We start from the raw sequence: 62,112 nt of genomic DNA on the forward strand, positions 1-62,112 counted from the left end.
GGTAGGAGAGGGGTGAATGGGCAGGAGAGGGGGGATGGGCAGGAGAGTGGTGAATGGGTAGGAGAGGGGTGAATGGGCAGGACAGGGTTTACTGTATGGAGAGGGGGGAATGGGCATGAGAGGGGTCATTGGGCAGGAGAGCGGTGGTGGGTAGGAGAACGGTGAATGGGCAGGAGGGCGGTGAATGGGCAGGAGAGGGTTTACTGGTTGGAGAGGGGGAAATGGGCATGATAGGGGTCAATGGGCAGGAGAGCGGTGATGGGCAGGAGAGTGGTGAATGGGCAGGAGAGCTGTGGATGGGCAGGAGAGTGGTGATGGGCAGGAGAGTGTTTACTGGCAGGAGAGTGGTGAAAGGGCCGGAGAGAGGTGAATGAGCAAAAGAGCTGTGAATGGGCAGGAGAGTGGTGATGGGCAGGAGAAGTGGTGAATCGGCAGGATTGCAGTGAATGGGCAGAAGGTGGTGAATGGGCAAGAGAGCAGAGAATGGGCAGGAGGGCGGTGAATGGGCAGGAGAGGGTTTACTGGTTGGAGAGGGGGAAATGGGCATGATAGGGGTCAATGGGCAGGAGAGCGGTGATGGGCAGGAGAGTGGTGAATGGGCAGGAGAGCTGTGAATGGGCAGGAGAGTGGTGATGGGCAGGAGAGTGTTTACTGGCAGGAGAGTGGTGAAAGGGCAGGATTGCAGTGAATTGGCAGAAGGTGGTGAATGGGCAAGAGAGCAGAGAATGGGCAGGAGGTGGGTGAATGGGCAGGAGGGTGCTGAATGGGCAAGAGAGGGGTGAACGGGCAGGTGAGCGTTTACTGGCAGGAGAGCGGTGATGGGCAGGAGGTGGTGAATGGGCAAGAGAGGGGTGAATGGCGGGTGAATGAGGAGTTCCTGGAATATGGGCGAAGGTAGAACTAAGTTTGTTGAACGTGGACCCGGGTTGTGCAGCGCCCTCTGCCGAGAGGGGAAGGCGTGGAGGCGGGGAAGGGACACCTGAACCCGAGGAGGCAGCCGAGGCGCTGCAGGTAGGAGAGGGTGTTATGCTGGAGTGGGGGTAGCGGCGGGTGTGAAGGTCGGCAGAGGGGGAGAGTTCGAGAAGAGGTGAGAGTGGAGGAGGGGCTGTGAACAGACTAGTGACCAGGGGTGTGTGGGGGCTGAGAGCATAGGGGCGAATAAAGCAGAGGGCGGACAGACGGGAGCCGCACCCCATGGCCGGTGAGGGACAGCCACGGCTGAACGGGGCCTGGTGCTGCCAGAAAGGGGGCAGTAGGGGGACACGACGGGTGAACTTGCTGACCTGGGAACGGTGGCCCCAGGGGCCATGCCATCTCCTGGCCGCTTCAGACCGGCCCTGACCTCGGTGGGGGCCACCTGGGACTCCCCCGGGCACTGATTGGGGCACAGCTCCCTGTAACTGGAGGGCCCCGGCAGAGCCCACTGAGAGAGCCGGGGGGAGCGCGCTGCATCCAAGGGACGGTGTAAAGCGCAGCGACTGCCAAGGCCTCGGCCTCTCGGCGCTGCACCTCGCCTCAAGCCTCTCCGTCCTGAATGCTTGCATCTGGGGCACAAGAATAAACACATGGACATCACCGGGCGAGTCACTGGATAAATGGATACACGAATGGATACGTTTATCGATGACTGGACAGCGAGCTGTGCAGGAGACACAATCGACGCGAAGAAGGAGGCCACGATTCATCAATTATCCCCACGACCTGTGGATCTTCGATATAAAGAGCGGAAACCGCTTTTTTTTTTATCTGGAAAGATGAAGTGAACGAACCCTGGAACGCAAGAGCTTCGAGGCGCACCGTACAGGGTCAGGAATTAACAAACACTAGTGCAAGCCGTGCCCGCAGCTGCCCCTGTGACCCCCTCAGCACAGCCCTGTGTCATATGCTTGATAACGTGTGTGGTGGTGCGAGGAGCTGTGAAGTACAAATAAAGTATTTTTCACTCACACCCACAGGGTACAAACGGAGCGAAAACTGCCCCTTTGTCGAGGTTTAAGGCACGTGCGCTTCGTCAGGGCCAAGCTTCAGACGTGTATTTCATGTTATGAATGAAAATGCATACTTTCAAGAAGGGGGCAGCATGGTACATGCCACGCGGACTGGCATTGCACGTGCATTTGTTGCGTCCAGCTGAGGATGCGTTTGCACGTGTAGGCACGTGTGCTGTATGTTCCCGCAGTGTACTGCCAAAGTCTGTGCAAGACGATATCTCGGCTATGCTATTAATAGCGCTTCGTGCAGTCCTGCCGTTTCCAAGCGCTTTAAAACAACAGTCGTGCCAGTCATAGTACGTTCATGGCAAATGTGATGTGCTCCCGAACCTTACCCAATGACATCTAACTTAACTTATTGGCAACACACATATATATATATAATGTTCTTTCTTAGCTTCCAACTTTTTGAAATGGGACAGAACCGGAAAAAGCGCGTGTTCTGTGCAGAAATTGAAAATGATAACGTCGATGACAATATGTGCTTGGTCCGGTTCAACAAAGAGCACACGTGTGAGGGTTTAATGTGGGTAGCGCTGTGATATGAGCATGATGCATACAGCCCCCCTGAACCCCTATCGAAAATAAAAGCGGTGACCGGCCTTTGAGCGCCAAAACCGCGACCTGAAGAAGGCGTGAAGGATGAGTGGGTATCTTAATGAGCCGTTTCTTTTTAATTATGATGAATGGGGCTGTGCTCGCCCACGTTCCCTGCATATATCATGTCACGACAGCGCAGATACTGGCTTTTCACTGCAGTTCGCGATAACGAGGCAGGGGGTTAGGGAAGGGGCAGTTTTCTGGATGCATAGTACTATTTTGTAGATGAGTAGTTGAGGTAGGCGCTGTGCGAAATAAATAATTTCGAGATTCAACCCATGCAGCGCCTAGAAGCACGCTACAGCCTGAAGGTTTCATTAGTTCCACGTCACTAATACAAGATACACATCTTTTTTTTTTTTTAATGTTTTGATGAATTCACATAAATGTGAGGCATTCCCCTGTGCATTTGAGGCACATTTGCTTTTCAGTCCTCCCAGGGAGCAGAGAGTATATGACATCCACGCCCGGGCGAGGTGCAGTGTGTGGACGTAGCGATACTTTCGAAATGTCCCACTGCACCAGGGTCCGTACAGGACTCGGGTGCATCGTGTCTCCACAGCAGGGATTCAGGTCTCCGCATAAAATATTGCGTTTGATATACCGGGTCTGCTTGAAGCGGCTGGAAGAAGCCCACAACTTAGGGGTTTCATTGGTTCCACGTGACCATTGCAGGAGTCTTTGACATCTTAAAATTAATGTAATTTTTCCGATGAATTCTAACAATCGTGAGGCATTCCCCCGTGCCTTCGCGAGCAGATTTGACTTTCATCCCTCCCATGATCAGAGTATTTATAATTCCCACGTACCCATTAATGTGTTTATTAATTGGCCCCTTTTTTATCCATTTGACATTCTATAATATCATTGGGCGCAAATGCATTCATCCAAGTGTCGCGCACTGGCCACTCTTCTCACAAATCTAGCGCTTTGTGCGGCCACACCGCATGTCAGCTGCCTCCTGTATGGAGTCCACTGCCTGGGGTGTATATTTCGACCAGACACGTTACTCGAAGACTACAGCGGACAGACATACAGCCTTTCATTCGTAGATCGATTCATACATTCATCCTAGTACTTGCTTCTCTGGTGACTCTCTTTTAATGGCACTTTGCTTTACAAAGCGCTTGTTAGAGCGGTGTGCCTTCAAATCACTTTAAACCACAGGTGCTACATTTGAACAATTTATTGTTACTTGTTATGTCCGCCTTTGGAACACGAAATGCTAAATCGGCCTTGCAGGAAGTGAATACATAATCGTTGATTTGAGAGAAGCGCTTAGAAACACTTTTACCATAAACAAACCGACATTCGAGTCGTAACAGTTCTTTTCGCAGGGCACCCGCCTGGGCTAGTGATTTACAAAGCTATACTACACTCCCTGCCACCTGACCCCGCAGCCTGATCGTCCCTTTGTCCGAGTGGTTTATTGTCCTAGAAACTGCTTTAAAGCGCTATATTAGGTATGGCCCTATATGCAAAAAGCAACTGGCACGAAAATATCTGCAGGGGAAATATCTCCATGGCTCCTTTTAGCACGCAACCATCACCTGATGCATATAGACAAGGACGCCATTAACACCGCCGCCTTTCTCCGAGTCGAAGCAGAAATGCCTCGGAGAAAGGCAGCAGCGTTTTCGGATTCGGGGGCGTGTTTTTCTTTTCTCTCCTCTTGTCATTGGCTGGAGGAGAAAATGAGAAAAGTAGCAAAAAACACGCCCCCGAATCCGAAAAGGACGGGGGCTGTTCGGAGAGACGATCCTCTTCTCCAATGGCTGGCCAGCATTCAAGAGGCCAGCCAATGGAGAAGAGGAGAGAAGAGGGGCGGGTTCAAGCCCCTCTTCTCCAAAACATTAAATCTCCGGACTTCAGGTTCTGTCTTCGGCAGACCGGATGGTCCCTCGACCTAAAAAAGTAACTAAAAAACAAAAAAAAAGTAGACAAAAACAAAAAATATAGAAGCAGGGAAATAGTTAGAGAAATAATAAGTAATAATGATCCTATGGCTATAAACAAAGGATTGAAAAGATTTTGGGAGGATCCAAAATCAGGCCCCAGAACCATGCAATAGAGTGAAAAACAAGATGGCCGTGCCCATTGCGACCACGTGCACAAGTTCGCGCGATATTTTCTCCCCGAGCAAGCAAAAAGCAACGCGATCAAGTAAAAGCGGTCGCGAACAGGAAATATCGACCACGAACGGGCGCGAACATGCATTGCGCGACCCGGAACAGGAAGTGAGCATCGCAAGAGGGCGGGACAAGTGAAAACAAGATGGCCACGCCCGTGAGCAACCGCATGGGTAAGTTGGCGACCAGCGATAACGCAAAAAATACCGCGAGTAGGCGGGAAAAAACTTCTGCGTCTTCGTGATATTTCCGGCATGTTTGCGGAGATTTTCAGCATTTTCGTGATAATTTGCGAAAGTTAATTTCGCAAATTCCACCCACCCCAGCCAGGGGTGAGCCCTGAAATCTCACCCTGCGCGGAGCTCCATAACCCTGGGTAGAAGGTGCGACTTCATCCCCTTGAAGCCTAACACCTCCAAATGTCAAAAGTATGAGTAAAATTGGTGCCTGGAGGCTGGAGGTAGGCTCAAGGCCTTGTAGGCCTTGTTCTGATACTGTTAAGGGGTTAAATACACTTTACTGAGTATGTGAAGTGTTTTGTTTTCACACCTCGAGCCAGGGGTGAAACCTGAAATCTTACCCTGTGCGAAGCTCCATAACCCTGGGTAGAAGGTGCAACATTGTTCGCTTGAAGCTGTAAACCTCCAAATGTCGCAAAGTATCAGAAAAACTGGTGCCTGGAGGCTGGAAACACGCCCAAGGTGTTGCAGGCCTTGTTCTGATACTGTAAAGGAGTTAAATACACTTTCCTGTGTATGTGAAGTGTTTTATTTTCACACATCCAGCCAGGGGTGAACCCTGAAATCTCACCCTGCGCGGAGCTCCATAAACCTGGGTAGACTGCGCAAATTCATCCCCTTCAAGCTTAACACCTTAAAATGTCACAAAGTATCAGTAAAACTGGTGCCTGGAGGCTGGAATCCCACCCAAGGCCTTGCAGGCCTTATTCTGATACTGTAAAGGAGTTAAATACACTTTGAGTATATGAATTGTTTTGTTTTCACACCTCGAGCCAGGAATTATCCCTGAAATCTCACCCTGCGCGGAGCTCCATAACCCTGGGTAGAAGGTGCAACTTCATCCCCTTGAAGCTTAACACCTTAAAATGTCCCAAAGTATCAGTAAAACTGGTGCCTGGAGGCTGGAAACATACCCACGGCCTTGCAGGCCCCATTCTGATACTGTAAAGGAATTCAATACACTTTCCTGAGTATGTGAAGTGTTTTATTTTCACACCTCCAGCCAGGGGTGAAACTTGAAATCTCACCCTGCGCGGAGCTCCATAACCCTGGATAGAAGGTGCAACTTCATCCCCTTGAAGCTTAACACCTTAAAATGTCACAAAGTATCAGTAAAACTGGTGCCTGGAGGCTGGAAACACACCCAAGGCCTTGCAGGCCTTATTGTGATACTATAAAGTAGTTAAATACACTTTCCTGAGTATGTGAAGTGTTTTGTTGTCACACCTCCAGCCAGGGGTGAAACCTGAAATCATACCCTGTGCGGTGCTCCATAACCCTGGATAGAAGGTTTGACCTTGTTCCCGGGAAGCTTTACACCTCCAAGTGTCACCAGTATCAGTAAAACTGGTGCCTGGAGGCTGGAAACACACACAAGGCCTGGCAGGCCTTGTTCTGATACTGTAAAGGAGTGAAATACACTTTACCGAGTATGTGAAGTGACTTGTTTTCACATCTCCAGCCAGGGGTGAAACTAGAAATCTTACCCAGCGCGGAGCTCCATAACCCTGGGTAGAAGGCTGCGACTTCACCCCCTTGAAGCTTAACACATTAAAATGTCACAAAGAACCAGTAAAACTGGTGCCTGGAGGCTGGAAACACACCCAAGGCCTTGCAGGCCTTATTCTGTTACTGTAAAGGAGTTAAATACACTATACTGAGTATGTGAAGTGTTTTGTTTTCAAACCTCCAGCCTGGGGTGAAACCTCACCCTGCGCGGAGCTCCATAAACCTGGGTAGAAGGTTTGACTTTGTTCCCTTGAAGCTTGACACCTGCAAGTGTCACAAGTATCGGTAAAACTGGTGCCTGGAAGCTGGAAACACACCCAAGGCCTGGCAGGCCTTGTGCTGATACTGTAAAGGAGTAAAATAGACTTTACTGAGTCTGTGAAGTGTTTTGATTTCACACCTCCAGCCAGGGCAGAAACCTGAAATCTCACCCTGCGCGGAGCTTCATAACCCTGGGTAGAAGGTGCAACTTCATCCCCTTGAAGCTTAACACGTTAAAATGTCACAAAGTACCAGTAAAACTGGTGCCTGGAGGCTGGAAACACACCCAAGGCCTGGCAGGCCTTGTTCTGATACTGTTAAGGAGTTAAATACACTTTCCTGAGTATGTGAAGTGTTTTGTTTTCACACCTCCAGCCAGGGGTGAACCCTGAAATCTCACCCTGCGCGGAGCTTCATAACCCTGGGTAGAAGGTGCAACTTCATCCCCTTGAAGCTTAACACCTTAAAAATGTCCGAAAGTATCAGTAAAACTGGTGCATGGAGGCTGGAAACACACCCAAGGCCTTGCAGGCCTTATTCTGTTACTGTAAAGGAGTTAAATACACTATACTGAGCTTTCCCACCTCCAGCCAGGGGTAAAACCTGAAATCTTACCCTGCGTGGAGCTCCCTAACCCTAGGTAGAAGGTGCGACTTTGTTCCCTTGAACCGTGACCCCTCCAAATGTCACAAGTATCAGTAAAACTGTTGCCTGGAGTCTGAAAGAAGCCCCAAGGTCTTGCAGGTCTTGTTCTGATACTGCAAAGGAGATAAATACACTTTCCTAAGTATGTGAAGTGTTTTGTTTTCACACCTCCAGCCAGGGGAGAAACCTGAAATCTTACCCTGCGCGAAGCTCCATAACCCTGGGTAGAAGGTGCGACTTCATCCCCTTGAAGCCTAACACCTGCAAATGTCACAAGTATCAGAAAAACTTGTGCCTGGAGGCTGGAAACACACCCAAGGCCTGGCAGGCCTTGTTCTGATACTGTAAAGGAGTTAAATACACTTTCCTGAGTATGTGAAGTGTTTTGTTTTCACACCTCCAGCCAGGGGTGAACCCTGAAATCTCACCCTGCACGGAGCTCCATAACCCTGTGTAGAAGGCGCGACTTCATCCCCTTCAAGCGTAATACCTAAAAATGTCACAAAGTATCAGTAAAACTGGTGCCAGGAGGCTGGAAACACACCCAAGGCCTGGCAGGCCTTGTTCTGATACTGTAAAGGAGTTAAATACACTTTCCTGAGTCTGTGAAGTGTTTTGATTTCACACCTCCAGCCAGGGCAGAAACCTGAAATCTCACCCTGCGCGGAGCTCCATAACCCTGGGTAGAAGGTGCAACTTCATCCCCTTGAAGCTTAACATCTTAAAATGTCACAAAGTATCAGTAAAACTGGTGCCTGGAGGCTGGAAACACACCCAAGGCCTTGCAGGCCTTATTGTGATACTGTAAAGGAGTTAAATACACTTTCCTGAGTATGTGAAGTGTTTTATTTTCACACCTCCATCCAGCGGTGAACCCTGAAATCTCACCCTGCGCGGAGCTCCATAACCCTGGGTAGAAGGTGCAACATTGTTCGCTTTAAGCTGTAAACCTCCAAATGTCGCAAAGTATCAGAAAAACTGGTGCCTGGAGGCTGGAAACACACCCAAGGAATTGCAGGCCTTGTTCTGATACTGTAAAGGAGTTAAATACACTTTCCTGAGTATGTGAAGTGTTTTATTTTCACACCTCCAGCCAGCGGTGAACCCTGAAATCTCATCCTGCACGGAGCTCCATAACCCTGGGTAGAAGGTGCGCCTTCATTCCCTTGAAGCCTAACACCTCCAAATGTCACAAGTATCAGTAAAACTGGTGCCTGGAGGCTGGAAACACACTCAAGGCCTTGCAGGCCTTGTTCTTATACTGTAAAGGGGTCAAATACACTTTACTGAGTATTTAAAGTGTTTTGTTTTCACACCTGCAGCCAGGGGTGAAACCTGAAATCTTACACTGCGCGGAGCTCTATAAACCTGGGTAGAAGGTTTGACTTTGTTCCCTTAAAGCTTGGCACCTCCAAATGTCGCAAAGTATCAGAAAAACTTGTGCCTGGAGGCTGGAAACACACCCAAGGAATTGCAGGCCTTGTTCTGATACTGTAAAGGGGTTAAATACACTTTACTGAGTATGAGAAGTGTTTTGTTTTCACACCTCCAGCCAGGTGTGAAACCTGAAATCTTACCCTGCGCGGAGCTCCATAACCCTGGGTAGAAGGTGCAACTTCATCCCCTTGAAGCTTAACACCTTAAAATGTCACAAAGTATCAGTAAAACTGGTGCCTGGAGGCTGGAAACACACTCAAGGCCTTGCAGGCCTTATTGTGATACTGTGAGGTTCTGTAATTCTCGAGACTGACTCCATTTCATATTGTGCCACCATTTTGTGTTGCCCTTACGTAGGCCTGTGAAGGTAGCCTGGCGAACAAAGTGGCCTGGCCTTCTTAGTCCATGTATACATTAACTAGGTTTCTTTCTGACTCTGAAATGAACTGTAAGAAACTGACCTCTTCACCTGAAACTGACCTCGCAAAGCCAATTTCCCTGATCGATCTTTGTCTGAGATTGTACATGTAATCATGCCATGCCCTGCAGTGCCATCTAAATCAGATTAACCTTTGTGAACTATGTAATTATAATGTTTTGCCCATATCCTGCTAAATCCCCAAAGGCTACTCACCTGCTGACCCTTCAGATTTTCCATTTGTTTAGGAATGTAATTGGTACAACTCCCTTACATGCCTGGGGCAGGATAAAGAGTATATAAGACGTGAAGTAAGACCATTCTGTGGACTACCTCATTCAGTTGCTACGGCTTCTGTGTGACGTAGTCACACTCATTTGATTTTAATAAAAATGTTCTTTTATATTTCAGCTTCTGTGCCAAATTCTTTATTATTGGTTTGAATGGACTAAGTATCAGTGAGACCCCTGAGAAGGAGTTTTAATTTCTTCAACTGTAAAGGAGTTAAATACACTTTCCTGAGTATGTGAAGTGTTTTATTTTCACACCTCCATCCAGCGGTGAACCCTAAAATCTCACCCTGCGCGGAGCTCCATAACCCTGGGTAGAAGGTGCAACATTGTTCGCTTTAAGCTGTAAACCTCCAAATGTCGCAAAGTATCAGAAAACCTGGTGCCTGGAGGCTGGAAACACACCCAAGGCCTTGCAGGCCTTATTGTGATACTGTAAAGGAGTTAAATACACTTTCCTGAGTATGTGAAGTGTTTTATTTTCACACCTCCATCCAGCGGTGAACTCTGAAATCTCACCCTGCGCGGAGCTCCATAACCCTGGGTAGAAGGTGCGACTTCATCCCCTTGAAGCCTAACACCTCAAAATGTCACAAGTATGAGTAAAATTGGTGCATGGAGGCTGGCAAAAACACACCCAAGGCCTTGCAGGCCTATTTCTGATACTGTAAAGGGGTTAAATACACTTTACTGAGTATGTGAAGTGTTTTGTTTTCCCACCTCCAGCCAGGGGTGAAACCTGAAGTCTTACCCTGCGCGGAGCTCCATAACCCTGGGTAGAAGGTGCGACTTTGTTCCCTTGAAGCTTGACACCTCCATGTGTCACAAGAATCAGTAAAAAAAAGTAGAGGCCAGGCTAAAAAATAGTAATACAAGGGCTGTTGCATGGACTAGTTTTGATGTAGACATGACCAATTTTCTTTTGTCTAAGTTAAAAAAATTATTATCTAATGAGGAAAATACAGCTTTGTACGTTAAACATATGTGGCCTGAATGACTTTAAAAAGAGACTGGTTTTCGCACAAATAGCCAGGGCCCTCGCATGGGAGATTGTTTGTCTTCAAGAAACACACATTGCTTGGGCCAACAGGTTATGGCTTAAAAAGATGGGGTTGGAATTGATTACTTGTTCTAAGCAGTCTACTAATACGAGAGGTGTAGCAATTTTTTGTAAACCAGGTGCTGTCCTCTGTAAAAAGCATAAAGAGGATAAATACGGTCGGTGGGCCATTATTGAGGCTGGGTTTGATACAGGGGAGGTCATAACTGTATGCACTATTTACGGCTCCAATGTAGATGATCCCGAACTATATGACTCCCTCAATTTGGAATTAGCCTTATGGCCCCACCCTATCATATTATGCGGTGATTTTAATATACATTTAGCCGAAACATTTAATATAAATTCAGGGACTGATTATACGGGTCGGAAACCAAAAGTTTTCAGATCCTTATGCAACTTAGCAAGGAAACAAAGTCTTTACGATGTTTGGAACCAACTCAATAAATCCCAGCAGGGCAGCACCTTCTATTCTGCTCCCCATAAAAAATTAGTGCGCCTGGACTATATTTTTGCTTCATCCTCCATTTTGGCAGATGCTACTAATATGTTACTGCCTAGAATTATATCAGATCACAACCCTCTCGTGTTAAACTTTCAGATCTCTACAGGGCCATGTACAAAATATAAATGGACTTTTTATAGGAAGCTATTAGTAGATGAAGAATATCGGAACTGCATCAAAACTTGGCTCCCAAACTTTTTTGTAAATAATAATGGCTCTGCTCCAGATACAACGGTCTGGGATACTTTTAAAGCTGGTGTAAGGGGGGAAACCCTTAGATATGTACTTAAGAAACGTAATGTTATAAGACAAAAAAACGAACAAGATATGTTAAAGCTAAGCGCATTGGAACAAGAACTGGCTCAAAAGATTAAAGATCGAAAGGATGTCTCTTCTATACAAATTAACCTCGTTAAACAGAGATCTTTAATTTATAATCATCATGCGGACGAAACGGCAGCCAAATATCAGACATTCCGAAGTGAATGCTTTGAATACGGAGAGCGGGTGGGGAAAACACTGGCCAATAGAATAAGGCAAAAGCAGTCTCAAAGCAAAATTGATAAAATAAAGGACATAGATGGGTCCCTGCAAAATTCGGAGCCTGGTATCTTGGAGGTATTTAAACACTTTTACCAAAAACTCTACGAAAATGGGGAAACTCTCGACCCGCGGGGCTATTTAGGTGAAATCACTACGGTGGGTCTGAGCCTGGCTGAGAGGGAAAGTCTGTCTACTCCTATATCATGGGAGGAAATCACTCAGGCAATGGAATCCTTGCCAAGGGGGAAAGCAATGGGGCCGGATTCAATCCCTCTGGAGTTCTATATCTCTTTCCAGGTTGAGCTTCAGGAAGTGTTACTATCTCACTTCCAGCAAGCTTTTTTGGGTCTCGTACCCGACTCATGGTCCAAAACAACCATAATTGTTTTCAAAAAGAAAGGTAAGGATGCGGTGGAGCCAGGCTCATACCGCCCCATCACACTAATAAACTCAGACAGCAAGATCTTTTCCAAGATTCTTGCTAGAAGACTTGGAAAGATCATTGCATCACATGTCTCATTACGTCAGCATGGGTTTGTGGCAGGTAGAGGCACTACGGATCATGTCCGGCGTATAATCTCTCTTCTGGACTGGTCTCAGGTCTCTAAAGTTCCAATAGGGGTGGCCCTGTTGGATGCTGAGAAAGCATTCGACAGGGTCTCCTGGGAATTTTTATGGGCAACTCTCTATTGGAAAGGGTTTCCATCTTCCTTTACTAAGGCTATACAAGCTATGTACACCTGTCCAGCTGCCACAATCCGTATTTCAGGTAATTGCTCTGGGGAGTTTAAGATCTACAGGGGTACTCGGCAGGGGTGTCCCTGCTCCCCTCTCCTGTTTGCTCTTTATATCGAGCCCCTTTTGATTAAAATTGAGCATGATCTGCAGATTATTCCAGTACAGCCTGTGACCGAGTCGGTAAAAGTTTTAGCCTATGCGGATGACGTGGCTGTTGTCACACTAGATGTCCCCAATGCAATGAGACGTATCGAATTTTTGACATCAGAATTTGGTGCTGTGTCTGGCTATAAGCTGAACCTACACAAAACCCAAATTCTTTATACTGGCTCTGATGTTTTATCTGGCGTTAATATAGTTACAGAGACGACTTACCTTGGGGTGAAAATTGCGGCCAATGTACAGTCTATAGTCAATTTAAATTTTGATCCCACCCTAATCTCAACAAATAAAATGCTAGAGAATCTGGATTACTTGCATCTATCATTATATGGCAGGTGTAATGTTATTAAGATGGTAGTCTTCCCGAAATTTCTCTATTTATTCCGCACGATCCCACTTCTGGTCCCTAATTTAATCTTTATGAAAATCGAAAGAATATGCTCCCGCTTTTTATGGGGGTATAAAAGAACAAGGAGAACCTATAAAAAACTAAGTTCAGCCATGGATAGGGGGGGATTAAATATCCCCCAATTCCAACACTATTATTGGATGGCTATGTTACAACATATGGGAACTTTGTTTTTTGGTGTACAGTCTTACAAGGATCCAGCTAATTCCCCATCTATTTATGATCTTGTTTTTGGCCCAGAAGCTAACTATATGTTCTTTAAGTTTTTTGAGCCCAGTTATTACAAAAAGACACGTTTCAAGATCCTAGTTGCAGCTGTAGCAATCTGGTCAAAAATTTGTAAACATTTTACTTTTAAGGAATATAATCGATATATGCCTGTGGGAATACCAGGCAAACTTCCTACATTTTTCTGATTCTATAATGAGGAGGTGGAGTGCTCAGGGTGTTAGATCCATCGGTGACTTTTATATAGGAAAACAATGAATCTCATTTGCAGAACTTCAAGAAAGATTTGGGCTGCCACATACAGACTTCTTTAAATACCTCCAAATTCGCAGCTTTTTAGTCAATTTAGATTTAAAAGGACAGATTAGCCTGGAAAAGAACTCGATACTTGAATGTATAAAAGGGAGATGTAAGATCTCTCAACTTGTCAAAATTATGACCGCATGTCAACAGGATGACCTTGCTTTATATGAGCACCGCTGGGAGATGAGGTTGGGGATAACAGGGGTTGACCTGCAAACCGTATTTAATTTAGCCGATCGGCTATTATTTTCAGGTAGGCATAAGAGTCAACATTTCATGGCTATCTTTGACCTATACTATTCTCCAGCTAAGATAGCTAAATGGGGGACAAACCGAGGGGTCTTCTGTCCCAGATGCACTTTAAGGGCTGCAGATTTGGTCCACATGATATATGACTGCCCCGTTATTTCCCCTTGGCTTAAGGAGATACAAAATTTCTTGAATATAGGTCTTGGCATTTCAGTTAATCTGTCACCTCAACTAGTCTTGTTTGGTGTCGAGTTTGATGCAAATGTCAGAACCCGCTCTGCTTCTGAGAAAGGATTTCTGTTTCTATGTATGGTAATTCTCCGATTATGTATCACTTCCCAATGGATAAACCCCGATCCACCGTCTTTTAGTATGTGGATGACTAAATTACTTTCTCTGTATAAGCTGGAAACTGCTTTGTACAAACTTAAAGGCAGGGAAAAAAAGAAATTTGGACTCTCACTATGGGCTCCAATTAAGAACTGGATATGGTTAAATGTGTTATCCTTTATGCTGAATCTCCACTGTTTGCAGCTATGACCGACTGTCTTTTCTTTGGGTTAAAGTTTCTTTTCTATGGATCATGTAACAAATGTTAATATTATGAAACTGTTATATCACCAATGCTGATTCTCTAAAAATTCAAAAATAAAAATTTAAAAAAATAAAAAAGAATCAGTAAAACTGGTGCCTGGAGGCTGGAAACACACCCAAGGCCTGGCAGGCCTTGTTCTGATACTGTAAAGGAGTTAAATACACTTTCCTGAGTATGTGAAGTGTTTTATTTTCATACCTCCATTCAGCGGTGAACCCTGAAATCTCACCCTGCGTGGAGCTCCATCACCCTGGGTAGAAGGTGCGACTTCATCCCCTTGAAGCCTAACTCCTCCAAATGTCACACGTATGAGTAAAAGTGGTGCCTGGAGGCTGTAATTAGGGGTCAAATACACTTTACTGAGTATGTGAAGGGTTTTGTTTTCACACTTGCAGCCAGGGGTGAAACCTGAAATCTTACACTGCGCGGAGCTCCATAAACCTGGGTAGAAGGTTTGACTTTGTTCCCTTAAAGCTTGACACCTCCAAGTGTCACAAGAATCAGTAAAACTGGTGCCTGGAGGCTGGAAACATACCCAAGGCCTGGCAGGCCTTGTTCTGATACTGTAAAGGAGTTAAATACACTTTCCTGAGTATGTGAAGTGTTTATTTTCACACCTCCAGCCAGGGGTGAACCCTGAAATCTCACCCTGCGCGGAGCTCCATAAACCTGGGTAGAAGGTTTGACTTTGTTCCCTTAAATCTTGACACCTCCAAGTGTCACAAGTATCAGTAAAACTGGTGCCTGGAGGCTGGAAACATACCCAAGGCCTTGCAGGCCTTATTCTGATACTGTAAAGGAGTTAAATACACTTTCCTGAGTATGTGAAGTGTTTTATTTTCACACGTCCAGCCAGGGGTGAACCCTAAAATCTCACCCTGCGCGGAGCTCCATAACCCTGGGTAGAAGGTGCGACTTCATCCCCTTGAAGCCTAACACCTCCAAATGTCACAAGTATGAGTAAAATTGGTGCCTGGAGGCTGGAAGTAGGCCCAAGGCCTTGTAGGCCTTGTTCTGATACTGTAAAGGGGTTCAATACACTTTACTGAGTATGTGAAGTGTTTTGTTTTCACATCTGCAGCCAGGGGTGAAATCTGAAATCTTAACCTGCGCGGAGCTCCATCACCCTGGGTAGAAGGTGCGACTTCATCCCCTTGAAGCCTAACACCTGCAAATGTCACAAGTATCAGTAAATTGGTGCCAGGAGGCTGGAAGTAGGCCCAAGGCCTTGCAGGCCTTGTTCTGATACTGTAAAGGAGTGAAATACACTTTACTGAGTATGTGAAGTGTTTTGTTTTCACCCCTGCAGCCAGGGGTGAAACCTGAAATCTTACCCTGCGCGGAGCTCCATAACCCTGGGTAGAAGGTTTGACTTATTTCCCTTGAAGCTTGACACCTCCATGTGTCACAAGTATCAGCAAAACTTGTGCCTGGAGGCTGGAATCACACCCACGGCCTTGCAGGCCTTGTTCTGATACTGTAAAGGGGTTAAATACACTTTACTCGGCATTTGAAGTGTTTTACTTTCCCACCTCCAGCCAGGGGTAAAACCCGAAATCTTACCCTGCGCGGAGCTCCCTAACCCTGGGTAGAAGGTGCGACTTCATCCCCTTGAAGCCTAACACCTGCAAATGTCACAAGTATCAGAAAAACTTGTGCCTGGAGGCTGGAAACACACCCAAGGCCTGGCAAGCCTTGTTCTGATACTGTAAAGGAGTTAAATACACTTTCCTGAGTATGTGAAGTGTTTTGTTTTCACACCTCCAGCTAGGGGTGAACCCTGAAATCTCTCCCTGCGCGGAGCTCCATAACCCTGGCTAGAAGATGCAACGTCATCCCCTTGAAGCTTAACACCTTAAAAATGTCCGAAAGTATCAGTAAAACTGGTGCCTGGAAGCTGGAAACACACCCAAGGCCTTGCAGGCCCTATTCTGATACTGTAAAGGAGTTAAATACACTTTCCTGAGTATGTGAAGTGTTTTAATTTCACACCTCCAGCCAGGGGCGAGCCCTGAAATCTCACCATGCGCGGAGCTCCATAACCCTGGGTAGAAGGTGCAACTTCATCCCCTTGAAGCCTAACACCTCCAAATGTCACAAGTATGAGTAAAATTGGTGCCTGGAGGCTGGAGGTAGGCCTTGTTCTTTTACTGTAAAGGGGTTAAATACACTTTACTGAGTATGTGAAGTGTTTTGTTTTCACACCTCGAGCCAGGGGTGAAACCTGAAATCTTACCCTGCGCGGAGCTCCATAACCCTGGGTAGAAGGTGCAACATTGTTCGCTTGAAGATGTAAACCTCCAAATGTCGCAAAGTATCAGAAAAACTGGTGCCTGGAGGCTGGAAACACACCCAAGGAATTGCAGGCCTTGTTCTGATACTGTAAAGGAGTTAAATACACTTTCCTGAGTATGTGAAGTGTTTTATTTTCACACCTCCAGCCAGGGGTGAACCCTGAAATCTCACCCTGCGCGGAGCTCCTTAAACCTGGGTAGACGGTGCGACTTCATTCCCTTCAAGCTTAACACCTTAAAATGTCACAAAGTATCAGTAAAACTGCTGCCTGGAGGCTGGAAACCCACCCAAGGCCTTGCAGGCCTTATTCTGATACTGTAAAGGAGTTAAATACACTTTGAGTACATGAATTGCTTTGTTTTCACACCTCGAGCTAGGGGTGATCCCTGAAATCTCACCCTGCGCGGAGCTCCATAACCCTGGGTAGAAGGTGCAACTTCATCCCCTTGAAGCTTAACACCTTAAAATGTACCAAAGTATCAGTAAAACTGGTGCCTGGAGGCTGGAAACACACCCACGGCCTTGCAGGCCCTATTCTGATACTGTGAAGGAGTTAAATACACTTTCCTGAGTATGTGAAGTGTTTTATTTTCACACCTCCAGCCAGGGGTGAACCCTGAAATCTCACCCTGCGCGGAGCTCCATAACCCTGGGTAGAAGTTGCAACTTCATCCCCTTGAAACTTAACACCTTAAAATGTCACAAAGTATCAGTAAAACTGGTGCCTGGAGGCTGGAAACACACCCAAGGCCTTGCAGGCCTTATTGTGATACTGTAAAGAAGTTAAATACACTTTCCTGAGTATGTGAAGTGTTTTATTTTCACACCTCCATCCAGCTGTAAACCCTGAAATCTCACCCTGCGCGGAGCTCCATAACCCTGGGTAGAAGGTGCACCTTCATCCCCTTGAAGCCTAACACCTCCAAATGTCACAAGTATCAGTAAAACTGGTGCCAGGAGGCTGGAAGTAGGCCCAAGGCCTTGCACACCTTTTTCTGATACTGTAAAGGAGTGAAATACACTTTACTGAGTATGTGAAGTGTTTTGTTTTCACACCTGCAGCCAGGGGTGAAACCTGAAATCTTAACCTGCGCGGAGCTCCATCACCCTGGGTAGAAGGTGCGACTTCACCCCCTTGAAGCTTAACACGTTAAAATGTCACAAAGAACCAGTAAAACTGGTGCCTGGAGGCTGGAAACACACCCAAGGCCTTGCAGGCCTTATTCTGTTACTGTAAAGGAGTTAAATACACTATACTGAGTATGTGAAGTGTTTTGTTTTCAAACCTCCAGCCAGGGGTGAAATCTCACCCTGCATGGAGCTCCATAACCCTGGGTAGAAGGTGTGACTTTGTTCCCTTGAAGCTTGACACCTCCATGTGTCACAAGTTTCAGTAAAACTGGTGCCTGGAGGTTGGAAACACACCCAAGGCCTGGCAGGCCTTGTTCCGATACTGTAAACGAGTTAAATAAACTTTACTGAGTATTTGAAGTGTTTTGTTTCCACACCTCCAGCCAGGGGTGAAACCTGAAATATTACCCTGCGCGGAGCTCCATAACCCTGGGTAGAATGTTTGACTTTGTTCCCTTGAAGCTTGACACCTCCATGTGTCACAAGTGTCAGCAAAACTTGTGCCTGGAGGCTGGAAACACACCCAAGGCCTTGCAGGCCTTGTTCTGATACTGTAAAGGGGTTAAATACACTATACTTGGCATTTGAAGTGTTTTGCTTTCCCACCTCCAGCCAGGGGTAAAACCTGAAATCTTACCCTGCGCGGAGCTCGCTAACCCTAGGTAGAAGGTGCGACTTTGTTCCCTTGAAGCGTAACCCCTCCAAATGTCACAAGTATCAGTAAAACTGCTGCCTGGAGTCCGAAAGAAGCCCCAAGGTCTTGCAGGTCTTGTTCTGATACTTCAAAGGAGATAAATACACTTTCCTAAGTATGTGAAGTCTTTTGTTTTCACACCTCCAGCCAGGGGTAAAACCTGAAATCTTAAGCTGCGCGGAGCTCCATAACCCTGGGTAGAAGGTGCGACTTTATTCCCTTGAAGCTTGACACCTCCAAGTGTCACAAGTATCAGTAAAACTGGTGCCTGGAGGCTGGAAACACACCCAAGGCCTGGCAGGCCTTTTTCTGATACCGTAAAGGAGTTAAATAAACTTTACTGAGTATGTGAAGTGTTTTATTTTCACACCTTCAGCCAGGGGTGAAACCTCACCCTGCGCGGAGCTCCATAACCCTGGGTAGAAGGTTTGACTTTGTTCCTTTGAAGCTTGACACCTCCAAGTGTCACAAGTATCAGTAAAACTGGTGCCTGGAGGCTGGAAACACACCCAAGACCTGGCAGAACTTGTGCTGATACTGTAAGGGAGTTAAATACACTTTCCTGAGTATGTGAAGTGTTTTGTTTTCACACCTCCAGCCAGGGGTGAACCCTAAAATCTCACCATGCGCGGAGATCCATAACCCTGGGTAGAAGGTGCAACTTCATCCCCTTGAAGCTTAACACCTTAGAAATGTCAGAAAGTATCAGTACAACTGGTGCCTGGAGGCTGGAAACACACCCAAGGCCTTGCAGGCCCTATTCTGATACTGTAATGGAGTTAAATACACTTTCCTGACTATGTGAAGTGTTTTATTTTCACACCTCCAGCCAGGGGTGAGCCCTGAAATCTCACCCTGCGCGGAGCTCCATAACCCTGGGTAGAAGGTGCGACTTCATCCCCTTGAAGCCTAACACCTCCAAATGTCACAAGTATGAGTAAAATTGGTGCCTGGAGGCTGGAGGTAGGCCCAAGGCCTTGTAGGCCTTGTTCGGATACTGTAAAGGGGTTAAATACACTTTACTGAGTATGTGAAGTGTTTTGTTTTCACACCTCGAGCCAGGGGTGAAACCTGAAATCTTACCCTGCGCGGAGCTCCATAACCCTGGGTAGAAGGTGCAACATTGTTCGCTTGAAGCTGTAAACCTCCAAATGTCGCAAAGTATCAGAAAAACTGGTGCCTGGAGGCTGGAAACACACCCAAGGAAATGCAGGCCTTGTTCTGATACTGCAAAGGAGTTAAATACACTTTCCTGAGTATGTGAAGTGTTTTATTTTCACACCTCCAGCCAGGGGTGAACCCTGAAATCTCACCCTGCGCGGAGCTCCATAACCCTCGGTAGACGGTGCGACTTCATCCCATTCAAGCTTAACACCTTAAAATGTCACAAAGTATCAGTAAAACTGGTGCCTGGAGGCTGGAAACCCACCCAAGGCCTTGCAGGCCTTATTCTGACACTGTAAAGGAGTTAAATACACTTTGAGTATATGAATTGTTTTGTTTTCACACCTCGAGCCAGGGGTGATCCCTGAAATCGCACCCTGCGCGGAGCTCCATAACCCTGGGTAGAAGGTGCAAGTTCATTCCCTTGAAGCTTAACACCTTAAAATGTCCCAAAGTATTAGTAAAACTGCTGCCTGGAGGCTGGAAACACACCCATGGCCTTGCAGGCCCTATTCTGATACTGTAAAGGAGTTAAATACACTTTCCTGAGTATGTGAAGTGTTTTATTTTCACACCTCCAGCCAGTTGTGAGCCCTGAAATCTCACCCCCTGCGCGGAGCTCCATCACCCTGGGTAGAAGGTGCGACTTCATCCCCTTGAAGCTTAACACCTTAAAATGTCCCAAAGTATCAGTAAAACTGCTGCCTGGAGGCTGGAAACACACCCACGGCCTTGCAGGCCTTGTTCTGATACTGTAAAGGGGTTAAATACACTTTACTGAGTATGTGAAGTGTTTTCACCCCCAGCCGGGGGTGAATCCTGAAATCTTACCCTGCGCGGAGCTCCATAACCCTTTAGAAGTTGCGACTTCATCCCCTTGAAGCTTAACACCTCAAAAGGTCACAAGTATCAGCACAACTGGTGACTGGAGGCTGGAAATGGGTCCACGGCCTTGCAGGCCATGTTCTGATACTGTAAAGGGGTCAAATACACTTTGCTGAGTATGTGAAGTGTTGTGTTTTCACATCTCCAACCAGGGGCGAAACTTGAAATCTTACCCTGCGCGGAGCTCTAGAGCCCTGGGTAGAAGGAGCTACTGTGTCCCCATAAACCTGTAAATTTCAAAATGTCAGAAAAAGAATAAAACAAGCGCCTGGAGGCTAGAAATGGGCCCGAGACACTGAAGTCTTGGATCTGATAATGTAAAGGGCTTTATGTACCCTTTGAGTGAAGTATTTTTCCCACCTCCAGCCGAGGGGTAAATCCTGAAATATTACAACAATCGGAGCACCATAGCCCTGTGTAGAAAAAGTGACTTTGTCCCCTTTGACCTAAAATTTTAGTATTTTTTTTTTTCCATTTTTTATTAAACATTGTTAAAGGGGTGACTGGAGGATAAAAAATGGACCAGATACTGTGAATGACGTTATTTCATTTTTGGGTGAAAAAACATAAAAATATATGTATTTTATTATGATTACGAATTGGTTTTTAAAAAAAAAAATTTTTTGGGGCCCATCTCCAGCTAAGGGGGAAAACCTGAAATGTTACCCGAAGCGGAGCTCCATTGCCCCGGGTAGAAGTAGTGCCATGGTCCCCTTGAACCAAAATGTCAACAAAACCAAAAAAAACAAAAAAAACAATCGGTCACGATGGTTCACAACAAAAATTACGATCCCACACCCCATGGGAACTCTATTTTACCGACTATTAAGCCCCCACGAAGTGGGGGCTTGCACTGCAGCACCGGAGTGGGAGACAAAAGTTAGAGTTAGCGGGGCTGATCCGCCGCCCGGCCATCTGGTCGCACAGCTCCGTGGGCCAACTGGTCGTGCAACTCGGTGACCAGATAGCTAGCCGCGCGGCCGGCGTGGCTAACTCGTCCCTCATCCGTGTTCTGTAAGCCCCCACTACGTGGGGGCTTAATAGTCGAGGGGAAATGACAGGCCAAACTCGCCGTGGGTCCCCAGTCCAGGGCTCCAGGATGCCCCCCAGCCGGGCTACACCCACCTTAGGTCCCCAGTACAGGGCTCCAGGATGGCGGGCCCCTGGGCCGGGCTGTACCCGCCTTAGGTCACCAGTACAGGGCTTCAGGATAGCGGTCCCCGTGGGCTGGACTGGGATGAACGCGCCCCTGGACCCCCATGCCGGGGCTCCAGGAAAGCACCCTGGCCCCGGGACAGTGCCTTGCATAGCAGAGTGGCTGCGGAGAAATTCCCCTGGTGCCCCACTCACCCGACCGGCTGTGGGCCTAGAAAGCAGCCTGGCCTGTCCTGCGGGAACCCTAGTGCATAGACACAGCTCTCCCATGACATCGTGGTCGGCTCTTAACCCCTTCGATGCTCATGATGGAGTGGTTCCGTCATGAGCATCGGTTGGGCTGGGCTTATGACGGAACCGCTCCGTCATGAGCACAGCCCCTGGGGGAAGCGCTAGCGCTCCCCCCCGGGGGCTCGATTTTGTAACCAATTGGGGGTTGGCAGCGGAAGAGTTTCCGCTGCCACCCCCGAGCCCCCCCCACACTTCCCCATGATGTCAGCGCGCACAGCGCGCGCCGACGTCATCAGGAAGCGTTGGACTCGCTGGAATTAATTTCTTCCAGCGCGTCCAACAAACGAGGTAGGTGTTTGCCTCCGGTGTGGCGGGGGGGGGGGAATTTGGATGCCTTGAGGCATTGGGGGAGAGGAAAGAGTATTTCCTCTCCCCTGATGTCTCAATGCTGGGCATTCCTGCTTCACGATCGCGCACAGCGTCGCGATCGTGGAGCAGGGATGCCCCACTAGACACCAGGGATGTGTTGTGAAGTGTTAGGAAGCGACCCCTTGGGCAAGGGTCGCTTCCTGGGGGCTAATATTATTGTTAAGACTTTTCTGCCCCCCCTGGGGGTAGATCAGGTGCATAAGTAGCCGTTTCTGCTCCCAGGGGGGGGGGGGCAGAAAAGCCCACTAGACACCAGGGATGTCTTTTCTAGTTTTAGGAAGCGACCCCTTGGGCAAGGGTCGCTTCCTGGGGGCTAAAAATATAATTAAGACTTTTCTGCCCCCCCTGGGGGAAGATCGGTTAATTATGTAGCCGTTTCTGCTCCCAGGGGGGGGGGGCAGAAAAGCCCACTAGACACCAGGGATGTTATTTTTTAAGTAAAGGAAGCGACCCCTTGGACAAGGGTCCAAGGGGTTGTCTTGTGAGTAATTTGTTTTTTTTTCTTCTTTCTAGTTGGATATCGTTGGTTTTTGCTGTGTTACTGCAGAGTAGGTTCTGGTGAGTGTAGCTGTCTCTTGTAATTGAATTGTATAGTTTTTGAGTACATTGATCTTTGTGATAAAGGTACACATTTCTTTACTTACTTGGTTTGCACATTGTTGGTTGTTGTTGACTTGTTTGTGCAGTCTTCTATCTTATTAAGTATAATGGCTAGCCGCAGGATTACTGCTCAGCAGGTTGTTGGTTTGCTGTTTGAGTCTTCCTCTGACCATGGTTCATAGACTGACTCTGCATCTGAGTGAGAGGAGGCAGGGGACGATTCTGGCAGTGAGTTTTCTCTCCATATGGAGTCATCAGATGATGAAGATACTCTTGGTGCGGATGAAGTGCCTGTGTTAGAGGAGGAGACTGATATGCCGATAGTGTGGCAAGAGGCATCTGGGCTGCAGCCTGGGGCTGCAAGGCTTCCCGTTGGTGTAGTGCGGCAAGAGGCTTCTGGGCTGCAGCCTGCGGCTGCAAGGCTTCCCGTTGGTGTAGTGCGGCAAGAGGCATCTGGGCTGCAGGCTGGGGCTGCAAGGCTTCCCTTTGAAAGTGATGACCTCTGGGTTGCCCCTGGCATGGTGCAGCCGGCATTGCCAGACTTTACTGGTGTTCCAGGGTGTAGAGTGAATACTGAAAACTTTTTGCCGACAAATTTTTTTCAGTTGTTTATGGACGATGTGTTTTTGGCAGAGATTGTTGAGCAGACTAATTTGTATGCCGAACAGTTTTTGAGGGACAACAGTGCCAGTCTTAAGCCACACTCCAGAGCTACCCGGTGGACTCCCACAAATCTTTAAGAGATGAAGACGTTCTTGGGTTTAACTTTTTTTATGGGCTTGCTAAGGAAGCCATCAATGTCTTCATATTGGTCTACTAGTCCCTTGGTGGCAACTGCTATTTTTCCGGCAGTCATGAGTCGTGACAGGTATTTGCTTCTGCTTCGGATGATGCATTTTGTTGATAATGGTTTAGAGTTGCCACAAGATCACCCTGAGTGTGACCGTCTTTTTAAGATTAGGCCTGTCCTTGATCACTTTGTTGATCGATGTTCTGAGATCTATGCTCCTGGGAAAGAAATTGCAGTGGATGAGTCTTTGGTGTTGTTCAAGGGCCACTTGGTTTTTAGGCAATACATTCCTAGTAAGAGGGCACGCTATGGAATAAAGCTGTATATGCTGTGTGACAGTAGGACTGGATATGTCTCTAATTTCAGGGTGTACACCGGTAAGGAATCTAGGATTAACCCCCCTGGTTGTCCGTCCACTTTTGGAGTGACTGAGAAAATTGTTTGGGAACTTGGTAGAGGATTTTTTAACAAAGGCCACCATTTATATGTAGATAACTTCTACACTGGTGTGTGGTTGTTCAGGGAATTGGCCAAAGTGGACACTGTTGCTTGTGGCACAATCCGCTCTAACCGTAAAGGTTTCCGAAGAGAACTTGTTTGTCAAAAGCTTGTGCGGGGACAGTGCAGTGCGTTGCGTTTCGAGGAGCCACAACTTTCCCACACCAAACGTTTTTGGCCCTTGCCTGCCGCCGGTACTTGGGCCTCCCACACAAGTGAGGCACCATTTTTACTGGGAGACCTGGGGGAACGCTGGGTGGTGGAAAATTTGTGTGAGCCCGGTGATGCCACAACTTTCCCACACAAAAATGTGTGAAAAAATTGATTTTTTCAGCTAAAATTGAGGTTTGCAGGGGATTCTGGGCAAGGAAACGTTGGGGGATCCATGCAAGCCATACCTCCCTGGAAGCCGCCGGGTGTCTAGTTTTCAGAAATGTAGGGGTTTGGTAGGTTTCCCTAGATGGCCGCCGAGCACCGGGCCAAAAACCCAAGTGACCCCCTTGCAAAACCAGATGGTTTTGCGATAGGCCATTTTGATGTCGCCTCACTACATTTTGGGCCCTTGCCTGCCGCGGGTACTTGGGCCTCCCACACAAGTGAGGCACCATTTTTACCGGGAGACCTGGGGGAATGCTGGGTGGTGGTAAATTTGTGTGAGCCCGGTGATGCCACAACTTTCCCACACCAAAATGTGTGAAAAAAGTAATTTTTTCAAGCTAAAATTGAGGTTTGCAGGGGATTCTGGGTAAGGAAACGTTGGGGGATCCACGCAAGCCATACCTCCCTGGAAGCCCCCGGGTGTCTAGTTTTCAGAAATATATGGGTTTGGTAGGTTTCCCTATGTGCCGGTAGAGTTAGGGTTCAAAAACTACAGCTATGCACTTTGCCAAAAAAGGGTCATTTTTCACTGGAAAATTGAGGTGTGACAACGTTGCATTTTGCACCGTTTTCTGTCACGGGCACTAGGCCGACCCGCACAAGTGATGTACCATTTTTTTTATAGTACTTTGGGGAACGCGGGGTGGGTGGAAATTTGTGGATCCACGCAGATTCCAGAACTTTCCATCACAGAAATGTGGCGAAAAAGTGTTTTTTTGTCATTTTTTTAGGTTTGCAAGAGCTTCTGGGTAACAGACCCTGGTGGGAGGCACTCAAGTCACCCCATCCTGGATTCCCCTGGGTGTCTAGTGTTCAAAAATATATAGGTTTGCTAGGTTTCCCTAGTTGCTGGCAGAGCTAGGGTTAAAAAACTACAGCTAGTCACTTTGCCAAAAAATTGTCATTTTTCACTGCAAAATTGAGGTGTGAACACGTTACGTTTTGTGCCGTTTCCTGTCGCGGGCACTAGGCCGACCTGCACAAGTGAGGTACCATTTTTCTCGTAGGACTTTGGGGAACAAGGGGTGGGTGGAAATTTGTGGATCCACGCAGATTCCAGAACTTTCCATCACAGAAATGTGGGGAAAAAGTGGTTTTTTTTGTCAATTTTTTAGGTTTGCAAGGGATTCTGGGTAACAGACCCTGGTGGGAGGCACTCAAGTCACCCCATCCTGGATTCCCCTGGGTGTCTATTTCTAAAAAATTATAGGTTTGCTAGGTTTCCCTAGGTGCCGGCAGAGCTAGGGTTCAAAAACTACAGCTAGTCACTTTGCCAAAAAAGGGTCATTTTTCACTGCAAAATTGAGGTGTGACCACGTTGCATTTTGTGCCGTTTCCTGTCGCGGGCACTAGGCCGAATCGCACAAGTGAGGTACCATTTTTCTCATAGGACTTTGGGGAACATGGGGTGGGTGGAAATTTGTGGATCCACGCAGATTCCACAACTTTCCATCACAGAAATGTGGGGAAAAAGTGTTTTGTTTGTCAATTTTTTAGGTTTGCAAGGGATTCTGGGTAACAGACCCTGGTGGGAGGCACTCAAGTCACCCCATCCTGGATTCCCCTGGGTGTCTAGTTTTCAAAATAATATAGGTTTGCTAGGTTTACCTAGGTGCCGGCAGAGCTAGGGTTAAAAAACTACAGCTAGTCACTTTGCCAAAAAAGGGTCATTTTTCACTGCAAAATTGAGGTGTGACCACGTTGCGTTTTGCGCCGTTTCCTGTCGTGGGCACTAGGCCGACCCGCACAAGTGATGTACCATTTTGCTCGTAGGACTTTGGGGAACGCGGGGTGGGTGGAAATTTGTGGATCCACACAGATTCCAGAACTTTCCATCACAGAAATGTTGGGGAAAAGTGTTTTTTTTGTCAATTTTTTAGGTTTGCAAGGGATTCTGGGTAACAGACCCTGGTGGGAGGCACTCAAGTCACCCCATCCTGGATTCCCCTGGGTGTCAAGTTTAAAAAAATATATAGGTTTGCTAGGTTTCCCTAGGTGCCGGGAGAGCTAGGGTTCAAAAACTACAGCTAGTCACTTTGCCAAAAAATTGTCATTTTTCACTGCAAAATTGAGGTGTGAACACGTTACGTTTTGTGCCGTTTCCTGTCGCGGGCACTAGGCCGACCTGCACAAGTGAGGTACCATTTTTCTCGTAGGACTTTGGGGAACAAGGGGTGGGTGGAAATTTGTGGATCCACGCAGATTCCAGAACTTTCCATCACAGAAATGTGGGGAAAAAGTGGTTTTTTTTGTCAATTTTTTAGGTTTGCAAGGGATTCTGGGTAACAGACCCTGGTGGGAGGCACTCAAGTCACCCCATCCTGGATTCCCCTGGGTGTCTATTTCTAAAAAATTATAGGTTTGCTAGGTTTCCCTAGGTGCCGGCAGAGCTAGGGTTCAAAAACTACAGCTAGTCACTTTGCCAAAAAAGGGTCATTTTTCACTGCAAAATTGAGGTGTGACCACGTTGCATTTTGTGCCGTTTCCTGTCGCGGGCACTAGGCCGAATCGCACAAGTGAGGTACCATTTTTCTCATAGGACTTTGGGGAACATGGGGTGGGTGGAAATTTGTGGATCCACGCAGATTCCACAACTTTCCATCACAGAAATGTGGGGAAAAAGTGTTTTGTTTGTCAATTTTTTAGGTTTGCAAGGGATTCTGGGTAACAGACCCTGGTGGGAGGCACTCAAGTCACCCCATCCTGGATTCCCCTGGGTGTCTAGTTTTCAAAATAATATAGGTTTGCTAGGTTTACCTAGGTGCCGGCAGAGCTAGGGTTAAAAAACTACAGCTAGTCACTTTGCCAAAAAAGGGTCATTTTTCACTGCAAAATTGAGGTGTGACCACGTTGCGTTTTGCGCCGTTTCCTGTCGTGGGCACTAGGCCGACCCGCACAAGTGATGTACCATTTTGCTCGTAGGACTTTGGGGAACGCGGGGTGGGTGGAAATTTGTGGATCCACACAGATTCCAGAACTTTCCATCACAGAAATGTTGGGGAAAAGTGTTTTTTTTGTCAATTTTTTAGGTTTGCAAGGGATTCTGGGTAACAGACCCTGGTGGGAGGCACTCAAGTCACCCCATCCTGGATTCCCCTGGGTGTCAAGTTAAAAAAAATATATAGGTTTGCTAGGTTTCCCTAGGTGCCGGGAGAGCTAGGGTTCAAAAACTACAGCTAGTCACTTTGCCAAAAAAGGGTCATTTTTCGCTGCAAAATTGAGGTGTGACCATGTTGCGTTTTGCGCCGTTTCCTGTCGTTGGCACTAGGCCGACCCGCACAAGTGATGTACTATTTTTCTCGTAGGACTTTGGGGAACGCGGGGTGGGTGGAAATTTGTGGATCCACGCAGATTCCTGAACTTTCCATCACAAAAATGTGGGGGAAAAGTGTTTTTTTTGTCAATTTTTTAGGTTTGCAAGGGATTCTGGGTAACAGACCCTGGTGGGAGGCACTCAAGTCACCCCATCCTGGATTCCCCTGGGTGTCTAGTTTTAAGAAATATATAGGTTTGCTAGGTTTCCCTAGGTGCCGGCAGGGCTAGGGTTAAAAAACTACAGCTAGTCACTTTGCCAAAAAAGGGTCATTTTTCACTGCAAAATTGAGGTGTGACCACGTTGTGTTTTGTGCCGTTTCCTGTCGGGGGCACTAGGCCGAACCGCACAAGTGAGGTACCATTTTTCTCGTAGGACTTTGGGGAACACGGGGTGGGTGGAAATTTGTGGATGCACTCAGATTCCAGAACTTTCCACCACAGAAATGTGGGGAAAAAGTGTTTTTATTTGTCAATTTTTAGGTTTGCAAGGGATTCTGGGTAACAGGTCATGGTGGGAGGTGTCAAGTCACCCCATCCTGGATTCCCCTGGGTGTCTAGTTTTCAAAAATATATAGGTTTGCTAGGTTTCCCTAGGTGCCGGCAGAGCTAGGGTTAAAAAACTACAGCTAGTCACTTTGCCAAAAAAGGGTCCTTTTTCACTGCAAAATTGAGGTGTGACCACGTTGCGTTTTGTGCCGTTTGCTGTCACGGGCACTAAGCCGACCCGCACAAGTGAGGTACCATATTTCTCGTAGGTCTTTGGGGAACACGGGGTGGGTGGAAATTTGTGGATTCACACAGATTCCAGAACTTTCCATCACAGAAATGTGGGGAAAAAGTGTTTTTTTTGTCATTTTTTTAGGTTTGCAAGGGATTCTGGATAACAGACCCTGGTGGGAGGCACTCAAGTCACCCCATCCTGAATTCCCCTGGGTGTCTAGTTTTCAAAAATATATAGGTTTTCTAGGTTTACCTAGTGCCGGCAGAGCTAGGGTTAAAAAACTACAACTAGTCACTTTGCCAAAAAAGGGTCATTTTTCACTGCAAAATTGAGGTGTGACCACGTTGCGTTTTGCGCCGTTTCCTGTCGTGGGCACTAGGCCGACCCGCACAAGTGATGTACCATTTTTCTTGTAGGACTTTGGGGAACGCGGGGTGGGTGGAAATTTGTGGATCCACGCAGATTCCAGAACTTTCCATCACAGAAATGTTGGGGAAAAGTGTTTTTTTTGTCAATTTTTTAGGTTTGCAAGGGATTCTGGGTAACAGACCCTGGTGGGAGGCACTCAAGTCACCCCATCCTGGATTCCCCTGGGTGTCTAGTTTTAAAAAATATATAGGTTTGCTAGGTTTCCCTAGGTGCCAGCAGAGCTAGGGTTCAAAAACTACAGCTAGTCACTTTGCCAAAAAAAGGTCATTTTTCACTGCAAAATTGAGGTGTGACCACGTTGCGTTTTGTGCCGTTTCCTGTCGCGGGCACTAGGCCGACCCGCACAAGTGAGGTACCATTTTTCTCGTAGGACTTTGGGGAACACGGGGTGGGTGGAAATTTGTGGATCCACGCAGATTCCAGAACTTTCCACCACAGAAATGTTGGGGAAAAGTGTTTTTTTTGGTCAATTTTTAGGTTTGCAAGGGATTCTGGGTAACAGATCATGGTGGGAGGCAGTCAAGTCACCCCATCCTGGATTCCCCTGGGTGTCTACTTTTTAAAAATGTATAGGTTTGCTAGTTTTCCCTAGGTGCCGGCACAGCTAGGGTTAAAAAACTACAGCTAGGAACTTTGCCAAAAAAGGGTCAATTTTCACTATGAAATTGAGGTGTGACCACATGGCATTTTGTGCAATTTCCTGTCGCGGGCAGTAGGCCAACCTGCACAAGTGAGGTACCATTTTTCTCGAAAGACTTTGGGCAACACGGGGTGGGTGGAAATTTATGGATCCACGCAGATTCCAGAACTTTCCACCACAGAAATGAAGGGAAAAAGTGGTTTTTTTGTCAATTTTTAGGTTTGCAAGGGATTCTGGGTAACAGATCATGGTGAGAGGCAGTCAAGTCACCCCATCCTGGATTCCCCATGGTGTCTACTTTTAAAAAATATATAGGTTTGCTAGGTTTCCCTAGGTGCCGGCAGAGCTAAGGTTCAAAAACTACAGCTAGACTCTTCGCAAAACATTTGTAAATTTTCATTGTGAAAATGTGGTGTGTTCACGTTAGGTTTTGAGCCACTTCCTGTCGTGGGCACTATGCCTACCCACACAAGTGAGGTACCATTTTTATCGGGAGACTTAGAGTAGTTCAGATTTGTAAAGCAACTGTTATTACCTTTTGATTTTTGATGCATTTCTCCATTCCAAATGAAAGACATTGTGTAAAAAAAAAGTCATTTTGAAAAATGACCAATAATTCTCATGCTAGTATGAGTATTCCCAATTTAGAAATTCCTTCACCAGTGGAAGGTGTATCCCAGTATGCACTCTGTTGAAACTTCAAACTATAATGAATTTCTCACGAATGTCTGTAATCAATAAACTGTTTATTCTCACAGTCTTCAATTCTTTGTATTGGTAAGACAAATGACCACATATGTTCAGGATACCACAGATTTCCTCATAAAACTTGACAAAATGGAGTTGACAGAAAATATTGATTACATTCTATGTACCATGGACGTACAATCATTATATACCTCAATCCCCCACAACTTGGGACTTGAAGCACTGGAATATTTTCTTTTAAGGAGCGACAAGGAGAGTAACCTTAACGTTTTCCTAATGGAGTTAATGCACTTTACGCTGTACCACAGCTATTTCACTTGGAAAGATCAATTTTTCACACAATTGAACGGAACATCAATGGGAAATTGCGCTGCTCCAGCGTATGCAAATTTATTCATGCATCATTTTGAACTCACCCACATCCTTTCACACAAACAATGGACGGACAACGCAATTTTATTTATCAGATACATTGATGACATCTTTCTCATTTGGAAGGGCGAAGAAACTAAATTACTGAATGCTATTCAAGAATTGAACATGGGAAATGACCGTATCCAATTTACACATGCTATTGACAAACAAAAAATATCTTTTCTAGACGTGGAAGTAAAGATAATTGATCAGAAACTGATAACTTCAGTTTATACTAAAAACACAGACAGAAACAACTTCTTACATTTTTCAAGTTTTCACCAAATGAGTCTCAAACAACATTTACCATACTCCCAGTTACTGAGGATTAAAAGAATATCATCGACTGAAGACTTATACCAGGAAAACAAAGATAGGATGATGACAAAATTTAAACAAAGAGCATATCCAGATTCTGTATTACATCATGCCAATGAAAGAGTAAACAAACAAAACAGACAAGAATTACTCAAGAAGAAGAAGTTGGAAGCACAGCAGGACCGAAATGTGTTCGTTTCCAAATATTCAACCAGAAGTCAAAAAATCAAACACACAATAAAAAAATATTGGCCAATGTTACAAGCGGAAACAGAATTCAATGGCATTTTCAATCAAATGCCCATATTCGCATACCAACGTACAAAAAACCTACAACAGATGTTGAAACACAAAAAAGAAATCAGAGAAGATACACACAAGGGGACTATTCCATGCTTGAATTGTGGCAGCTGTAACAACATCATCAAAGGCACTACATTAACTCATCCAACGCAAGGTACTCCCATCAAATTGCACGTCACAGCAACTTGCGATTCCAATTTTGTTGTGTATCTACTAAAGTGTCCATGTGGGCTTCCCTATGTGGGCAAAACGGAATGAAAAATGAAAATTCGTTTGACAGAGCACAAAAGCAATATAAGAACTAACAATCCGAAATCGGTTATCGCTACACACTTCAACAGATTATCGCACAATATCAGTCAACTCCGATTCCTTATTTTGGAACAGATTGCATTACAAAACGGCAGAGACAACAAAAAATTTCTTTTACAAAGAGAACTTTATTGGATTTTCAAATTGGACTCACTACACCCGAAGGGTCTGAATGACCGGGTGGAATATAATTGTTACTTGTGAATTGTGAACTTTAGTCACTATATCATCAATGTGCAGGCTTGCATCGCGTACAATATGTTGAACTGATCTAGTTTTACAATGTATTTTTGGCAGCATTATTCCTGACTTTACTGTTTCTTTTTTCCCTGTTGTATTTTTTCGTTTCATTCTACAACTTTTTTGAGCCATCACATTAATAACTTTATTTATTTTTTCGACTCACGTTAACATCACCAGGTTCGTTTCTAGTCTTTCTTCTATATCAATCACAAGCTTTTCTCGCATGCGTTTATTCACTTCCGGGGCACACGATTATCACTGCCGATTCCAGCGGTCTTGAAACGCGGAACTACTATGACCGAGAGACGGGTTTAATCAGGTATGCACCGTAGCGTTATTTATTAGTATTGGGACTTTGCACTTTGGGACTTTTTGATATCACACTGTTTCACAGACGCAAGAATCACCCGCTAGGCACTATTAGATATCGCGCACGGTTTAAATTGCAATACACGGTTAGAACTAGTTACCGGCACTTTTCAGAGTTCCACCCTACACGTCTTTTTGATTTTTCACATTACTTTGGCCACCAGGGATGCTAAGGAATCACGTTCACCAAGTCAGACACCATTGAACTATGCATAGTTATAAATTCACGTCACCAGTTTCCTCCGATATTTTTGTTAAACGGCTATCGTTTTCGTTACATCCTGGCTCTGACATCATTAACACACGGTTAATTTTGTTTATAGGGAGTATCCCCTGACGAAGGGAAGACCCCGAAATGCATTGGGATTTAACCCTGTAACCCAAATACTCATATTGAAAATATGGAAGTTCATGTATATGAAGAAGTTAAAAAAAAACCACGATGTGAAAATTATTAACATTTGTAAAAGCAATACAAAGAATTGAAGACTGTGAGAATAAACAGTTTATTGATTACAGACATTCGTGAGAAATTCATTATAGTTTGAAGTTTCAACAGAGTGCATACTGGGATACACCTTCCACTGGTGAAGGAATTTCTATTTATTCATACGTTACATCCCTCTTGATCTAGGGACAAGATCCCACAGCACCTAAGACACGGTGAAAGGAATACATGGTTGTTTAAAGTAAAACGAAGGAGTGCGACCGATACACATTTTTATTCCCAATTTAGAAAATGTGCAAATATGCACTGTTTCTAAACTCTGTAATTTGTTCCCATTTCAGAAATACATAGGTGTCTTTCATACCGATTTTTCCATGTATACATTTTCCCACAATAATTGCTATATACACGGAACATAATAAAAAACCATTACAAAATGCTGCTCAGTTTTTTACTCTGGGTTCATTGGGCTCTTGGTGAACCTACAAGTCCTATATATCCCCACAACCAGGAAGGTCCAGTGGATGTAACGATACATTGCTTTCAAAGAGATGTCATAATTAGAAGAAGTTACAGGTGAAAACGTTGACACAAAAGGCTGCTTTTTTCAACTAATTTTCAATTTTTCCTATATTTAACTGTTAGTTTCTATAAAGAAAACTTGATGGATCTACACAAATGACCCCTTGCTGAATTCAGAATTTTGTCTACTTTTCAAACATGTATAGCTTTCCAGGATCCATTATTGCTTTTGTACCCATTTCTACCTAACTGGAAAGAGGTTGAAAGCTCAAAAATTAGCAAAAATAGGGTATGTCCCAGAAAAATGCCAAAACTGTGTAAAAAATGTTGGAATTCTGACAAAAATCTGTCATTCCCTAAAATCGGGAGAAATGGTGATTTCAGCTCCACAAACCCTTTTTTGATACCATTTGCAGAGAAAAACCCAGACGCTTTCATTTGCAGCCAGTTTTTCCCATTTTTCACAAAAAAAACGGAATTTTCCGGTATTTAGACTAATTTCTGGGAACCCTCTAGGAGAATCCACAAACCCTGGGTACCTTTAGAATCCCCATTATGTTTAAAGAAAAGGACGCAAATTTGGCGTGGATACCTAATGTGGTTAAAAAGTTACAGGGGCCTAAGTGCGCACTACCCGAAATAGCCCAAAAAAGGCTTAGCACAGGAGGGGAAAAGGCCTAGCAGCGAAGGGGTTAAAAGAGCCTTTGGGTTGGTGTTTTGTTTTTTTTCTGTGGGAAAGCCGAGTGTTTAACCGCCGAATCCGTAGAGGGTGCGGCCCTGGCGCTTCAGGGCATAGACCACATCCATGGCGGTGACGGTCTTCCTCTTGGCGTGCTCGGTGTAGGTGACGGCGTCCCGGATCACGTTCTCCAGGAAAACCTTCAGCTTCCCGCGGGTCATGAGACTGGAGATGCGCTTGACCCCGCCACGGCGCGCAAGGCGGCGAATGGCCGGCTTGGTGATGCCCTGGATGTTGTCCCGGAGCACCTTGCGGTGCCTCTTGGCGCCGCCTTTGCCGAGCCCCTTCCCTCCTTTACCATGTCCAGACATGTTCTCCTGTCGGTGCTGTGACTGAGCAGAAATGAGGGCTGCGGCCAGCTGCGGCTGCTTATATAGAGGAGCTGTGGCGGACTGGCTAGGGCGCTCCAAGCGGCCCACATGACTCAACGGAAGGCGAGGGGGAGCCCGGCCCCGGCCCTCCCTCTGCAGGGAGAGGGGGCTGGAGCGGCCGTTGCCGTTTGAAAAACAGCGCGCTCCCAGCCGCCTCATTGTCGTGGGCTCAGCAGCTGCCTCCGGGGCACAGATCACAGTCAAGCACACACACACACGCCTCCCTTCCTGGCCCCCATTCGTCACCGCGGCCCGCCTAACCCTGGCGCTCGGTGCCCGCTCCCACTATGAGCAGCAGGCTCTGAAATGTTTTAATGGAGCCAACGCGTTAACGGCCTCACCGGCACCACCCCCGCTGTAACACTGTCCACATGTCAGGCCCGGTCGTGGCAAGTCTGTAAACTGGCCCTATAAAAATTTAATTATTTTTTTTACATAAACTTTATTCTCGTCGGCCTCAAGCTAGGTTTTGGGACGGGGGGCAACATTTATGTGTACGTCCGAGGGCTTGGGCATGTCCTCCTATGTAGCGATGGTGCGGGCGCTGCCGCAACTATGAAGTCTGCCAGAGTAACACCTTGGCACGGATACGCTCTTTGATGGAGTCTGTGGTTGGCCCTGAAAAGAGCCTTTGTGTTTAGGGTGTGTTTCCACGGTGGTCTGCGGGCCTTTACTTGCTTGCTTGCTTTGCCCCCTGCCTTGTGGCTCTCGGTTTTCTTGGGCAGCAGCACGGCCTGGATGTTGGGAAGGACTCCTCCCTGGGCGATGGTGACTTGGCCCAGCAGCTTGTTCAGCTCCTCGTCGTTGCGGATGGCCAGCTGGAGGTGTCTGGGGATGATGTGGGTCTTCTTGTCCTGGGCCGCGTTGCCGTCCAGCTCCAGGATCTCAGCGGTCAGGTACTCCAGGACTGCAGCCAGATAGACTGGGGCACCAGCGCCCACCCTCTCGGCGTAGCTTCCCTTTCGGAGCAGCCTGTGCACACGGCCCGCGGGGAACTGGAGCCCGGCTCTGGAAGAGCGTGTCTTGGCCTTAGCGCGGGCCTTTCCTCCTTGCTTTCCGCGTCCAGACATGGCGATCGATGCAGGGGCTCACTCACACAACAGAGAGACTAGTACTGCTGTTCTGCTCGACTCCGGCGTCTGATTGGTTGACAGCTAGGCGCTGATAGTACTTCTAATTGGAGGGAGGAGGGCTTCTGTTTCACCAATCAGAGTCCCAGAACCGCAGTACACTAGGAGGTGGGGGGCTTGCCTTTGCCTGCCAATGAGAAGGGAGAGCAGAGAAGCAGCTACTTTACACGCCCAGCCTATAAATACAAGTGCCGGGCGCGCCAGCCTTATTTCTCTCGGCTCCACAGAAAGCGGTGCAGATTGTTGACCATGCCTGAACCAGCCAAGACCACGCCGGCTCCCAAGAAGGGCTCCAAGAAAGCGCTCTCCAAGCCGCCCAAGAAGGATGGGAAGAAGCGCAAGAGGAGCAGGAAGGAAAGCTATGCCATCTACATTTACAAAGTGATGAAGCAGGTGCACCCGGACACCGGCATCTCCTCCAAGGCCATGGGCATCATGAACTCCTTCGTGAACGACATCTTCGAGCGCATCGCAGTTGAGGCTTCCCGCCTGGCCCACTACAACCAGCGGCGCACCATCACCTCCCGGGAGATACAGACCGCAGTACGTCTGCTGCTGCCCGGAGAGCTGGCCAAGCACGCCGTGTCCGAGGGCACCAAGGCCGTCACCAAGTACACCAGTGCCAAGTAAGGCTTCGAGGCGCATCCCCAACGAACACAACGGCTCTTTTAAGGGCCACCCACGACCTCCCCTAAGAGCTAATGTGCTTCTATTATGACCGGAGAAATAAGTGTTTTAAAAGGTAATGTTTTGCGCACAAGACCCGCTCTCACGGGGCTTGCTGCAGACCAAGGGACGATGGAGCAGGCAACCCGTTTTGCCGGTTTAAATAAACATGTTTATATGAATGAGCCCTCTTTGGGACCAAGTGTCACATAAGCACTGTAATGTAACGATGACGTTAAATAAGCCCAAGCGGAATCCACACGCATGCCCCCCGGGCTTCTTGTTTTCCATGTTTTGGGCGAACAGTTTTAATGTGTGTGGGTGTCACGTTGTGTTTGTACTTGAAGACCAAGGGGAACGGCTACAATCCGTCCCTGGGCAAACGCTCCCCAAATCGGACACATGTACCTGATGTACCGGGAGCACAGATGCCCCACAGCGCTGGCTTGTGACCAGCGGATCCCAGCACGACCCAAACAAAGCTCTTTATTAAATGAAGGACACATTGAAAAGGCGGTTGTGCACTGTGAACTCGGAGTGCTCTGGTTTCCCAGTGCCGGTACTCGTGGTACTCTCAGCCCACCCACCCTAACCTGTAGAACATGCCATGGCAGATAAGAGAAGCTCGTAGGTGACAGGGTACTGGCCCTTAAAAAAGCCGTTGTGGTGGTTGTTCGGGTCGGTGTGTCTCCTTAGGCCCTCTCGCCTCGGATACGACGGGCCAGCTGGATGTCCTTGGGCATGATGGTCACCCTCTTGGCGTGGATGGCGCACAGGTTGGTGTCCTCGAAGAGCCCGACCAGGTAGGCCTCGCTGGCCTCTTGCAGGGCCATGACGGCGGAGCTCTGGAAGCGCAGGTCGGTCTTGAAGTCCTGGGCGATCACTCTCACCAAGCGCTGGAAGGGCAGCTTGCGGATGAGGAGCTCGGTGGACTTCTGGTAGCGGCGGATCTCGCGGAGAGCCACGGTGCCGGGTCGGTAGCGGTGAGGCTTTTTGACGCCGCCGGTGGCAGGCGCGCTCTTGTGGGCAGCCTTGGTGGCCAGCTGCTTGAGAGGCGCTTTGCCGCCGGTGGACTTGCGGGCTGTCTGCTTGGTGCGGGCCATGGCGGGAGCAGTCTCTCTCAACGACGAGCGAGGAAGAATGGAGCTCAAGCACGCAAGAGCCCTATTTATGCACTCGAAGACGGAGGGCTGCTCTGGTTGGCTGAAGCGACCGCCCCAAGTTTGGAAATAGCCCGTGGTGTGCAACGATTGGCTACTCAACCGGAGGCTGCAGCCTGTCTCTCCAATGAGCTGTGGAGAAAAAGACACCCTCCGATTGGATGATGAACGTTGGAGCCGAAGCTCGTGCTTCGGTCAGCGTTTGTCTCCGTGTCCATCCATTCATTTGTAGTCACACGGACCACTCGCCCCCGGTCAACTGGGCGAGGAGCCCAGGATGTTATAAGTGTACCGCCCTTGGTCACCCTGGAACACGTCGCCCTTAACTGCGCTCGATTTCACGTTCACAATCGTCTGCTTTATGCACACACCATTTCGAATCTGCCCGGATACAGTGAAAGCACCAAGGCACACGTTATTTCACATTTATTATAAACGGAGGTCTAATAACTCCCAGACCCCCTTCTTTCTTTGGTACAAAGATTTCAATCCACGCACCACCAAAAGAGCCGTTTATATGACCAAGATCACACACGGCACTCGCGTGCGGAAAGGTGCGCTATGGATTTACAGCGCCGTTTATTATTATAGAGAAGTGTGCACGCGGGGTGCAAGGGTTGGGATGATAAGCTCTCTTCTAGTCGGGGTGGATGGCTCTTAAAAGAGCCGTTGTTTTTGCAGTTTCTCGGTGCAAGCCCTTACTTCTTCTTGGGCGCTGCCTTCTTGGGCTTGGCTGCTTTGGGCTTGGCTGCCTTGGGTTTGACTACCTTGGCAGGGCTTTTCTTGGCCACTTTGGGCTTCGCCGCCTTGGCTTTCGCTGGGCTCTTGGCAGCCTTCTTGGCGGGAGCAGCCTTCGGGCTCTTCTTGACCCCCACGGGAGCCTTTTTGGGTTTCTTGGCGGCAGGGGCAGCTTTCTTGGCCGCTGGTTTCTTGGTCTTGGCGGCTGCCTTCTTGGCCGCCTTCTTGCCCTCCAGCTGCTTCTTGTTTACCTTGAAGGATCCGGAGGCCCCGGTGCCCTTCAGCTGGGCCAGGGCGCCTTTGCTGACCAGGCTCTTCAGGGAGGCCTTAACCCGGCTCTTGTTCTTGTCCGCATCAGCCCCTTCTTCATGGCCGCCAGGTGTCGCGTCGCTTCTGCTGCAAGGATCACCACAACACCGTGTAAGTAGGTATTTCTTTATTGTACATTATCTGCAGCCAGCATGCTGCTTGTCCTTTCTCCTTCCCTGCTTCCTGTGTTCTGCCCCATGGCTTCCCCTGTCCGGAACTGGTGTCCGGTGACCTGTCCTTCCCCTCGTCCTCTCACAGGTCCTAGTGTCCATTCCTCAGGACACTACATCTCCCCCCTTTGTCACAAAGACGTTACGACAGTAGCATTAGTTGGTAATCAGAAGTGGGACAGTTTGTTTGGTAGAGTCTGTTGCAAGATGTGAAGGTGTCGATGGATGTGACCCGTGAGATGCTGCCTAGAGCTGCATCTCACATTTCTTTTATTAGTCTCTTTATTGCTCCATGTCCTATTTGTGACGCGCTAGCCTCTCGGCCTATTTAAACGGCTCTCGTTCATCACGTGTACCACCAGGCCGAATTCTTTTCACCTGAGGACTCTCGCTTCACTTTGAGCATCGCGCTGACTCGTACCTTATCAGGTATTTTGATTAGACGCCCCTGTTCCATCTGCCTTCTTCGTTTACCGCCTCACGCTTTTGAATTTCCCTTCCCGTATCCTCACCCCTTTTTATGTCTTTGTATATTTTTTTAGTCTTGATTTAATTCTGCCTCAAGCGATTATTCCGAAGATTCTGGACAGAAGTTTCTAAGCTATCCATTCTAACTCTGCTAGCAAAGGTAATAATCTTCCCCCTTTTCTAGCTGTTTGTTCTTTTCGCTATACCTACCGGAACTTAGTCTTGGTATTTAGTCGTTTTATTTTCTGTTTCCATTACCTTTCCCTGCAGAATCGGCCACTCTATCACTCCGCTCCTGGAGCGCACCCAGTAAGAGATCTGCAATTAACCTTGAGAGCGGGTTTTCCCGCCAGGTGCGTTTGTTCTCTGATCACTTGAATACTTTTACATGCCTTTTCTTTGTTTTTCTTAACTTTTTTGTGTTGATGTATAGATATTAATATGCTTCTTACTAGGCCATAAGGTTCGCAACTAGTTTATGCGTTTATCCTTCCCCATCTCGTTTATTTAGTTTTTTTCTATATGTACCTGCCCTCATTAGCACCTAACACTACATTCCCCACCTTACGTCTAGAAACTTCAGTAAAGCCTAACACTTCGTGACTTTTGACTTGATGTTATATTGTATCATTCCCCCTCTTTCCCCCTTAAAGAGCCCTAACTCTCTCCGGATTTGTGCAGTAGAGTTTTAAATCCCAGCCCAATTTCCATCCCTGGATACTCGTTTGCTTGTATGATCTATGCTACCAGTTTGGACGGTATTTCGGCCACGATCTACTCTTTTTTGAAACTTTGCTTTTCTTAGTAGAACTATTTCCAACCATTGGCTGAAGTGACGGCATCTAACCGGTGTTATTCGCTTTTCATGATTCCACAGGTGAGCGCCAATTATCCTTCTCATTTTTCCCCCCTCTTCCCCCCCCCCTCCCTGGTCTTTTCTGCGCCTCTGTTTCTCTTCCTCTGTTCCTCTCTTCTCCTCTCCCCTTCCCCCTTCTTTTCCTCGCCCCATTTCCCTTCTTTCCTTCCCGCCCCTTCGTCCTTCTTTATCTGAGGCACAATTCTCATGAATACATATTAAAAAAGAACTCTTTACATTTGTATATATTTAATCACAACCTTTCTGACACTTAAGTTTAATTTTAATTTTATCTTCATTTTTCTTTCCTTTTCTTTCCAATCCTTGGTAATTTCCTGGAATCCAGGGCATATCCGCTCTTTAAACGACCTCTATTAAGAATGTATTTCTTTCTCAAATTCATTGTTGCCCACGTTTATATTATTTTGATGTGAATATTGTTCTTCGATCGATTTGGATTAATGATGATGTTTTTTAGATTTACCATTTTATGTATTTCAATTCATGTTTCTGATAGGTCCCTTTGACACATGGTCTCTGCTCGCCCTGAGGAAGGTGGCACCCACATTTCGGTGCATTCACCGAAACGCGCGTCGGCGCATACATGAGGCCCACCTAAACCTTGTTGTGCTTGTTTTAAACTGTGGACACATGTCAGCCAATACTATGTTGAACATTTATTGATTCATGCCCTCATTTTTGAAAAAAAGATTTCTCTCTTTGTTAGATATTTATGTGACGATATTTATGCGACTTCAAAATTTATGTTGTAGAATGAATTTGGTTTGAGTGTGTTTGTTTGTGTGTGTTTGAATGTGTCTGGGACCCTGAAAAGCATGCTCTCTGTCATTTGATAAACTTGTTATGTACACTGAATTTATTTCTTCGCAACTCAATTTAATTTGATAATAAAACTATCAAAATCCATTTCTGCTTATTGTTCTGAATCGTACTGCCCTAGCCCTCGGTGGGCACACCAATGAAGACGATACATTGTACGTGTTATAATCAATGGGTAGAGATATTTGTGTTTGAATTTATTGAGTCCCACAGACCTCCCAGGCACAGAATCCTGCCAGTCCCACAGACCTCCCCAGGCAGAGAAACCTGCAAGTGCCATAGACCTCCCCAGGCACAAACACCAGCCAGTCCCACAGACCTCCCCAGGCACAGAAACCTGTTAGCCCCACAGACCTCCCAGGATACAGAAACCTGCCAGTCCCACAGACCTCACAGGGCACAGAAACCTGCCAGCCCCAGAGACCTCCACGAGCACAGAAACCTGCCAGTCCCACAGACCTCCACAGGCACAGAATCTGCCATCTCCACAGACCACTCCAGGCAGAGAAACCTGCCAGCCCCACAGACCTCCCCAAGCACAGAATCTTGCCAGCCCCACAGACCTCCCCAGGCAGAGAAACCTGCCAGTCCCACAGACCTCCCCAGGCAGAGAAACCTGCCAGCCCCACAGACCTCCCCTGGCAGAGACACCTGCTAGACCCACAGACCTCCCCAGGCAGAGAAACCTGCCAGTCCCACAGACCTCTCCGGGCACAGAAACCTGCCAGTCCCACAGACCTCTCTGGGCACAGATACCTGCCAGTCCCACAAACCCCCCCGGGCACAGAAACATGCCAGTCTCACAGACCTCCCCGGGCAGAGAAACCTGCCAGTCCCCACAGACCTCCCCGGGCAGAGAGACCTGCCAGTCCCCACAGACCTCCCCGGGCACAGAAACCAGCCAGTCCCACTGACCTCCCCAAGCACAGAATCCTGCCAGTCCAACTGACCTCTCCAGGCAGAGAAACCTGTTAGCCCCACAGACTTCCCAGGGCACAGAAACCTGCCAGTCCCACTGACCTCCCCAGGCACAGAAACCTGTTAGCCCCACAGACCTCCCAGGGCACAGAAACCTGCCAGTCCCACAGACCTCCCCGGGCACAGAAACCTACCAGCCCCACAGACCACACCAAGCAGAAAAACCTGCCAGCCCCACAGACATCCCCAAGCACAGACACCTGCCAGTCCCACAGACCTCCACAGGCACAGAATCTGCCAGCCCCACAGACCTCCCCCAGCACAGAAACATGGCAGTCCCACTAACCTCCACAGGCACAGAATCTGCCAGCCCCAGAGACCTTACCAAGCATAGAAACCTGCCAGCCCCACAGACCTCCACAAGCACAGAATCCTGCCAGTCCCACAGACCTCCCAGGCACAGAATCCTGCCAGTCCCACAGACCTCCCCAGGCAGAGAAACCTGCCAGTGCCATAGACCTCCCCAGGCACAAACACCAGCCAGTCCCACAGACCTCCCCAGGCACAGAAACCTGCCAGCCCCACAGACCTCCCAGGATACAGAAACCTGCCAGTCCCACAGACCTCCCCGGGCACAGAAACCTGCCAGCCCCAGAGACCTCCACGAGCACAGAAACCTGCCAGTCCCACAGACCTCCACAGGCACAGAATCTGCCATCTCCACAGACCACTCCAGGCAGAGAAACCTGCCAGCCCCACAGACCTCCCCAAGCACAGAATCTTGCCAGCCCCACAGACCTCCCCAGGCAGAGAAACCTGCCAGTCCCACAGACCTCCACAGGCAGAGAAACCTGCCAGCCACACAGACCTCCCCAGGCACAGAATCCTGCCAGTCCCACAGACCTCCCCAAGCACAGAAACCTGCCAGTTCCATTGACCTCCCCGGGCACGAAAACCTGCCAGCCCCACAGACCTCCCCGGGCACAGAAACCTGCCAGCCCCACATACCTCTCCAAGCACATTAACCTGCCAGTCCCACAGACCTCCCCAGGCAGAGAAACCTGCCAGTCCCACAGACCTCCCCAGGCAGAGAAACCTGCCAGCCCCACAGACCTCCCCAGGCAGAGACACCTGCTAGACACACAGACCTCCCCAGGCAGAGAAACCTGCCAGTCCCACAGACCTCTCCGGGCACAGAAACCTGCCAGTCCCACAGACCTCTCTGGGCACAGATACCTGCCAGTCCCACAAACCTCCCCGGGCACAGAAACATGCCAATATCACAGACCTCTCTGGGCAAAGAAACCTGCCAGTCCCAAAAACCTCCCCAGGCAGAGAAACCAGCCAGTCCCCACAGACCTCCCCGGGCACAGAAACCTGCTTGTCCCACAGACCTCACTGCCGGGGCATATGAGAACGTTTTTCTATTTTTGGGCTGTGGCCAAAATAGAATAATCTAACTATGGGCTAATTATTGTTGCTATGTCAGTGCAAAATGAATTTGTTCTGTTTTTTACCTGTTGTTAAAGTGGATGTCTTATGGCCCGAAGTTGTAGGTCTGTTGTTTTTCTAATGAGATAGGTCCATAACTGAAATAAGGGGCATTTCTGACATCTTCACAGTGGCGTAAGATAAGCCCCCGCAGCCCCCTCGGTGCAGGGTGGGCCCTCAAGCTCCAGGGGACCTCCTCTGCAAAAGTGGTAGGTGGTGGCCCGGGGAGGGGGCCCCCTCCGTGTACTTTGCAGGGGGGCCCCCTCAACTTTCGTTACTCCACTGCGTATCACCTGTCTTATTGTCTCCTGAAATATTTCAGCCGCTGAGGAGATACCAAAACTGAGCCTTTTGTATCTGAATAGTCCTAGGTGCGTGGAGAATGTCGTTATGTACCTTGACTGTGGGTCCAGCTCTAGTTGGTGATACCCTTTGCACAGATCTAGCTTTGAGAATCGGCATGCCCCTGTCAGCCGGCTGATCATGTCGTTCAGATGAGGTCCCGGATGACGTTCCCTCGATATTGCGGTGTTCGGTATTCTCATGTCTACACAGATCCGTATTTTGGATGTGTTCTTCTTCGGGACTGCCACAATCGGTGATACCCATGGTGTCGGCCCGTCTGCAGGCTCAATTATGTCTTGCTGCAGTAGGTTGTTTATTTCTTCTTCCACTTGCGGTTGTAGATGGATCGGCACTCTCCTGTGATGCTGTGCAACAGGTCTCACAGCTTTGTTTATGTGTAGGGTGATCTGTTTGTCTTTTAGCTTCCCCAGCCCTTGCAGTATTTCTTGATATTCTTGCAGTATGTTCTCTTTTTCTGTCATGTGATATGTCATAGCCAGCAGCCCCATGACTTGTGCCGTGACGTTGCACAGCAGGCAGGGTGCTGGGATGTCCCCTTTCAGCACGTGTATCTCTTCTTGGCACGTCATGTCCTGATATGTCAGAGTTTCGGTGAACTTGCCCATGTTTTCGACCGGTGTCTTCGATCCCCACGTGAACACGTCTACTTTTGATGGCGATAACGTTGGCTTTATTCTCATCTTCATGTACTCTGACATGTACATTATGTTGCATGTTGCGCCACTGTCTAGCACAAATTTTGTTCTGTGGCGCCCAACGTCGATGTCTACTGTGGCCGTCTTTTTTATTTGCTGCTTCTCCACCAGCTGGATATGTTCCTGCTGTCTTCCTTCTTTTGGTGTGTCGGACATGAGGTATAGCCGTGCTTCCCTCCCGGCCGCCGTCTGTTCGTCCGACTCTTCAGACGAGCCTCTCTCCGCTGTCTCCATGTGTCGGGCGTGTCTTGTGCTCGTCGTCCTTTGTCTGGCTGTTCGTCCCCTCTCGTTCCTGAATTGCCGGCTCATGCAGGTGCTTGCGAAATGGTTGTCCCTGTTGCATTTTCTGCATTTCTGGCCCATTGCTGGGCAGGTGCCAATGTGTGGGAATTCAAGGCCGCATCTGTAGCATGTGACCGCTTGTTTCCTGGGATGTTGTTGCTCCCTGTTGTCGTTCCTTTTAAAAATTTTCCGTAATCCGATGTGCCATCGCAGATCCTTTTTCTTTGCCTAGTTGTATTTGTTTGGCATGGTCCGTGGCCCGTGCTTCTGTGCGGGCCATCGTCAGTATTTTCTCAAGAGTTGTTGGTTCTTTTAGAATGCGTGCCCTGAACTCTACTGACAGATACCCTACGATGAGACGCGTTCGTATAGCTTCTTCATTGTTGAATTTTTCGAATTCGCAGTGTCACCAACTTCCGCAATCTTGTCGCAAAGTCATCCATGCTCTCTTCTAGTTGTTGGCATGCTGTATGGAACGTGTACCTTTCAAAATCGATGTTGCGTTGGGGGTCGAATTTCTCCGTGAGGCACGCTTTCGCGCCTTTGTAATCCGCCGTTTTTTCACTCGGCAGTGACATCATTAAGTCTTCTATCTCGTCCCCCACTAGGTTAACCAGCAGATCTAGTTGTTTGCTCTCTGCGACGTGCTTTGCGCGCATGTAGCGTTCGAATTGTCGTAGCCATCTCTCCCATCTGATGCCTGCTTGCGGTTGAGCCTTTTGTATCTAAATTGTCCTAGGTGCGTGGAGAATGTCGTTATGTACCTTGACTGTGGGTCCAGCTCTAGTTGGTGATACCCTTTGCACAGATCTAGCTTTGAGAATCGGCACGCCCCTGTCAGCCGGCTGATCATGTCGTTCAGATGAGGTCCCGGATGACGTTCCCTCGATATTGCGGTGTTTGGTATTCTCATGTCTACACAGATCCGTATTTTATACGTGTTCTTCTTCGGGACTGCCACAATCGGTGATACCCATGGTGTCGGCCCGTCTGCAGGCTCAATTATGTCTTGCTGCAGTAGGCTGTTTATTTCTTCTTCCACTTGCGGTTGTAGATGGATCGGCACTCTCCTGTGATGCTGTGCCACAGGTCTCACAGCTTTGTTTATGTGTAGGGTAATCTGTTTGTCTTTTAGCTTCCCCAGCCCTTGCAGTATTTCTTGATATTCTTGCAGTACGTTCTCTTTTTCTGTCATGTGATATGTCATAGCAAGCAGCCCCATGACTTGTGCCGTGACGTTGCTCAGCAGGCAGGGTGCTGGGATGTCCCCTTTCAGCACGTGTATATCTTCTTGGCACGTCATGTCCTGATATGTCAGAGTTTCGGTGAACTTGCCCATGTTTTCGACTGGTGTCTTCGATCCCCACGTGAACACGTCTACTTTTGATGGCGATAACGTTGGCCTTATTCTCATCTTCATGTACTCTGACATGCACATTATGTTGCATGTTGCGCCACTGTCTAGCACAAATTTTGTTCTGTGGCGCCCAACGTCGATGTCTACTGTGGCCGTCTTTTTTATTTGCTGCTTCTCCACCAGCTGGATGTGTTCCTGCTGTCTTCCTTCTTTTGGTGTGTCGGACATGAGGTATAGCCGTGCTTCTCTCCCGGCCGCCATCTGTTCGTCCGACTCTTCAGACGAGCCTCTCTCCACTGTCTCCATGTGTCGGGCGTGTCTTGTGCTCGTCGTCCTTGGTCTGGCTGTTAGTCCCCTCTCGTTCCTGAATTGCCGGCTCATGCAGGTGCTTGCGAAATGGTTGTCCCTGTTGCATTTTCTGCATTTCTGGCCCATTGCTGGGCAGGTGCCAATGTGTGGGAATTCAAGGCCGCATCTGTAGCATGTGACCGCTTGTTTCCTGGGATGTTGTTGCTCCCTGTTGTTGTTTCTTTTAAAAATTTCCGTCATCCGATGTGCCATCGCTGATCCTTTTTCTTTGCCTATTTGTAGTTGTTTGACATGTTCCGTGGCCCGTGCTTCTGTGCGGGCCATCGTCAGTATTTTCTCAAGAGTTGTTGGTTCTTTTAGAATGCGTGCCCTGAACTCTACTGACAGACACCCTACGATGAGACGCGTTCGTATTGCTTCTTTATTGTTAAATTTTTCGAATTCGCAGTATGTCACCAACTTCCGCAATCTTGTCGCAAAGTCATCCATGCTCTCTTCTAGTTGTTGGCATGCTGTATGGAACGTGTACCTTTCAAAATCGGTGTTGCGTTGGGGGTCGAATTTCTCCATGAGGCACGCTTTTGCGCCTTTGTAATCCGCCGTTTTTTCACTCGGCAGTGTCATCATTAAGTCTTCTATCTCGTCCCCCGCAAGGTTGACCAGCAGATCTAGTTGTTTACTCTCTGCGACGTCCATTGCGCGCATGTAGCGTTCGAATTGTCGTAGCCATCTCTCCCATCTGATGCCTGCTTGCGGTTCCGATATATTGAATGGTAGTGGCCTGCGGAACACAGCTTGTGTGCTCCTTGTCTCTTCGTCACTCATATCCTTCCTTTATTTTATTTTATTTATTTATTTATTTTCCTTTCCTCTTCTTCCTTGTTCCTCTAGTGCTATTTTCTTTCTTTGGCACCTTTTTCTTTTGTTTCTCCTTTAATTTAGACCTTTTTCAACCTATTTTCCTTTTTGCCTGACTTTAAAATGGCCTCCCGGCCTTCCTGTGCTGCTATTGGCCCAATTTGCCTGACTCCAAGATGGCAGCCGCACTCTCGCGTGATTTCGCGCTGTCCGGGACTTTGCCTGACCCTTCAAAATGGCCGCCGTCTATCTTGGACGCTGATTGGCCCGATTTGCCTGATTCTAAAATGGCCACCTCCTCTCGCGAGAGTTCGTTGAAACTCACGCGCGGGAGGGTCTTAATCTCTTTTCTCGGCTGCCTCGTCAATTTCAGTTTCGCGCTGCTCTTACTTGCATTAGCAGCGCCGGGGTGGGCTCCCGCAACGATGTTCTTTCTGCTGGGCACTTCGGACCAGGTTGGGCTCCTGGCTCCGACTTTATTTCCGCGACCGGTGATGAATACAGGCCCCAGCTAGGCCCGCAGGACACAAGGGTTCGCTCTCCTGCAATGGAATCTATAAGGAAGTTGGCACGGAAACTGCAAAGTACAAAGACAAGGTTTATTAACCCTTAAGGGTGGTCCTACAATCCATACAATACCCTTCAGTATTGCATAGAGTAGCACAAAGAACTTGCGTACACAGTCCCCTTTTATACACAACAGAGGGGCTCATAAGTGGGAGGATACAACATGAGGCAAGGAATGTTACCTTTTATGGACATTTTCGATACAAGATCAATATGTGGGCGGAGCTGACATACTCCTTGAGCCCGCGAAAACATGGTCAAGCAAGGACTAACTGATAACAGATGTGGTCAAGCCTGGGCATGCGCCAGGCGGACAAAGGAACTATTTATAGACTGTTACTAGGCAGATTACAAGAGCAACTAACACGAAGATAGGACTCTTCTCGTGTTGAGCACGTGGAGACATGACAATACAAAATGGAGTCCAAACTTCAGTCAACATAACGAAAGAGACATGTGTAAGGCAGGAGAATTCATGTCTTTAGTAAATGCTTAATCACATCGTGGTTTCAATTTACAACAGACGACCCTTTCAGCATTTACTGAAGACATCCGGTTTGTTAGGATAATCATCGTATATGTCAATTGTCATCATTTCTTCTACTTCTTTAGCTAAACGTTTCTGATAAGTGATATTGGCAATAGCTTTCTTATCGGGAATACAGAATGATACACATAAGGAACAGAGCAAAGGACCACATTGGACACAGATGCAGCAAGAAAACAGAACTGCTATAATTATACAGTGACCAGTTAAAACCTTCCAACCCCAAGCAGTGATCAATGCCCAAAACCATCCAGAAAAGGACCAGGTACCCTTTTCTGTATGGATTTCAGCTGCAATTTTATGCAACCTGTTAATTGCATTATAGACTGACGGTGTGTGGTCAGGGATAAACACACAGCAACTACTCCCGATAATTTTACAAGCTCCACCTCGATCAGCTAACATAACATCTAACACCATACGATTCTGCAATGCAACAATTCTGGTAATCTGCAATTCTTCCGTAAGATTCCCAAGAGCAGCAGCGGTTTGGTTTGTCACAGCCTCTACCACTCTTGTTAATCTTCGAACTTTCCTACTATTTAGGGCAGCTCCAACGAAGAAAAACAATCCTAAATTAAAATCAATGTACTGCTGCAGACTGGTGTCAGTCTGATCCACGTCATCAATTGATAGAGTACGCTTATACCTATTTACAGTCACATTATTTAACAACTTCAAATCCTTATGATAGGATGCAGGTGCCAAAAATACAGGAGGCAATAGAAATGCTACATAACATACTCCGGACCAACCGGCTGGCAAACGGTAATAACCTTTATTCCCGCATACGAAGTATGTATTATGGGATGCTAAGAAGGTACTGTTATTCAACCCGTCGATGTTTAATATGGTAATACAATCACTAACACCAACAGGAATATAACCCACACTCTGGACACACAGGTCCGCTTGAGCTTGTGCCACTTGAATCACAAATTTGTCTTTTCCCACAGTGTCTCTGGTGTTCGTGAAAATATAAGGAATCGATTCATTGTCTGGTCGATACTCTTCCCATTCCCAAATTGTCCCATTCGCTTGCGGATATCCATCTTTATCCTGATGACATTCTTTATTGAGTCTGAAGAGTAATCGTCCCACTGTGGGTTTCCGGGTGGCAAAAAGTAAAGTGTACCATGCTCTACAAGAGCCATTATGAGAGAAAGGAAGAGGTATGAATGGCGTTCCTCCTTTCTTCTGATGAGCTGGCATCATACCACATATCCAACAGTTCGTAGCATTCGTGGCAACGTGGGTATGATGCAACATCTGGATGAAAGTGTTATTCAAATAAGATTGACGATGCTTCAATTCTTGATACGGAAGGGTATAGAAGTAGTGCTCCTCAGGCACTGGAGTGGTCAACACAAGTAACTCTCGAGCAGGAGTCACATCCTCCACAAACCATGTGGTTATCCCAACAATAGCTACTGTGAGCATAAAACCTGTTGCACAAAGGATCTTCTTTTTCTCCATGTCAAGATAAAGAATCAATATCTTCCTGAAACTAAAAAGGTTTGTCAGAACTCTTCCCCTTAGGCAGCGGTCGATTTCTTCACCAACGGGCCAAGACGGGTGTCGCTACACTAATGCAGGGCTGATCCCCCCCCCCCTTGCCTCATTGGCTCTCCGTTTCACTAACCCAAGGGCCGTTCTGACAACATGTCCCGATACTGAAGGATTCATTTTCTTGGCCTCAGATGATATCGCTTTCCTCCAGGAGTCGCGTGGTCCAGAAAGAGCTCCTCAGCGTCGTTCGATTCCACAGCACGGCCTTTCTCTGTGGTCAGAATCTCTCGTTGATCGGTCAATACAGCAGGCTCCACCAATCCGGGCGGTACTTTGCGGCAGTGCAGGGAATGGATCCAATTCTTTCTGTTGGAAACTCGCACAGCCGTCCTCGTTGCAAGTAAGACTTGCTCAGGACCAACCCATCTCGGCTCCAGGCTGTTCGTCCTGTCAAAGATTTTTATCATGACATGGTCGCCAGGCCGGAGACTATGTCCTTCACCGGTGGACCGATCAGGGAGCGCCTCCCGGACCTGTTGATGAATAGAAACCAAGTTATCCGTTAACTGCGCCAGATAATCATTCATCATTACACAAGGTACATCATACACAGTCTTAGGTTTTGGTGGACCCCAAATATTCATTGGGCGTCCAAAGACAATCTCGTACGGTGTAAGACCGGTTCGAGAGTGCGGTACCGACCTAATTGACAATAACGCCAGTGGTAAAGCATCTGGCCAAGTCAAAGACGTTGAAGCTTGGATTTTAGCGATCTTGAGCTTCAGTGTACCATTATACTTCTCGACTAGTCCTGCAGATTGAGGGTGAAATACTGCGTGGAACTTCTGGGTGATGCCCAGACCCTTCAAAACATACTTTATAACATCCGCTATAAAGTGGGGTCCGTTATCACTCCACAGAAGTCTACAAACGCCATATCGAGGGAAGAACTCCTTCAACAGCATCTTGGCGGTAGTCATTGCAGTATTGTCTTTCGTAGGGTATGCCTCAACCCATTTGCTAAAGGCACAAACCACTACTAGAACATACTTCAAATTGTTACAGCGCTCAAGCTGGATGTAATCCATCTGCAGAACCTCAAAGGGTGCAGTAGGTGTTACAAATCCTCCTGCTGGGGTTCGAGTACCCTTTCCTGGGTTGTACCTCAGGCAGATCATACAGGTCTGCACCACCCTCTTTGCCGTGCTAGCAATCTCTGGATGCTCCCAGACTTGGGTAAGCAATTTTACAATTGCGGAAGCTCCAACATGTGCTAGCCCATGTGCCATCTGAACCATAGGTTGTACAAAAGCCGTGGGTAATTTCCATCTATCCATCTGCTTATTTCTCCAGCAACCCTCATCATCCAATTCTCCCTCACTGGACCATTGCTCCCGTTCTTTATCAGAAGCGGTCCTCTGTATTTCTCGCACTTCTTCCTTCGCATCATGCCATCTTTCTACTTGCGACTTCACTACATACATGGCAGTAGCACCAGGCTGCATCGCAGTCTCCCGTGCCACCCGGTCTGCTAACGCATTCCCTTCTCCAACTTTATCGACTACTTTCCTATGGGCGCTACATTTAATGATGGCAATTTTCTTCGGATATGTCAATGCAGTTAAAAGATTATGAACTAACTCCCCATGCATTATTTGTACTCCATGTGACGTTAAAAACCCTCTCTCCTTCCAGAGCAGGCCGAAATCGTGCGCTACTCCGAAGGCATACCGGCTATCTGTATAAATATTCACACACTATCCTGTACTGAGCTCACATGCTCGTGTTAATGCTATCAGTTCCGCTGCTTGAGCTGATTTCTGTGGTATGCGTGCTGCCTCCACTATTGTTTGCAATGTGGTAATTGCATACGCTGCTGAAGTCGTACCATCTGGTAGCTTCAGGCAGGACCCGTCCACCCACAGTTCTCCATCTACATCTGGAAAGGGCGTATCCTGGAGATCAATACGACCCTTTGTTTGTTCCTCAGTCACAAGAATACAATCATGTGCTTTCCGTGCTTCAGACTGAGTCTCGAGGTATGGCAACAATGTGGCCGGATTTAACGTCACGCACCTCTTTAACGTAATATGAGGAGCCAAAAGCGTCAGCTCATATCCCGTTAAACGGGCACTGGTCAAATGCTGCGTCTTTGTCTGATTAAGCAGGGCATCAACAGCATGGGGGACTAATACCAACAGCTTATGAGATAACACAATTCCCTCGCTTTGGCGTATTGACACAGCTGTCGCCGCAACCGAGCGAAAACAACCAGGCAATGCTCGGGCAACAGGATGAAGTACAGCCGAAAAATATGCACAAGGGCGCTGCTTGTCGCCGTGCATCTGCACTAAAACTGATAATGCACATCCATCTTTCTCATGCACATACAGCGAAAAAGGTGTGGTATAATCAGGAGTCCCTAACACTGGTGCTGAACAGAGAGCCTGTCGCAATTTCTGAAAGGCAGTGTCACACTCATTCGTCCAAGGAAGCGGAATAGGTGTGTCTTTTGTCAAAAGGGCTAACAAAGGCTTAGCTATGTGTGAAAACCCTAGTATCCATTGCCTACAAAACGAAACGAGACCCAAAAATGCACGCACGTCCTTCTGCGTGGACGGTGTCGGCGTGTCCAGAATTACTTGGACACGATCTGGTGTGAGTGCACGCCCCTCCTTAGACAAAAGGTGACCCAGATAAGTCACCTTTGGTCTACAGAATTGCAACTTTTTCCGAGATACTTTGTGATTGTGGGATGCCAAAAAGGAAAGCAAGGACAACGTACTCGTTTCACACAACTCCGGAGTGTCGGCCGCCAGCAAGATGTCATCGACATATTGAATGAGGGCGACGCCCTCGGGCAGAACAAAGGAGTCCAATTGTCTTTTCAAAGCTTGACTGTAAATGCTAGGGCTTTCCGTGTAACCCTGAGGGATTCTACAAAATCGGTAAGACCTATTATTTAGAGTGAAACCAAAGAGGTATCGACTATCGAGATGAATAGGAATTGAAAAGAAGGCATTTTTCAAATCAATAACTGAAAACGTGGTCGCCGTAGGCGGGACCAAAGTAAGCAACGTCGTGATATCAGAAACCACTGGGTACTGAGGTATCACGATCTTGTTCACTTCTCTCAAGTCAATTATAAACCGATAGACTTTGGCATCCGTATCCTTTTTCAGAATGGGTAAAATCGGGCTATTACAGACGTTATAGGGATCTTCTTCCACTACTCCCACCTTAATCAAATCCTGCACTATCTGTATAAGAGCCTCTTCCCCCTCCTGCGAAATACGATACTGTGGAAGGCGTGGTAACACCGCCCCCTCCTGGACACTAATGTGAACAGGCGGACTCACCATCTGTCCCACATCAGTATCCGAGGTGGCCCACAGAGCACAAGGGAGGGTAGCTAACACAGCATCTTCTGCAACCACACACATCCGTTCAGACAGGGGGTAATTGTCATTCAATATCACCCGCACTCCAGCAGGGGAACAGCGGATCATAGCTCTGAAGTGCTTCAGCATATCAAGGCCCATAATATTGTCCGGCGTGTTCGGGGCAAGCAAAAACGGACAGGGTGCAGAAAAGGAATTAACCTGAAATGTGAGGGGCCGTGAAAGAGGGCTTCGGGAGAGTGTACCATCAAACCCTACCGATGTAACCATTAAGCCAGATGGGGGAGCCCTCGGAACCAATTGTTTAGACAGCGCACTACGAGTCGCTCCTGTATCCACTAGGAACTGATCAGTAGAACCCAAAACCTCAGCTGATACGTAAGGACCCTTCTGATCAACCGGCACCTCAACTGATTCTAACCCCCATCCAACGCATTCCTATGCATGCTGAGAATCATGGTACCCAGAACGGTCAATCCCCGACACTTGATACTGGTTTTGTCGATCGAAAACATTAGGCCTATCTTGTTGCTGCCCGGCAGGGTCAAAACGAGCGTGATCGTTAGAATTCCCTCTAAAATTCGAGAAACCCCCTCTACCTCTCGGGCCACCCTGATTGTGTCCCTGACGCGAAGCATGCAACGCCGGGCAATCTCTGGCCCAGTGTCCCGATTGCTTACAATACGCACATTGATTCCTGTTCAAATCAGATCGGCCCGAGGGAGGACCATAAAATCCTCCCCTACCTCTATTTACACCCTGTCGGGGCGGACCATATACTTGTGCTAACATCACCTTCGTTTTCAAATCCCTCGATTTCTTCTCCTCCTGCCCCTTCGCTTCTTGCTCCTGGCGCTCATAGTACTGAGCTATAGTCAGGAGGGCTGTCGGGGTCGCAGTGGACCAAGAACTTTCACTCGCTTTTAGGCGGGCTGCGATCGCCGGTAATAAATTCGCCACATATTTATCAGCAAAGAGGTGTCGACCCGTATCGTCCGTAAGTGACTGACCACTAAAATCATGAAACGTCTCCTCAAAGCGCGTAAAGAAATCTGCAACTGATTCATCGACTTTCTGCTTGCACGAGGCTAGCATATTCCAGTCAATCTTTTTAGGGGGGATGATTGTCTTCAACTTAGCCAGAATAGCAGCAGGGAGATCTAAGATAATCTGAGGTGGTTTCTGCGCGGGCTTCCTCTCCCTATCCTCATCCTCAAGCTCAGACCATCGAGCCTTAAAAGCGGCAGCATCATCCACCTTCCGCACAGATCGCCACATATCTGGTGGTAAAATAAGCCCAAAGAACAAATCTATATCTGCTAAGGTCATAGTACAAGAATTCAAGGCCCCCTCGACTTCTTCGTAAAAGGCCGCTGGATTCTTGCGGGGATCAGGCAACGCATTCTTTAACGCCATGACGTCAGCCCTGTGCCAGGGAGTATAAACCCAATTATACACAAAATATCCCTTAGCATCGGCGGAGGTAGTATCCGAGCTAGTCCCCGCTCCTTTAGGAGGAACATACAAAGGCGCCGCCTCTCGCATTGGTTTAGCATGCACTAGGTCGCTCTTATCTGACTGAGAGGTGGATGAATGGCCATCTCCGGTACGCGAATCCGACCGCTTCTCCTCCTCAACTTGTTGGCGTGCTTTCTCTTTAAGGTCCCTCGCCGCATCCCGCAACGCAAACAGTCGCCGAACCGCATCAGGCGCCTTAGAGGGAGAGAAAACACCATTACGCAATGCTTTAGCATCTAATACCACATCGTCAGGTTCAAAGACACTGGAATATTTCCGGAAAGTAGCAATCACTTCCTCAGAAAAGTGGCCCAAAAAATACAACCTTTCTCTATCCTGCCACAACTCCCAAGAATCCAACAGCTCAGCAAGGGATAACTTGCCCTTAAGTGCACAATAGGAAACTTGCCGAAGCTCACCCATTCGCTCAGCCGATAACATGGACCGCGTGTCTACCTTACCCGAACCCGATCCAGAATCTTGTGGCCTCGGGGCAGACGCGCCGACATAAGGAGGCGGAGAACGATCTAATAAATAAAAATCATCGTCATGATTATTAAGGACAGGATAGAGTGACTGACGAACAGCATATTGACCCGAGACTTGTAACCTACGCTCTTTCTCTTGCCTCTCCGTCTGTTCTCTTTCCTCCCGACGCTTTGCTTCCTGCGCTCTCACATGATCATTCTTTCGTTGCTCTTTATCAAACAGCGCTTTCTCACGTTTCTCTCGCTCACGCACTTCCTTCACCCATAATCGCACACATTCAAACATGTCTTGACGAGCACGCCGTTTACACATACACTGTTCCACATACTCAATCTTACGCATATCAAACGACCCATACAACGGCCACCGTAACTCAGGATCCTTTCTGGTATATTTCCTCCATACTGTGCTGTACATTATGGAAGAAAGACCATGCTTCACATACATATCCCTATTAGGAGTCCCCTCTGGGGGAGCTGGAGCAGATTCCTCGAGGTTTAACCAGTTTCCAAAGCAGCAGCACCACTTACGGAGTGCGCTAAAAGCAGGCATGCTAAAAAATAATGCAGAATATGCAGTATTATCAAAAAAATTGCACTTAAACGTTGTGCCGTTCAAAGTTACACAGTTCCGGAGAAATATCTCCACATTACCTGCCTATATGTGTTGCAACGCATATTCTCACAATAATCAATACAAGATATGACCGGTCATCACAAATCAAACTCAAATAGCCAAACCAGGCTTCAAAAACTCGGAGCAAGTACCGTACAACGGTTCTTACCAATCAAGAGTCCAGATTCCAACTGCCAAGCTCCAAAATTCGCCCAAACGGCTGTCACGGCAGGACCGACAGAAGAGGTCTCAGTCGAGGACCGGCGCCACCCAGATGGTCAGGTCGGAAGGGAAGGAAGAAAAACCTCGGGATGCCAGGACTAAAGTGCCTCTGGCAGTGATCACATCCCCGGCCAAATTCCTCACCTTCGTCGCGACCAATCCTTCGAGCATCCGAGTCGCCAATGAGCCCCACGTGACGGGCGCCAATTGATGAATACAGGCCCCAGCTAGGCCCGCAGGACACAAGGGTTCGCTCTCCTGCAATGGAATCTATAAGGAAGTTGGCACGGAAACTGCAAAGTACAAAGACAAGGTTTATTAACCCTTAAGGGTGGTCCTACAATCCATACAATACCCTTCAGTATTGCATAGAGTAGCACAAAGAACTTGCGTACACAGTCCCCTTTTATACACAACAGAGGGGCTCATAAGTGGGAGGATACAACATGAGGCAAGGAATGTTACCTTTTATGGACATTTTCGATACAAGATCAATATGTGGGCGGAGCTGACATACTCCTTGAGCCCGCGAAAACATGGTCAAGCAAGGACTAACTGATAACAGATGTGGTCAAGCCTGGGCATGCGCCAGGCGGACAAAGGAACTATTTATAGACTGTTACTAGGCAGATTACAAGAGCAACTAACACGAAGATAGGACTCTTCTCGTGTTGAGCACGTGGAGACATGACAATACAAAATGGAGTCCAAACTTCAGTCAACATAACGAAAGAGACATGTGTAAGGCAGGAGAATTCATGTCTTTAGTAAATGCTTAATCACATCGTGGTTTCAATTTACAACACCGGGTGGGCTCCGACAGTCGCCGCGACGCGTGGGTTTCGATCCCGCCTCGTCGCCAGTTGTTGCGTCGCTTCTGCTGCAAGGATCACCGCAACACCGAGTAAGTAGGTATTTCTTTATTGTGCATTATCTGCAGCCAGCATGCTGCTCGTCCTTTCTCCTTCCCTGCTTCCTGTGTTCTGCCCCCTGGCTTCCCCTGGTGTCCGGTGACCTGTCGTGCCCCTCGCCCTCTCACAGGTCCTAGTGTCCATTCCTCAGGACACTACAGTGCCCCGACCCACTCTAGATTTTTTGAGGAAAAAAAAGCATGCATGTTTAAAAAAATAACAAAATTGGAAACCGATTTGTGGACCCTCTGCGACTTTGTGGCAACATTTAAACAAAAAAAATGATTTTGGCCCCAGGCCGGGTCCCTCAAAGACCCCACCACCAGGTCTAGAGGGTCAGTCAGGGTATGCCAACGCTGCCCCCTTATTTCGTTTTTTTTTCTTTTTTCAGGACTCGATACTGAGTCCTGCCTCTGAAGATGACTTCCACCAATTCCTCGTTGATGTAGTGGCAGACAATCAAATCTCAGTTTGAGATCTGTCGGGATCCATGGAGGCTCTGCATCCCTGGATATACTACGTTTTTAAGCAATAACTGCTCAAAAACTGCTGAATGAATTTACACTAAAACACAAAAACCATTCTTTCTGGACCAAGGTCTAGTTTTCTGCTAAATTGTTTGCAAATCCGTTCAGCGGTTTCGGATGTAGCTGTGTCTAAAGTTCCCGTTTTGATACTCCCCTCTTTTTCTTAGCACCTGCCATACAGATCATCCAGAAACTTTCCATGTGCAAACTAGTAAAAAAAGTAGCACTTTTTTGCAAGGTTGTGTGGAGATTCATCAAACAGCGCCAAAGTTATTAGCAACACAGAAAATGCATTTCCTACAGAAACACGATCCTAACTATAACTACCTAGTGGCGACCTTCGATACGAAACTTCATATGCATAGTAGGAGTCATTTTTATAGAATTGAATGGGAAATGACATTTAACAGAAGAATGGTCCGTTTTCCATGACTGCCTAGACAGAGGAACAAAGGAGTGGCTGTACTGGTCTGGACTTTGTAATCAAGTGCCGAAATCAGATGAAGATGTACGTAGTTTCTTTATTAAAGAACATCCCATTCATAGGTAAGGCAACCACCAGGTCCAGGTGCAGCTGAACACCTAGAACCACCTAACATGTCATCACTGAGCCGGAATGCCGTTGCATTCTGAATTCCTTCATTTTTATGAATACATTCCTAAAATTCCACTCACACCTGTAAGGAGGAAAAGAGTAAGAAAAAATTGCATGGGGTTGGTGAAAGCGGGGTTGGTGGCTGGGTCCATGGAGTATAAAACAGTGTGCTTAGGGGACATCTTCTGGTCTAATAAATATAATGAAAAGAAAAGAAGTAGAACAAGATGGCGCATTGTGAGGGAGGTGATGTATGATGGGGGAGGTGCTGGCATTGAAAGCCTCCAAAAAATAAAACCAAAAGGGGGAAGGCTCTAATGTACAAGGGGTGCCCGGGTGTGGAATCCTAACCCCGCCCCACACACACAGACTCCACCAAAAACAAGCATTGGAAAAAACATTTGTTTTCTTCTGTGCATGATCTATTGGCTTTCTCGATGCTTGTATTACTATTGTTTTCGAGGATTTATGGAATATGAACTTTCAGATTATGCGTTTAAGCATTTTTCTATAATTTATGCACATTTATTTTCTGTTTTGAGATGAAGGGTGAGTAAATCGACGGAGAGCTAGAGGAGGAGGTGATTTTCAAAAGCAAGGGGGTTGTTAAAAACAACGGCAGTGGGCAGGGTGGTTGGTTACCACAACTAATGCAAGATGAAAGCAGAGCTGCCAACCTTGGAATTGGGGAATCAGGTTCAAGTCTGGACGTCGTCTCCACATCCTGTGATCCTGGGCAAATCACTCAAACCCCTCCCCACCCCCTGTGTAATCGAAAAACCAAAATGAAAGTGTCTATGTGTAATGTAAATGGTGCTCATGTGAAGCCCTCTAATACCCTCGGGGACACGAGTGAGATCGTGGGAGGTGGCTGAAGCAGGGGGTGGGTTAATCAACAGAGAGCAGGAAGGGAAGATGGTGGGTGTTAAAAAGAATGGAGGCGGACGGGGGGTGGTGGGTTCACACAACTAATGCATGTCAAGGGCAGAGCTGGCTGACAGCAAGATGAGTGTCCTATCAAGGGCCTCCGTGGGTAGCTGCGAGAAATGGGGCAATACCCCTTCCATGCTTTTGAAAGTCTACAACAATATTGCCAGCACAGTTTTGAACAATATTTGGTGGGGTTTTTTTTGGGGTCTAATTGCAAACTATTTCTCATGCTTCCCTATACAACTACAGCACCCCAGTGGTTCAAGTACTCCATTTTGTTTGTCATTCTCTGTAAACAAAAACGTTCTGCTGCTTGGGAGTAGGAACTAAGCTATATAAATACTATAAAAATATGCATACTGTCTTCTTGTGCTGTTGGCTTTGCTGGTATTGTGTAAATATTTAGATATACAAACTGGCATGACTAATGTTGGGTAGACTTTGGATATAGGATTTATATTTTTTTATGGTTTGTGGCTCCAATACGAGTATAAACCATGAATTGAGCAAGTATTTGAAAGTTGAAATAAGAATGCAGCAAAGTGCCGTGAACAAATGTAAAAGGGGAAGCTTTATTGCAGGTCTGACCGACAAATAAACATGAGTATTCGCAGGTGCGGTGAGTGTCATGTATGTGGGACGAAAACAGACATAATACACATGGAAAAGGTATTAAAAGAAAGGGGACCCCTTTAATTTTCGAGTGGTTCTTATTCGTGCCTCCTCCTTGGAACTGTGGAATCGGGTTTCAGTCTCGGCATCGGCTCAACATCCTGTGACCCTGGGCACATCACTTAATCCCCCCATTTGTAATAGAAAAAAAAAATGAAAGTGTCTGTGTAAAGTAAATGGCGGACATGTAAAGCACTTTAATACTTTTGGGGGCAAGAGTGTGGGTGCAGGAGGTGGCTGAAGCAAGGGCGTGGGTAAAACAAGAGAGTAGGGAGGAGGACGTGGTGGGTTAAAAGCTGGGGGGGCATTAGAAAAGCAATGCATCAGGGAGATGGTGGGTTAACATGCTTGGGGGGGGGGCAAAATGCAGCACACATAGAACAAAGAAAAACGAGGAGAAATAAATATACTTCTCCTCTGTTGTGCCTCCCTGAGGCATAAGTTTTTGTCGCTGCCTCAGACTTACAATTTCTCGTAAATCTGGGGCAGTGTCAAAAAGTCATGGATGTTGCTGGGAGCGCACCCAGTAACACCTATGGAGCGCCCCTTTCACACAGTTTTCTGCGTGAAAGGGGCACATATTTATAAGGCCGGGAAAAGACATGTGAAGTGGCTTTACGCGGCCTTATATATATGCCAGTGGCACATTGCGCCACCAGAACGTCAAAAAAGTGCTGGTAGGTAAAGTGTTTGTGTCATGTAAATATTGCTCATGTAAAGCACTTCCAATATCTTTGGGAACATGAGTGAGAGTGAGAGAGGAGACTGAAGCAAGGGGGGTGAGTAAAAGAACAGTGGGCAGGGAGGAGGACGTGGTGGGTTGAAAGCAGATGGGGGTAATTGAAAACAGCCGCGAAGGGCTGGGGTTGGTGGATTAACAAGCTGGGGAGAAGACAACCTGCAGATGCACTTGTATGGAGTACTTGATAACAAATAAAATAAAAAAATACCTTCAGACAGCGTAGCAAGTGGAGGGACTCTGGCCAGTGGCCATTGATTGGAATTATACTTGGGCGAATCTCCATACCATGGACAAGCAAAGCAAGTGGGAAGCCTGGAACTAGGGGAGGGCAGAAAACTGCACTCCACCAGCGTAGCAGATAAAGCCAGCCACTCCAGCTCACCGGCCTGGTCCCTGCTTCTGAAAGCAGCCAGGCCAGGGAGAGCCTCCCGGGCCCTCAGCTGCCTTGCAGGATGGGGGACTCCCACACCCTGGGACACTAGGACGGAGCACAAGCCCCGGGCCCGGGCCCAGCTTCCGAACCCTAGCCAGGCCGGGGAGAGCCTCCCCGGGCCCCGGTGGACACCGTTCCCCAGCGCCCGGACCCTCGGCTGGCTTGCAGGACGGGGGGTTCCCGCACCATGGGACCTTGGGACAGAGCACAAGCCCTGGGCCCAGCTTCCCAACCCTAGCCAGGCCGGGGAGAGCCTCCCTGGGCCCCGGTGGACCCCGTCCCTAGTGCCCGGACACTCGGCTGGCTTGCAGGATGGGGGGCTCCAGCACCCTGGGACACTGGGATGGAGCAAAAGCCCCGGGCCCAGCTTCCAAACCCTATCCAGACCAGGGAGAGCCTCCCTGGGCCCCGGTGGACCCCGTGCCCAGTGCCTGGACCCTCGGCTGGCTCGCAGGACGGGGGGCTCCCGCACCCTGGGACACTGGGACGGAGCACAAGCCCCGGGCCCGGGCCCAGCTTCCGAACCCTAGCCAGGCCGAGGAGAGCCTCCCTGGGCCCTGGTGGACCCCCGTCCCCAATGCCCGGACCCTCGGCTGGCTTGCAGGACGGGGGGTTCCCGTACCATGGGACCCTGGGACAGAGCACAAGCCCCGGGCCCAGGCCCAGCTTCCGAACCCTAGCCAGGCCGGGCAGATCCTACCCGGGACCCGGTTGAACTCCCATCCCCAGCGCCGGACCCTCGGCTGGCTTGCAGGACGGGGGGGCTCCCGCACACTGGGACGGAGCACAAGCCCTGGGCCCGGGCCCAGCTTCTGAACCCTAGCCAGTCTGGGGAGAGCCTCTCCGGGCCCCAGTGGACCCCCGGTCCCCAGCACCCGGACCCTTGGCTGGAACCAAGGAGGGTTAAGCCAATGCCACGTCCTCTCCCCGACGGCCTGCCCGGGGAGCCCATTTTTCTCAACTATTAAGCCCCCTTACAGAAGTTTGGGGAAGGACAAAAGTTGGAGTTAGCCCGGCCGCCAACCCGCAGGGCCATCTGGTCACCCGGCCTGCAGGGCCATCGGGTCACCCAGCCCACGGTGCCATCTGTTCACCCGGCCCGCAGGGCCATCTGGTCGTCCGGCCCGCAGGGCTATCTGGTCGTGCAGCCAGGCGACCAGATGACCCGGGACCACCCAGCGCCCAGATGGCCTGGGAGGGTGCCATACCCAGTCGCCCTTGCAGTCCAGCAAGGGTGGCCAGGTGCTTCAAGGTAGCCGCTCGGGAGGCTCCTTCCCCCGAGGCTCCGCTGCTCGCCTCTCTGCTTGACTTGCCCGGGAGCAGCCGGAAGGGGAGGCCCGGCTGGCCCAGGCCATCTGATCAGCCTGCCGACCCCCAAGGGATGGTGGCCCCCATCCCCGCACCCCGG

General features: G+C 48.0%; 5 protein-coding genes across 5 annotated transcripts; 1 reads left to right on the top strand and 4 right to left on the bottom strand.

Moving 5' to 3' along the window:
* Positions 1-34,050: 34,050 nt before the first annotated feature.
* Positions 34,051-34,353, bottom strand: LOC146830396 (histone H4-like). The gene has a single exon (XM_085604039.1). The coding sequence runs from the start codon at positions 34,351-34,353 to the stop codon at positions 34,051-34,053; it is 303 nt and encodes a 100-aa protein (XP_085460165.1).
* Positions 34,354-34,901: 548 nt separating this feature from the next.
* LOC146830397 (histone H2A type 2-C-like) lies at positions 34,902-35,483 on the bottom strand. Its single transcript, XM_085603742.1, has one exon. The coding sequence runs from the start codon at positions 35,481-35,483 to the stop codon at positions 34,902-34,904; it is 582 nt and encodes a 193-aa protein (XP_085459868.1).
* A 309-nt stretch (positions 35,484-35,792) lies between these two features.
* Positions 35,793-36,173, top strand: LOC146830398 (histone H2B 1.2-like). The gene has a single exon (XM_085604041.1). The coding sequence runs from the start codon at positions 35,793-35,795 to the stop codon at positions 36,171-36,173; it is 381 nt and encodes a 126-aa protein (XP_085460167.1).
* A 728-nt stretch (positions 36,174-36,901) lies between these two features.
* LOC146830399 (histone H3-like) lies at positions 36,902-37,312 on the bottom strand. The gene has a single exon (XM_085604042.1). The coding sequence runs from the start codon at positions 37,310-37,312 to the stop codon at positions 36,902-36,904; it is 411 nt and encodes a 136-aa protein (XP_085460168.1).
* A 755-nt stretch (positions 37,313-38,067) lies between these two features.
* Positions 38,068-46,864, bottom strand: LOC146830400 (uncharacterized). Its single transcript, XM_085603743.1, has 2 exons — positions 46,698-46,864; positions 38,068-38,503 (listed from the first exon to the last, which is right to left on the bottom strand). Exons 1-2 carry the CDS (start codon positions 46,862-46,864, stop codon positions 38,068-38,070), a joined length of 603 nt encoding a protein of 200 aa, XP_085459869.1.
* Between the last annotated feature and the right edge of the window lie 15,248 nt (positions 46,865-62,112).

Source organism: Triturus cristatus, chromosome 5_1 (assembly GCF_964204655.1).
Source record: "Triturus cristatus chromosome 5_1, aTriCri1.1, whole genome shotgun sequence".
NCBI lineage: Eukaryota > Metazoa > Chordata > Amphibia > Caudata > Salamandridae > Triturus > Triturus cristatus.

Coding starts and splice junctions, on each gene's coding strand:
- LOC146830396 (XM_085604039.1), bottom strand. CDS start 34,353: ATGTCTGGACATGGTAAAGGAGGGAAGGGGCTCGGCAAAGGCGGCGCC.
- LOC146830397 (XM_085603742.1), bottom strand. CDS start 35,483: ATGTCTGGACGCGGAAAGCAAGGAGGAAAGGCCCGCGCTAAGGCCAAG.
- LOC146830398 (XM_085604041.1), top strand. CDS start 35,793: ATGCCTGAACCAGCCAAGACCACGCCGGCTCCCAAGAAGGGCTCCAAG.
- LOC146830399 (XM_085604042.1), bottom strand. CDS start 37,312: ATGGCCCGCACCAAGCAGACAGCCCGCAAGTCCACCGGCGGCAAAGCG.
- LOC146830400 (XM_085603743.1), bottom strand. CDS start 46,864: ATGGACGTCGCAGAGAGTAAACAACTAGATCTGCTGGTCAACCTTGCG. Junction 38,504..46,697: donor CGCAACACCGATTTTGAAAG/GTACACGTTCCA, acceptor TGATCCTTGCAG/CAGAAGCGACGCGACACCTG.